Source organism: Centropristis striata, chromosome 3 (genome assembly GCF_030273125.1).
Source record: "Centropristis striata isolate RG_2023a ecotype Rhode Island chromosome 3, C.striata_1.0, whole genome shotgun sequence".
In the NCBI taxonomy this organism is placed as follows: Eukaryota; Metazoa; Chordata; class Actinopteri; order Perciformes; family Serranidae; genus Centropristis; species Centropristis striata.
The window spans coordinates 33,547,947-33,608,894 of record NC_081519.1 but is presented as its reverse complement, the minus strand read 5'-3'; the positions used below and the strand labels follow the sequence as shown (position 1 = coordinate 33,608,894).

The window sequence follows — 60,948 nt, the reverse complement described above, 5'->3', positions numbered from 1 at the left end:
CACAAAGTATTTAACAAAGAAAATTAAAGATTAATATGTTTGCTTTCCCATTTAGAAATCAAAGATAATATTACTATTTAATATTTATTTCAATTATTAAAGAAACAAATCCTCCCAGAGTCTATGAATATTTCTACATAATGGAAAATAACATAAATTAAACATCTTAGAATTGGACATGAAATGAAAAAAAAAATGGAATGATAAAAAAAAGCTTATTTTGCTTTAAAATTCTGATATTTGCACTTTGATGTGCACAATAGACAAACACATACTTTACAAATAATAATAAATATTATATATATTCATGTTCTCTTTAAACTCATGCAAGAAGCTTCTAAAGTTGGGTGGAGTTTTGGAGTATTTGCATTTGGGTATGTGAAATTTGCCAAACAAGATGAATAGGTTTGTAATAAAGATGTTGTAATTTTCTCTATGGACAAAATACATTATCACACTTCTACAGTCAATTAAGATGTTTATCCTGATTTTACACAGTATATTTTGTTCAAGTTGAGTCCAGAAATTGATAGATTGGGCACAGTGGTAGAATAAATGAGTTAAGGTTTCCAAATTGCAAAAAACTGCATTTGTTTTCAATATTTAAGAATTTAGGGAAATATAAATTGTTGGGTATATAGTGTGTAAAATTTTGATGTGAACCTCTTTTATTTTATTGGAAATACAATACTTATAAGGCAATGTCCAGGCCTTCGTTTGAGGACAACATGTTTGTCACCCGTTTTGTTTTTGTTTTTTTATTTATTTATATCAAACAGCAATACAATGCACAGTTACAAAGAAGAAGTAACGAGTTACAGAAAGATAAACAATGCAAAAAATAAAATAGAAGTAAATAATATTTAAAAAATAAAATAGAAGAATAATTAAATGGAAAGAATGAAACAAAAATAAATAAATAAATAATAAAATGAACAGACACAAGATTACATGTTAAAGACATTAAACGCAGTGCATATGTTGGCAGTCTTCACAGCTTTTTGTTTTGTAGACAGGAGAAAGTTGAGATATACTGCTCTAACTCTGACTTTAACAAAAATAAGTTTGTTTTTTTACTTGAAAACTTACATTTGTGTATGTGGTATTTGGCAAAAAGAAAAATTAAATTTATAAGAAAATATGCATCATCATTCTTCTTTTTGTGATCAAAACAGCCAAATATGACATCTTTATAATGCAAAGTAAAACCAGTGAAAATATTTATGTTAACAAACGAGGCAATGTCCTTCCAGAGTTTGTATGTGAATTCACAAGACCAAAATAACCACACATAACCACATTCCACCTCAATAGTGTCACCCGTTTGTTTTTATCTACGCGTGTGCGTCCTACGTCATCACGTTGACCCCGAAGCGGAAGTGAACACGTGTGGTCATACACGCATGTCTGGAGGCCACGAACAGCACTCAGGTAATGTTGCCTCCTATTCACTAAATATTAGGCTGGTTTAGAAACAAACAACGGCGTGTATCGAGTTGAAGGTGTCTGTTAATATACTGCGCGCTTCTCCGACTCGTGATTCAGCTCCGGCTGCTGAAAGATAAACTTCTGGAAGTTAACTAGCCGGTTAGCTCTGATTCTGCGGCTGAACTGTCACAGCAGCTCGCCTCGTACTAACTATTAACTAGCTATATGACGTAATTATCAGCAGCTTGTGGCTGTGAACGAGAAGCTGGGTGTGTGTTTTAAGCGTGTGCTGCTGTTTCAGAATCAGAAGTGAAGCCTCCTCTCCATCATGGCCGTCAGAGCATCATTTGAGAAAAACAACGAGATCGGCTGCTTTGCCAAACTGACCAACACGTACTGTCTGGTGGCTGTAGGCGGCTCGGAGAACTTCTACAGGTGAGCTGTTAATACACTACATACACACAAACACACACACGCTTGTGATTTATTACACTCAGTCTGTTTGTGTAGCATTGAGGCTAAGTTAGCCCCAGATCTGAAACTCTCTGGCTGATGACATCAAAGTGCAATTATTCACTTTATGTAACATGAGGAGCAGTGTCGCCAGACTGGTTTGATGTTTTCCAGCCCAGTAAGTGCTCAAAGTCCGCCCAAACTGATAAAATTACCCTGCACAAGGATAAGAAATAATGCAAATTAGTTCACAAACATTTTTGTGTCTCACCACAATAATAAAACGACAATTTTATGTGTTCACAAGAACCATGCGAAGCAATATCTCATCCTGTCGACTTATAGAGGTTTTTTTAAGGCCGATGCCGATACCGATTATTTTAACATCAGTCTTAACCCATCCCCGAAGCCAATATTAGCTTTTCTCCCTCCATTTACATGATAAAAATGACACAATGATAACAAATGTTACACAAGTTTCAATTTAAACAAAAAGGAAACATTTATTAACAAGACAAACAAAACATATTAACAGTTGGATAGCAAACAATGTCTATGTTGTTATAGGCCTCGAGGTGGTGGCGCCTCAGATGAGTCCACATTTTGATGTGTTTTAATCATAAAGGGACGGCTCAAATACCAAAAATAAGAGCTTTCATCTAGGGATGGTCGATATATCGATATAAAAGATGTATTGATATATTTTTTAATGTGATACGGAATTAGACCATATCGCATATATCGATATAGTTCAAATTTGCACTGTGCATCCTTGCTCCAGGCAAGCTGCGGCTTTATTTAAGATCTTTTTTTATTTAGATGTGCACTTTATGGAGAAAAAAAGGTACTCCTTTTGTTATACAGTATTTATGTTCACTTAAATAAATGGTTTCAATAAAATTACTTGAGACATGTTATATTTGGCTTTGACTTTGACTGAACATTTACTCTCACTTTGCGATAAAAATATCAGGATATATATCGTATATCAATATTCAGCCTAAATATATCGGGATATGACTTTTGGTCCATATCGCCCAGCCCTACTTTCACCTAATTATAACTGCAACACAAGCCTTGAAAGTTTGCTAAATGAGAGAGTACCAGACAGAAACATCCTGCATCGTGTTTCTTGAGCATTTAAACAGGTGTACCTAATAAAATGGTCGGTTAGTGTATGTTGGTCTGTAAGTGCAAAGAAATTTCCGTACAGAAATGTGAAACTCAAGCTTGTTTGCTGATGTCATGACTAAAAAACAAAACAAAAAAAAGACTAATGGGTGATGTATTGTTGTCAGCTTTGTTTTTATTTTTTATTTCACATATTTTTGAAAATAAAAAAGAAATCCAGAAGAGTTTAAGCTATGTAAAAGTAAGATTATTGTTGTCCTACGATGCTGAAAATGTATTTTAAGTGGATGCTTTTTAAACTGAATAAAAATGCTGATGTTTTTCATTATCAGTTAAGCAACGTACAAAGGTTTCACTTAGAGGAAAATATCTTTAATTTATCACTAAACTTCTGATTGGTCCTGTAACTATAAATCAGTGCGACTATAACGTCAGTAAGAATTATTGCTTTAGTGTCTCATACTCTGCTGCATGGAGGAACCGCCACACCAAACCTTATTAACAAATCTGCCGAATTAAAGTTTCCTGAAGAACGTCACTTGAGACATTATAAGAATCATGGAGATCCATTTAGAAATGTGTCATGTTAATGAGGCAGCATGCAGCCCTCTGTTTCAATATAAATTCAACAGTTTGAAAAGGCTCGACAGCGCTGTCGGCTCTGCAGTCTGGTTGGAACAAAAGTCCAGCAAACTGTAAAAAGACTTGTGTAAAGGACTCCTGTGTTTTGGGTGAGTGGTGTACTGACTGCTGGCTCTAGGAGGAACAGCTAACCGCTTCCTCTCTGCCTGGTTTCAATGCACAGCTGCAGTTAGTGACAGGCTGTTGTTTGTGTGGCTGCAGTGTGTTCGAGGGGGAATTGTCAGAAACCATCCCAGTGGTTCACGCTTCCATCGCAGGCTGTCGCATCATCGGGAGGATGTGTGTGGGTGAGTTATGATTAGCACACACACACACACACACACACACACTTCTCAGCCCGTCTGCTGGAAATCTTTTCTATCACATTGATCCTCTACAACACCTCTCCCTCCTTTCTTTCGTCCTGTGATTTTGATCTTTCTTTGTTTTAGCTCAGTTTTTCTCAACTCTCAAATTGTGTTCCCCACACTTTTCTTTTCTCATCTTCCCACCAACGCAACAGGTCCAAAACAAAAACAAAAGCTATTTATTCTCTTCAGATGTCTTTAACGCAGACGGGTGAGTGTTCCTGATGATGTTTCTGTCTGTCTGCGGTCAGGTAACCGTCACGGTCTCATGGTGCCCAACAACACGACAGACCAGGAGCTGCAGCACATCAGGAACTGCCTGCCAGACAGCGTGAGGATCCAGAGAGTGGAGGAGAGGCTGTCTGCCCTCGGCAACGTCATCGCCTGCAACGACTACGTAGCGCTGGTCCACCCCGACCTCGACAGGGTGAGACACACACACACTGACCTGCACCTGCAGAGAGGGTCGAAACATCTCAGCCTGTAAAAACTCCCTTGCGTACATTTAATGGTAAATGGTAAATGGGGTGCACTTATATATCCAAAGCGCTTTACACTACACACTACGCTCATTCACCCATTCATCCATTGGGAATTCTTTCACACACCGATGAACGCAGCATCGGGAGCAATTGGGGTTCAGTATCTTGCTCAAGGATACTTTGACATGCAGGCTGACATGGTCAGGGATCGAACCACCAACCTTTAAATCATTAGTCACTAGTTATAATGAGCAAGCAGAGAAATCCATGTGGACTCAAGAAACTTGCAGTTTCTTTCTTGAACTAAATGATCCGCAAGTATACATGTATGCAAGAAGTATACAGGTATGCAATGTTAAAGAAATTGATTGAAGTCTTTTTACACATACAAGTTTAAATTACAACATAAAGAAAATACTTTTCTTATGATAATAAGAAAAAATGCCAGAATTTGTGTTGTGATTGGTGGAAAGTCTTAAAACTGATATGGAAACACTAAATAAAACATTTAGTACAAGTCAAATTCAGGATTTTTGAATGAAAAGTCCCATATAAAATATTTTTCGCCTGCATTTATGTTCATATCTCTGTTAATAAATGTGTTATGAGTTCATAGATGCCAAATGCTTTATTGTGCTCTTTATAGTTTTAAAATGGAGCCATTTCCTTTTCATAATATGCTTATTCTTTGCCACATCTGTTGCAAAAACATCAGTCCCATGTGGTGAAATACTAGTATGATGAACTTTTCAGTATTTTGAAAGTTCCCATGGTGCTGAGGTCAGGCTGGAGAAAACTTCCACAGAGGAAATGAAATGTTTCAGCTGCAGTAACAAAGTGTTGACTCGTGCCATCTGTCCCTCTCGTTCAGGAGACGGAGGAGATCCTGGCAGACACGCTGAAGGTGGAGGTTTTCCGTCAGACGGTAGCGGAGCAGGTCCTGGTCGGCTCCTACTGCGCTTTCAGCAACCAGGGAGGCCTCGTCCACCCAAAGACGTCTATAGAGGACCAGGACGAGCTGTCGTCTCTGCTACAAGTCCCCCTCGTGGTGAGTGGCGCCCTGACACGGTTAACCGGGTCCAGTCTGATATCCCTACCTTTATCTTTAGAATCAAAGCTCTCGTGGTCTGTTTAGTCAATTGGCTGTAAATGCTGAACAGAAACATCATTATAAAATTCTCAATAATAATAGTGTGCATCACTTCCTGTGAGGCAGCAAATTATCCAAAGAAAGTGTTATTTCATATTTAATTCCATGAATCAACAGGAGAGAATTGAAACAAATAGACAGATTTTGTAGGTTTGGTCGGTTGATGAGCTCTCATCCAAACAAGTTCTGTTCTGTTGCGTTCACTACGCAGCTGGTTGTCTACATGAACATGTTAAAATACATAAATATATATTAAATATCTCCGACCTTAATTCATCCGACTGTAAAGTATTTTTTGCAGCTTAAAACACCAGGCACTCTTCTGAAATCACCCAGCTAGGAGTGCTAAAGCAATTTTGTAAAGTTTTTTTTTTTTTTTTCCTCGCCACCAGTGTTTGTATCCAGCAGTAATAATTCCTCCTCTGTTGTAGTCCAGAAATAAGCTGGCTGCAGGAAAAAAGACTTTGATGGACACACAATGCTACCTGACTGACTCTGTTGATCTAAAGATGACGTGCAGATTTTCATCTGTTGGTAGAATTTCAGTCAGCAAAGAATAATTAAAGCGAACTTCCTGTTCAGGCGGGCACGGTGAACAGAGGCAGTGAGGTCATCGCGGCAGGGATGGTGGTCAACGACTGGTGCGCGTTCTGCGGCCTGGACACCACCAGCACCGAGCTGTCCGTCATAGAGAGCGTCTTCAGACTCAGCGACTCAGCGCAGCCCTCCGCCATCGCCACCAGCATGAGGGACTCTCTGATCGACAGGTGACTCTCACACACACACACACACACACACTCACACACACACACACACACGCACACTCCTCTTTCTGCCTCTGCACAGCTGTAAACATTATCTCACATCTTCAACATGAAAAGGTAATTAAATGGACTCGGAGAATTAATTTGTAACGATTCGTTTGTGTTTTGACCCGAGTCTTTCTCTCTTCTCTCACACTGATGATCGTAACACTCGACCTTGCATCGCTTGTGGGACAGACTGACTCATTAACACACTGCTCCTCATGCACACACACACACACACACACACACACACACACACACACACACACACACACACTGTATAAAATTACCATGTGTGATGCTTTTCTTCTTTCTCGCAGCCTGAATAAGGTGTTTCTGCAGTAGTGTGATCGACACACACACACACACAATCAGGCTACCATCTGTTGATTTTATAACGGACTCTTTCAGTTTCACTTTAACTCTCATTCCTAATGTTGTGTCACACAGGCCTTCACCTGAGGGCCATGTTTGTTGTGTTCTGTGTTTCATTTACATCATCTTCATGTGATTTTTTTTTTTTTTTTTTTAGACTTTTTAAAGGAATTAAAGATACAGAAAGCAAGCAGTCACTCTGAAAACCACATCTAGACAATCAGTCTAACAAAATGTCTGCATAAACTAAAAACATTAGATTGAAGCAAAAAAAATACTGCAAAACTTTCAGATTTATCAATATTTTACTTACTTACAAGTTGCATACTGTCCAAATGCTTAAACTTAAAGATTCATCACAAAAAGAACTCACATGATCAACAGTAACAGCTTTGATGTTATGTCAAAGATTTCTACGGTGAGAACCCGGTGAAGTCTTCTACGTGCACAAATGAAACGTCCACACTTTCTACTATTCTACTATATTTCTACTATTACACAGGTATCTTTATTCACTCACACCCTGTCTTGTAACACCACTCGTACCTTGAGGGGTCAGTGAGTCACTGTAGAGTCCAGTCTGTCCTCAGAGACGACAGAGAAGTAGACACAGTCTCAGCTTTCCAGTCCTACCCAATTTTATGTTTATCAGACTGTTCAGAGACCCCAAAATGCACAAATATTCACATACAATCAGACAAAACACATTTTACTGCAGGTTTTTGCATCAAACTGCATCAGATTAGCAGTTAAATTTGGCATGTCTGTAAAGAGGAGATCCGTGGGTACACGTAGAACTCGAATTAATTCAGATATCCAGAGGTCAGGAGACCACTCTGAAGGTGTTTAGGTCAGTTCACCCTTTACTGAAATTGAGCCTTGAACTTCCGAGCGTGACTTCATCTGACGAGATATCGGACATGTTTGTACCAGAGGATTCTTTGGGTCAGTTTGATAAGATACAATATATGTTTTCTGTCCACTACAGCAGGTTTCAAACGCAAATTACCTGGGGGGCACTGGAGGCAGTATCAAAATGACCAAAAAAAGACACAAAATGACCAAAAAAGACAGAATTACCAAAAAAGACATTTTTTAAAAAAGACACAAAATAACCAAAAAAGACAGAATTACCAAAAAAGACAGAATTACCAAAAAAGACAGAATTATCAAAAAAGACAGAATTACCAAAAAAGACATTTTTTTAAAAAGACACAAAATGACAAAAAAAATACACAAAATTACTAAAAAAAGACACAATTATTATTTTTAAAGGACACAAAATGACCCAAAAAAGACAGGAAATTACTAAAAAAAGGTAATTAAAGGGACCTTCCACCCACAACACGATAAAGTGCCATTCATATAAAACTCGATTTAAACTTTCGTATCAAGGTGAGGGCCACAAAATATCGTCACGTGGATCTCAATTGGCCGCGAGTTTGAGACCCACACTCTACAGGCTCTGAAAGGAACAGAGTCATCAGAGCTATAACATTTAAAGAAGAATCAGTGATCCATTAACCCTCCTCTCTGCTCTGTTTCCCCTCAGCATGGCGTAAGCTGCCGCCACCGCCGCTGCAGCAGTTTCCTGCCAGTGAAGAGCTGCGGTTCACATGATCTCACACATGAAGCCAACAAGCTGCTGGACCTCATTTCTCAACTTAAAACACCTCCTTCCACACCGCTCGCTTCAGTTTCACAGCTCTCACCGTCTCATAGCCTTTAGCGTTTGATTTGATCTGAAACGTTTCCTCTGGATACCTCAGTCAGTTCAGATCCGTAAGGAAAGATCCGGTGGAGAGGAGAACACTCACCGCCTCCCCTCTGACGTCGACCTTTACAGACAGTGGAGAGACTCAAATATTAATATGCAGAAAGGAAAGAAAGCTGCCTGAGGGCACATCTACAAACAAGCTGAGTAATCAGATATTTCAGCCTTTGTGGCACTAATGAGAATATTTTCCAATCAAACTGGTAGAAATGATATTTTCTCCCAGTTTGATTGACAGACAGTGGCCAAGGCTCTGTTAAAAGGTGTTAAAAATCAAATTTGTTTCTGTGCCTGTATCATTTAAGTCACCATACGTTTAAAAAAACATGTCTAAACTCTTAGTAGGAGTCTGTGTTCTGTCTCATGGTGACAGAACTTCAGCTGTAGATCCAACTGACGCTTGAAGAACAAATATTCAACTTTAATTTCAAAATAACGGCTTGATTGAAGGATTAATGAACAAACCTTCTGAGGTGTAAAATCAATCGATTTGATGTCCGGTGAACTGATGGTTTATAACATGCTGTATGATGAACACACACAGGTAGAGTGCGTGTGTGTTTCTGTGGCCTGCTATGTATGTTTACACACAGATGGATGTTTTCTTGTGTGGATTGTATGAAATGAAACCGGTTCAGATGCAAACTGGACTCTATTTGGATCATTCTGTAACTAATCACGGCCTGCTGGTGACTTCTGAACACGGTCGATCTTTCTTAACGAACAGTTCGTCTCGTCTGTCCTGTAAAATAAAATAAATCGCCCTCTTTTTATCTGCTTGATGTGTTGTTTTGAGACTGAGTTGACAGTCGGATCCGAAGCATGAAAAGTCTAAAATGATATAAATGTTTGGGGACAGTGCTGGAAAGTAACTAAGTACGGTTAATCAGGTACTACGAGAGCAGTTTTGAAGGAAATTGTACTTAAAATAAGATTCACCTTTATTTATCCCAACAGGAACTTCAGTTGTTGCTGCAGCACAAAAACAGAAATGCATTCAAAAAAAGCATAGAAGGTAACATAAATCAATACTTTATAAATAACAGGTATATAAATACATATATTAAATAAAACTAGAAATTATACAAGACATCTGTAGACAAATAACATGAAGTGACGGGGGTTTGATTGAAAAATATGCTTGAATTTGAATAATACTCCTTTAAAAAGTGCCTGATTTTCATCGACAGTCACTCAGTGAAATAAAAATCAGAAATTTTAATGTTTGAAATGAAAAAATCCCATTGCTGTTATTTGTTTTCTCTCTGTGTCTTGAATCAGACGAGCTCAGTGGCTACTTGGAAACATACAAAGTTAACATATGTTACATTAATATAAACATCTGGTAACATACAGTGATGTAGGTGTAAATTAAAATTCTTTTATTAATCCCACAATGGGGAAATGTCCAGTGTTACAGCAGCAAAAAGTGTACAGTCAAAAACAAAGTAGCCTCAATAAACTAACGCAGAAGCCAGAATTGACAAGAAATCTAAATATATTAACACTTTAAACAATAAGAAAGTAAACTTTACACAATAACATTTATAGTAAGTTAGATGTGATGATTGAGGCATCCAGACGTCGGAAATGTTTGGCTTAGGAACCCTAAAAGTGCTTGAATTTTGCTGTCAGAATAAGCTGTATGAAGCCTGGACAAACCAAAAATAAAATGTCAAAGAAAAGTCTAAAACATGAAAACAGGTTTCTGAATCTGAACTTTTTTTGTTTTTATTTTATTTCTTTCCCTTCCATTAATCTTCTCATGACCCCTCCAGTGTTGGAATGTAACTAAGTACAATTTTTGTGTACTTTTACTTGAGTATTTGAATTTTATATAACTTTATACTTCTACTCCACTACATTACATACAAGGAAATATTGTACTTTTTACTCCCCTACATTTATCTGACAGCTTCAGTCACTTTTCAGGTTGAGATTTAACATAAAAAATATATGAAAAAGTTGAGGTTTATCGCTTTAAATTAATTTCATAACACTATATTAAGTAGTTATAGCTTGAGAACTAACTTGAGAATATTAAAACACTGCTTACAAAATGCATCAATAATGATCTAATAATATATTTAGAATATATAAAACAATCTGCGTGGGTCAATTCTGCATAATGAATACTTTTACTTTTGATACTTGAAGTACATTTTGATGCTGGTACTTTTGTACTTCAGTAAGTTTTGAATGCAGGACTTTTACTTGTAATGGAGTCACTTCACTTTTTACTTTTATTGCAGTAAAGGTTCTGAATACTTCTGAATACTGGATTTAACCTGTTAACTGTAAATGAACTGGTTAAAACAAGTTGTTTTAAAACTAATTACATTTTGCTGATAATACTTTTACTTGTATTTCTACCTTAATGTATTGCTCCTTCCCTTAAGGCTTAAAGTCCTTCTTGGTTCCTCCTGTACTAATGTCTGATGGTCTTTAGTGTCATCTGCTGGTGAATAGTAGTCATGATTCAACAAAGCAGGAAGTGAGCATAAACAAAGAAAAGCATTGTCAGGGAAAAAACAAAAACAAGACAAGAAAAACATTTTAAAGGCAACTTTTTTATTTATTGGCAAATGCTTTGAATAAGGTTGTAGCAATGCATCTATATACACCCCTCCGAATAGTGACAATGTCAGAAAGCCTAAAGAAAAACACGCTTTGTAATACAGTTTGATTATATGATCGTTTATACGCACACATTTTTTTGTTTGTTTCAAACATACACATACACTTATTTTCAGTTTTTGGTTTGGGAAACATCTAAAAAGGACTTGTTTTTTTCTCTAAATCAAACAATACAATTATATCTATTGCGTAAAATCAATATACATTTATAAAAAAAAAAGTCAAAACATGCAAGGTTTGTAGTGCAACACAACCTTTTTTGTCTATAAAGTTATTAAACGAAGGCAGACAGAGAGAGAGACAGAGAGAAGAGGAGCAGATACAAAAAAGAAGAGAATTGTTATATAGATACAGTAATTCCTAAAAAATTCTATGCCAACTCTTTTTTATATTTGTGTTAATTTATGTGCAAAAGAAGCTCATTCATTTCCAACATTAAATACATTTTATTAGTGTAATGCTCAAGTCTATGCTACCATGACACACGTGGCGTTCTTACAAGCGGTGTAACACGAGGCCAGGAGGGGGCGCCGCCTCACGGCCCACACTGGGCCTGAGTTCACCTCAGCTCAGCTGGAAAGTTTACTGGGGTTTGATTACATCCTGGCTTCTACTGCTGCCCGGCACTGGCTGCATCAGCTCTGTCATCATCTTTATTGGCATCTCACTGCGCTGCCCACGCCGGCCACACGGAAATAAAACTCGCACAGTGTGTCAAAACCAAAACATCCCATCCTGTAATCCGTTGTTTCCCCGTGTGGAGACGGTTTCCCCTCCTGGGCTGCAGATCCGAACCAACAGTTCAAGCTAGATGGCTGCTTGTCTCATAATAACTCTCATATATTTTTATTTTACTCGTAAATACAATGCCTCCAAAACAAGCAGTTATCTAACTTCAGCACTGTTGGAACATGTCTCGTGTTTACGGTCTAAAATCTACTGGGTAGGCCTTTAAATCTGCTTCACCTGATTGGTTGTTTATGTCATAAAATGTTTAGTTTGGATCTTTTTTGAAGTGCGGTTGTATGAGGAATTTATCCAGTCAGTGTGTTGTAGACAGTAGAGGGCGGTTCAAAGAAGCAAGCAGGAGGACTGACATAGAAACCAAACAGTACTGCTGGTAAATGTATTTTGTGTGTCCCTGTGTAATGAAAAATACATTTTCCCAGTTCTAATCCTGTGTTCATGTGTGAAATGTTCATTCATCTTATGATTTATGCCAAATATATACCAAAAAATTAGTTGTTGTTTTTTTTTTTTACATAAAAATCCCTAATTTCTCTTCCTGTAAAACCAAGAAAAACGGTTCCAAATGTTTGATGACTCATCCTGCGTTGACAGCAGACAAAGACTCGGTTGAAAGTTTCTCCTTCATCTCTCCCTCAACAACAGGCGAGGGACCTGTGTGCTTTTATCAAGCCACCAGACTCCTTTGAGAAAAACAGTAATTTTCCTTGCAGAACACGGGAGCTGCTGTTCTAAACGCGTGGACCAGCAATGTTTTTGTCAGATCGTAGATAAAATCTGCTTCAGTTCTCCATCAGAAAGGAGGCAAAATTATTCTAAATTTAGCATGCACCTAAAAGGATACTGACTTTTTTTTATTTCTAAAGTAAAGTTTAGCTGTACAGAACTTTGTTTTCTGTGTTGAAACTCCTGCAAACTACCATCTACTGCAGGTAACACTGTGGAGAAGCACCTCATACAACCAAAAAAATCCAAACTAAATGTGGGGGGGCTTTGTGCAGGAAGACAGGCGAGTCGTGGTCGTCCGGGTGTTTTGTGCTTAGGGGCTTTAAGACATTAGTTTCCGTCTGTTAACATGCTGTTGACCTGTCTGATGGGATGTAGCAGCGTGTGGTTAGTGATGCTAATGCTAACTTCCCTTCTGTGACTGAGCGGTTAGTTACATTACAGTAGCTTTACAGGGAGGGAGTGGAGTCGTGTTGTGTTGTGTTACCCGACAGTTAAAGTTTCTAAGTGTGAGGGAGGAAGGGGATAAATATTGCACATGTAAAATGACTCTGAATGCTGTTAAATATCCGAGTTTTACAGTCACGTTTAGCCTGATTGTCAGCTACTCGGTAGCCAGTGGCGAGTTGGCAAGTTGAGCTTCAGGCTGACGGTACATGTATGATTAAAACAAACTCCGAACTAGCTACATAACACAAACTACAGCTAATATCTCAAATAAAAGACAATAATTAAAAAACTAAAATGTGAGTTTACAAAAGTTAAAAAGGTAAAACAACAATTACTACCAATCTACCTTCTAGCTTGCACTACTGCTGTTGCAATGACGAGAATATAGACTGACACGGCAGATCACTGGGGAGTTCTGAACCTGGCTGAGCCCTGTTCTCACCTCCATCAGAGGCTTTAAACTGGGAGCGGTATCAGTGACTCCATCAGCCCAGCTTCAAATTACATCCTGACTGGCTCGCAGGCGACCGCCTGGTTTCAAGTTTAGCTCGTCTAACACACATTTATGTATAGTTTTTTAAGGATGAGAATTTTACTTGTTGATTCCAAACTCCAAAGTCATCGGTTGGTTTGTCCCACCTTTTCAAAATAAGAGAACTCAGTCTGTGTGGGACCAACAGAACAAGAGAGAAAATCAAACTAGAAACACTCGGAGCTATCACAGGTATGATTCTAACTCTGAGGGCAGGAAAGACACACAACGTGTCCTCTGGCTTTTGTAGCTAGTGTTGTACTGACCAATATGAAGAGGGTGCTCGACTACGACAGAGAGAGAGGGACAAGGGGTGTCTGTCACACGTACACTGACTGACGGGGTGCTGCTACGTGGGCCTGCAATGCAACAAAGTGGAGAGGATCATGGAGTTTGGTGGTTTCTGGTCGGTTATGACACCACGTGCCTCTCTTTTCCCCTCATGCGTCCCCTTCTACCCTCTCCCTGTCCTCCCAGCACCTGAAGATGTCCCGCTCTCCCTCCCCCTCCCCCTCCCTAGCAGCCGAAGGTCTCCTGCGAGGCGTAGACCATGTAGAGGAAGCCGTCCTCGTCTCTCTCCTGCTCGTAGATCTCAGAGATGGGTGTGGACACTGACACCATGCTGTGCTGGTTGACCAGCAGGAAGAAGGCCTGCGTGGGGTTCAGCTGCAGCCGACGCCTGGGGGGAGGGACAGAGGGAGGAAGAGAGGAAGGAAAAGGAGATGTTGAAGAGGATTTATTGGTTCTAGAATAATATCTAAATACATAAAACTCTTTGTAGATTCACGACTAAAACTGTGTGTAAGCACAGAGATAGATTTATAAAGCAGAACGTGACTTCTCCGTCATAAATCTCAATCATTGCTGAACTAAACATGCACGAGCCTCATTTCAACACTCACAGGCCGCCGTAAATACATGTTGAAATGCCGGTAAACATGGTTCGCATGTCAATAGCTGTGTCAGCTCCAGCACTCATTAAACCTGCATAGAAAGTCATTACACACAGCTGTGGATATTTGTCGCGTCTGGACCACTAATTCATCACTTTTCTGCAAACCATCATGGCAGCAAACTGTCAATCATAATAGAGAGCAAACAAAATGACATATTTTTGTAGGCCGACCCGGAAGTAACATCACCATAAGGTCTGTTGAGATTTTGCCTCTGGTAATTTTACATCATTACAGAAAAAAATCCCTGTGGCAAATAAACGTTTCTGACGCTGACGTGTTTTGTTCAGCAGGATAATCTTCACTCCAACTCCACTTGATGTTTGAAGCGTTAATGCAGCCGACAGAAGTGAAATTACTTGAACGTCACAGCTGCCACAGACGATATCAGACAAGCTAACTGTCAATCAACCGTTTTGACAAGCTAGTGAATCCGAACCCTTACAAATTGTTAATTGACCTTATCTACAATCTACAAGAGTTTGCAAGAGCTGAAAAACATGACTAGAAGCTGTGAGGTGGAGTACAGAGAGAGTTGATGACGTTTAATGTCCCCGACAACCACTGTAGTCTCATTTAGCCACTTAAGATTCAGGTGGGGTTTTTTGCGCACACACACACACACACACAAATAGTGAATATGACACACCATGCTATGAGCAGTGGGCAGCACATTTCTGAAACATTTCTCATTTCAGCTTTTAACCAAAAACACATTCAAAATCCTCTCTGGTTAGATCCCAGGGCGCTCGTTTCTCAACTTTAATCTCCTCCTAATCATCATCATCATACGTTTTTTATGTCATTCGTTAGTGCTTTGACTCCTATGATGCTCAAGTTTAAATGACACCCAGTTACCGTTATTCTTTCTTCCCTCACTTGTTCAGTGTTGAAAATACAGTTTCTTTGTGTTTTCTTTTTGGATTAAGCTCTGAAATGTGCTTCCCTGCTTCTCTTATATTTCTTCCACCATTTCACATGTTTTTTGAGGATGCAATCATAACTATGAACTTTATTCAGAGCTGCATGAGAAAACATGAACCAGGTTTAATTAGCCAAAAAGCAGTCCAGAAAAGATGTTTCCTGTCTCTTCCTTTGGTATGTTTTGGTGTGAAGCATCACAGACTGAGTGAAGTGGAAACTGCAGGCTGTATTTCCAATCTGCTAATTATGCTTCCTGCCTTCCTCGCTGCTCCAGCCTGCCACATGGAAATGGATGGACATCCATTGTTATCGAGTATGTTCCTGTCCCAGACGGCAAACCCCCTTTAAACGAATCTTTTTATTGATTGTAAGCTGATCTGATGGGACATGAAAGGAGCGGCTGGGCTGTTGTGCAGAGAGCTTTACTGTAATATTAATAAATGCATGATTTGTAATACTGTAGCTTAGACAACGGCAACACCAACTGTGTTTAAAATGTGTGTAAAATCTAAATCATATCCTTTAACTTATTTTCTTCTCTTTTCTGTTCCCTGTGCATCTTAAAGGAAAAATATTAAAGTCCACAGATATCATTATTAGCCTTATATAATCAACTTGAACCTGTAAGATGTCAGATTTACTCTACTTGTTGTCTTTAATAAACTAATTTGACGAATTGTTATTATTTAGAACATTAATATCTGTTTATATTGCTGCCTCATGTCTGTAGTAATAAACACTTTTATTTTCTCATATCTTTCACTCACATTCTGTGAACTCTTGACATTTTTTTTCTTGTTTATTATCACTTTTTTGATTTTAGGATCTAAGATATATAAGTTGAGTGTCAGGTGAGTGTATCATACTAACAATATTGACTTTGGGATTTCAGGGTTTCTGTGTACATACATTTTAAAAGCTTGACTGCAATAGTTGACTGAATTCAACTCTGAGGATGTCAGAATCAGTGCAGCCAGTCACACATTTTTGCCTCTTGTTTTTAGCTCACTTTTCTCCTGTTTCACCTCCCCTCAGTCTGCTCTTTCCACCCCAGCCTTCATTTTTGGGTCAGTGCTCTTCTGCCCAAACCTTTCTGAGCTCTAGAGAGAGATCCACAAAATGCTGCCCGTTTGTGCACCCACTGTGATCGGATGAATCTCTGTCAAATTGACTTCTTATGGCTGATGTACATCACCAAAATAACTGCCTTTATATTCTGCCTCATCAGCATTTAAGGCTGATAATGATCAACGATCCTGTCGGCCCCCACAGAATTACTGTGGTGTTTCTGCACTGTGGGACAGTAAAGCTTAATTTACTGTCCCATTATTTCATGGCTGAATGCAGAGTCATTTCCACCCCCTTTGGTTTGGAAGCAGAGTTGAAGATTGTAAACAAACTGCTTGTCTGCGGCCTCAGCAAGCTGCCAAACACACACACTCACTTCACTTTCCTCTGATGCTATGTAAAACACGACCAGCACACTTGCTTGCTGGGACACAGTTCCAAATATATACACACATACCAAACATGCACCTGAACCTGCTCTGGTATCCAATTCAGCAACCTATAATAACCTGCAGTGTGTGTGTGTGTGTGTGTTCATGCTGCTGCAGTGTCCTCATACAGTTGGTATGAGCTTTCAGGTGTGTGTATGTGTGTTTGTTTACCTGATGATCTTGACCAGCTCACTCATGTTGACGTGGTCCGGTACCAGGAACTTGGTCTTGTCCAAAACGGGGAGCTGCTTCTCTCCCTTATATCTCTCAATGATCACCTGCAGCCACCACAAAACACAACACATTGTAGGTCAGTGTGTGGAAGACACACCAGTTTGTTTTGGGGTTTTGCGGGTCCTCCCCCAATAAAAGTAAATGTTTTTTAATGAAAAATAATCAATTTCACATGATTATAGACCATTATTATTACCATATCTGTGTACAAAAAAAATTGGAAAAATTAGAGCAGGTAATGAATAAACAACATCCAAAAAGTAAAAAGACAAAACTTGCTAAAGAAGTGAGAAAACTAATTGTTTTGATGCTCTCGACACTGATTACATCCCTGTGGCTCAGGTGGTGCCCAAAACAGCTCAGGTGCTGCTTTTATTATGGTAAATAAAACTTGATATACTGTAATATTTGCTCGTAGTTTTGTAGAAAACTGCCAGCCAATCTGCAGAACTCCTCCAGCTGTATCTCTTGTCATTTTTATGCTGATGACACACAGCTTTACTTCTCAGCTAAACCTAATCACCTCAGTAACCTGACCACCCTTCATGGCTGCCTCGCTGCTGCTACAGGCTAGATGTGTCAACATTTCCTTCATCTCAATTCAGACAAAACTGAGGTCCTTGTGATCAGCTCCGATTATTTTACTCCGTTTTTTCTTTTCTTTAATTCTTTTTATTCAGCTTTTTACAGTACAGGTGCATCTCATTAAATTTGAATATCATAGAAAGGTTAATTTATGTCAGTAATTCAATTCAAAAAGTGGAAATAACACATTATATAGATACATTACACACAGATTGAAACGTTTCATGTCTTAATTTATTTAATTTCTTCTAATTATAATGATCATGGCTTACATTTAATGAAGACCTAAAATTCAGTGTCTCAAAAAAAAGTAATATTACAAAAGACCAATTTTAATGTGTAAATATGTAAATGTAAATGTTGGTCCATCTATATGACTCAATACTTGGTTGGGGCTATTTGACTTCAACTACTGTAAATAGACTTTTCCATCATATTCAAATTTATTGGGATGCACTTTTATTATTTGAACCAACATGGTTTTGTTTTTAAAGTGGGAAAATGACAAAATCAATAATAATGGACATATATTCAATCATACCCCTACAAGTAAACTACTAAACTTGCATATATATGAAAAAGTATTTAAATAAAATAAGCACAATCCATTTCTGCCATATTCACTCAAATGTATTTACTTGAAGCTTCAAGGAGAAAGTGATTACAAAAAATGTCATAAATGATATCGTACCATATACTATAAATGGAGTGTTCAACTTATGCCATTTCTTTGTAATGGCCTTCCTGGCAACAACACTGAGTATGCTGGATAGATATTCTGTTGTCTATTTATGGATGTTGAATGAAGAAGTCCTTGGTATCCTTTTTTAACCACCAACTTCTATTATTACTCAGTGTTTTTTGCAGCTAAGAAATATTGCAATAACAAAACCCTCACATCCATCGAAAATTCTAAAGTGTGACTTCTCATGCAAACATTAATCTTCTCTCACGTTAGACTACTGGAACTTCCTCTTTACTGGCATTACTCAGTCCTTTCTAGCTCGTTTTTAATTGGTGCAAAATGCAGATATTAGGCTGTGAACAAAAACTAGTCATTGGTCCCACATAACCACAATTCTTGCTTCTCTTCATTATCTTCCAGTAAAATACAGAACTGACTTCAATATTTTACTGATAACATAGAAAACTTTGCATGGCCTGGCCCCGGCATACACACAAGAGTTGCTGAGCCTCTTTTCTAGTCGTCGGCTACTCTGATCATCTCATCAGGGCCTTTCATCTGTTCCCCGTTCCTATTTTAAATCCAGAGGCGAGCATGCTTTTGCAGCTGTAGCTCCTAAACTTTGAAACAGCCTTCGTCATTCCATCAGATCTGCTGAGCTGTGGTTTGCTTTTAGCAGCTACTGACAATTCATTTCTATAGCCTTTTTACTAATTCTGTTTACCTTTAGTTTGGTTGAGTGTTTTAACTCCTGTCTATGAGTCAGGAGTCTGTCTCATTACAGAAAAAAATCCCTGTCTGTCTGAACTTCATGCTCTTGTCTCACAGTAACGCACTCTATCTTCTGCTTTCTGCACTTCAGTAACCTCAGGTACATCACATTGAAAAGGTTCGACAGGAGCAGGTGCACACAGAAGCATCCATATGGATCACTGGTCTGCACGGTGGTGTATTAAAGACCAATGAAGTGTAGTGTGTTGAAATCAGATTTGGACAGCAGCTTACTGGGATCTTGTTGGGGTGCTGATCACGGATCTGCTGGACCTCTTTGCATCGGTCAGCTGTGGGCAACAAAAGACACAAATCATTAACAACAGGCTGTACTTTAAATAGACCTTAAAATAATCTTTAACAAATACAAAGCAGGGATTCTCTTGGTAATACAAACAACCTGGTTTTGCCTATTTGAGTTAAAAATAGGGAATTCATATACTGGGTATTATACTAGGTAATAATATATTCATACCCAGAGAAAACACTCTATTAAAGTACACTGTATCTTTATTTTTGGACAGAGAACAAACAAGCTCAAATGCATAATTTAGAACCTCAGTTTAAGAGAATTTTGTCACTATTTGTAGTTTAATCAAATTTAAGCCAATTTATTCAACGCCCATTTAAACCAGTAAATGTAACAGATGTGTAGGGCAACAGTCTGAGTAGTCCATGACAGAAAGGAACATAAATAAATAAAAATAAATGTGTGAGCCATGTGTCTGTCCATGACTAAGCTGAGGATCTGTATTCAGTTTTTCCCTGGAAAAAAAGACTAACTATAAACAAAACAGAAAAGAAAATATGTAAACCGAAAAGTCCCACTCCTCCTGATGGACACTGTATGTTTACTCAAATTAAGTTCTGCCACTTGGTTTGTTTTATGTCAGGAAATCAACAGGAAGTGACCAATGTACATGTTAAGATGAAAATAAAATAAAAATGTCTCAAACAGCAGTAAGGCAGAACGGAGGCTGTTCACTGTTATCAGCGTCTCTGATCTGTGACGTTCATAGTGTTTCTCTGACCTGACTCCTCCTGTTTGTCTACATCTTAATATCTAATCTAATCTGATTTGTTGGGTTTATTCACTGGTAGATATAATACACAAAAATATTATGCATCACAATCGGGGTGCGTGACGGTATCGATTCAAATAAAAAAAATTGTGATTCTTATTGTCTTCTTGACACTTTAAATTGATTCGCAATAATAAAAATGTATGTGTATGTTAGATAACAACGTGACTGAACCATGAGACACTGATTCTTTTACTTGATTGGTGCAAACCTGTTATAAAGTTAGTCACAAATGAATCTGTTTTGATTTTGTGGGGACTTAATTCACATATATCACCACTTTGCATATCATTTGTGCATGATTATCATCTTTTATTCCTGCTGATTTGTTCTCTTCCGCTTTCTGATTAAATTACCACCTCACTAATTTCACACCACAAACTGCTCTCTCATGTTAAGAAACGCCCTGCTGCAGGAAAACATCAGAACAGTGGCAGGGTTGAAAGCTCGGATAGCATTGAGAAGCGACATTGAAGTGTGAATGGATCCTTTGTTTGAGGTCCTGGGATGTTTTTCTTCCCTCAGCTAAGAGAAGGGTCAGTGCTAATTGCTAGAATAAGTGTGTATTTTTTGGGGAGGTTTAAAATTAAAAGCTTTCACAAATTAGAAAATAGAATATTGCTGTCTCGTTTTGGATATTCTTCCTTTTCCATAAATTTCAGCACCTGCCTCATTAAAAACACTACTTTCAGGACTAGCTCTATTATTCCAGCTATCAAAAGAAGGGAATAAAGAACACAAGGGGTTTATGTTTCTCATCCTGAGTCTCAAGTTTGTAGCATAGAGTATAATAAGTTTTATTTGTGTTAAATCACTGTGAGCAGGCCTGCATCCCTTCATTTAGAAAATACTTTACCTAACTATTAATTAAACTAAATAACCCAACAAGTTAACTTGACATCTGTTCACTCTGGTCACAGCGTTTTATTGTTATATAATAGCACAGAGCCATGAGAGAACTACAGGACAAACACCAGTGAACCACATGATAAAACAGGTTAACGGTCCAGTTAAAGGTCCAGTACAAGACCAGCTGGTCACTGGGAAACATTACTTGATTGTTTTAAGTGTCTTGTAAGTGATTGAGTTTATAAGGAGGTTATAACCAAACACAACTGCACAGTAAAGTGTTTGTTTTCTGTCTCCACTGTGCCATATCGTCACACTGTAAAAATAATCGGCTATGTCATTTTTTTGTCAAAATTATTATTTTTTGCCTGAATCATCTCCTCATGACGCCGGCCACCTATGGTAAAATCGTCTACATCCTCAGTTGATCAGATCATGTGATTTACCCCTTTAAGATAATGGCCTATGTCAAGTGTGTGACTTAAGCGGATGTATTATGCCTAAATCAAAATAAAATGTGACTTAGGTAATTTTTTTGAACATGCCTTTGTGACTTGTCATGTCATGTTTCTGACAAGCTTGTGTGACTCTTCTGTAGACACCTTCAAAATAAAGTGTTACCATATCTTGCCCAAGTCACAAAGGCATGTTCAAAAGTCATTTATTTCTCTTAAGTTACATAATTTACACAGAGTGTAAGTAAGAGTGAAATTATCAATAAATGTCATATGTTACACATTTGGTGAAGTTTTTTTGTGTTTCCTGCAAAACTTGAAAAATGAGTTAGGCGATTATTTTAACAGTGTCGATATTCCTCTGTTTAACAGGATTATGCAATGGACGGAGTCTGGGCTCCTCCCTTCCCAGCATAGGGGCAGTCGTTTGGCATCAAATTACAACATAAATCACTGAACACGTGTACTGGGATTATGTGTCAGCACAAGTTGTTTTCCTTTGAGCAAACACTAAATGTTTACTGCTAGCATGGTGCAGTAGCTACCCAGTTGGGTAAAAGCTGGTGACGGAAGGCCTTAGTAGCTTCAAGGCTTGCCATGCTAATGTGACAGTGACCCAGTTGGCCTTTTCACATAAGCAGGCAAAGAGATCAGCTACAGGCCAAAACATACTGGCTCTACAGCGTCCCATACCATTTAGTTACATATGACAGGTTATTTTTTATATCTGAAAAGGTGTCAAAAATAAATATAACCTGAATTTGACACTGAGACAATCCAGTCCCGTGCTGTACCATCTGAACCATAAAACAGAGTTATAAACAGCCGTGGAACACGAATAACGGCTACAACAACAACACAACGTACAGAGTGAACACTGTAACACTAGCAGGCCGGCTAACCAACGAGCTGCCAGCTCCGCCTCGGTGCTTTCTTACCGAATGTCCTCCTTTGTTTGAAGGGTCTGTCGGACGGCATCTCTGTCACAGTTATTACACAGTTATGACCTAATGAATATGCCGTGCGGCTGCTTATAACGCGACTCGGGTACAGAGAGAAGCTGTCAGGATGTCGGTTGTGTCTTCAGTCGTCTCTCCGGTCTCTCAGTCTGAAGCCAAAACAGCTCGAGGACAAACAAAGCAAGTAAACCGAGGCGCTGACGTCATCCGCTGCGTTTAAAGGGGACGTTCGCCGATTTAATCCTGAGCTTCTCTGTTATTACAGTTTTATTAACACTTTAACTTGATTTAGGCACGTTTTACCATTGCAGCCAATTCCTCTCAGAGTATTGTTTCTACTATTTAATATCAACACACTGTGACTTGTGCTGACAGGACATGATGCAACACTTATGCTTGACTTGACATACTTAAACTGTGTTAAAAAGTCAGTAAAATATTTTCCCGATTAGCTGCAACTGAAGGACAAAATATGTATTTTTAAAAGCTTTTAATATGATCATGTTACGATCTAGGAGTTTTTGGTCTGGTACCCATGGTAAACATAAAGAAAACATCTGGGGTATTTTATTGTGGAAAACTAGCCTTGTCCAGCAGGAGTCGTAAACTTCTGTTACGAACTGGAGGCTTTTATTTTGAAAAGAGCCTCACTTGGTGCATTTGGTGCAATTCCTAAAGAAGCTAAGAGTTTATATATAGAGTTATATATATATAGTTATAGTTTTATTTATATATATATATATATATATATATAATCAAACTGTACTTGTTATTATATCAATCTAAAAGCTGGGCAGGGACATTTTAAAAGTCACTTAATAGGCAGTTAATAGCTCTGTCTTGTTTTTCTCTGAGACATGGCCTCTTATTGTTTGTGGAGGGATGATAGCATCCATCAATCGATTTTAAATCGGCAAAATTCAAACTATAAGTCAAATCCAACAGACATATCTTTATTTAACTGAAGAGTAACATTTTTGTTTACAAAAACACGTTATACATCTAATTGCACTTCTCTCTCCCTCTTCTTTCATGCTAGACCAGTTTAAATTGCCAGTTTATAGTCTGTTGATGAACCAGTAAGCCAACACCAGCAGTTTTACTGACCTCTTGTGGTTGACGCTCTCTGCTTGCTGCACTGATATACCGGTGCTATAGAGGTGTGCGTGTGTGCGCTCAGTACACAGAACACAGCAACAGACTGGAAACTCTCCATCCTTAATAGTTCTTAATTGTTCTCTAAGCATGGTGTAACACTTTAAAGTCTTAATAGGTGACATGGCACCATACCTCAGCACTTTACTAAACTGGTCACATAGTAATTATCCAACATGCTCCAGTGATTGCTTAATGCTCAATGTTCCTCGGACTAATACTGAATTTGAAAAACTGCTTTCAGTTTTTCTGCTGCATCTACCTGGAAACACCTTACAACATTCACTCAAACTCAACACAATTATAACTATGGGCCAGTTTAAAACTATGATAACCAATAACTCTGCCTTTCACTGCAACTGTTTTTAATGTTTTTGCATGTGTTTTGTCTGTGCCATTTTGTGTTTTCTCTGTACTCTCTACATCACTGTAAATGAGGGGTTGCCCTCAATGATTCCTTGAGAAATAAAGGATAAATGAAAATGAAAAAATGAAAGCTGCACTCATTTATATTTGTACATTAAAAACTAATGACTGATGTGAGAAGGGATTGAAGAGAATAATCACCTGACTCTGCAGGTCCCCTCAGTTGTTTGGTTAATTGTTTTGATTTTACAGCCTGTATAATGACAGTGAATACTGAGCTGACCTTTGTCAGGACCTCCAAATGCTAATGTTGCTCCCTGTGTGCTCAATGTGTAAAAAAGCAACTGTTTGCTAATACTGTCACTAAAAAACATGTTATAAGGTGATGTGTCAAGTTGTGTTTGCTAAAACAACCAATTATTGCTGCTTTAAGTCTCGTAGATCACAATTCCATGAAAATACATTTTAGTCTTGCCAATGGCTTGTTAAAATCTCTCTAAAATTGTAAAGACCAGCAAAATGTATACAAAGTACATGAGAAAACACACAACCATTTTTACTTTTTTATTTCTTAATCTTTTAAAAATCAGAAACTTGACACAGAAGAGCAGGGAGGGGTTTGTAGTGTAGCTCGCTGCTCACCAGTGAAATACTGTACTTCAACATCTTTTTGCCAACAAAAGAATAAATAACAATCCCAGGTTTTCCATAAAGGTACGACTGAGAAACATTCTCAAACTTAAAATGTGCTGTGGTCTTTCTCTCCTGTGCACTTTACAGACATGTACTGTATGCACTGGTCCAGTTTTAAGTTTCCTACTTCTGTCAGAGGTATTTTAGCAGGTTTGCACTTCTCACCAGGTGCTAAAATACCTCTGAAATAAACATAGTGACATAACATACAGTATGCAAAGAGAGGAGGCTGAACTGGAATGCTAAAACATGGAAAAATAAATTTTCCTGCAGACAGACTGTGTCTGTTTCACACATCTTGTCACTGAGCAGAGTGATTAAATTTCATCCACCTTCAAATCCTGTCTTTAATTCCTGGTACAGCAAGTGCATTAAAAGCTTCTGGTAAACAGATTCTTTTGATTTAGCGAAACAAAGAAAAATGTTCGGCTGTTTAAATATGAAAGACACAAAGAGAGAGTCGGGAGCTGCTCCGTCTTTTTCAGTCCGAGGGGTTCTGAATGACGATCAAGAAATAGTCCTTATCTGTGAAGAAAAAAAAGGCGAAATAGTTCAAATCTGTTAGTTTTATAGTCCAAAAACAACTTGAGCATGTTGCAGCACGATCTAAGAAACAGTTTAATATCTCAACTGCAATGAAATACCTGATTAAATTAAAATAGTAAATATCTTGTCAAAGAATGAGCAAACAAGAATATCAGTCAACACAAACTTTGAAACTCAAGTGTGACACCCAGTCCTACTTTCAAAGGAGAAAATAATGAGGTCAGATGAGTGAAGGTTTTAAAATGATCAACGATAAATCAAGAGTATCCTCACTTAATTATCAGATTAATAAACTATTTAACTACTAATAAACTACAAAGAAAAGCTTGAGCTGTCCCATAAAAAGCTGAATCTTTATCGTTTCTGGACTGGATGTGATGTTATTAAAGTGGGTGGGGAGAGCCTCTAATCAATGAGTTTGTCTGACTGCAATCAACTATAAAAGCTACAGTTGTGGAATAAGTCTACTGCCAACAGCTGACCACCAGAATAAAATATAAATAAAAAAAAATACTCCTGATAGCTTTTTGTCTTTTCACTGATTATTTATTATCATTTTATCTGAACTTGATTTGCCTTCTATGACAGTCTTTAAAAATCTTAAATTCCTCGTTGTTCAGAACCTCTGTAGCTTTAAGCTGACAGTCGACTTGTAACTTTATGCAAATAAATATGCAAACATATGCTGGATTCTTGCAAGACTTCTTTGTTGCTTTGAATATCTCCCAGCTTGTCTTAAAATATAGCAGGCAATCTGTTTTGAAAACTGTCTTACATATAGAAACCGATATTTTGTCTAATTTTTTTCAAGCCTGTTGCCTTTTAATGACTGACATGATACTGTGTACGTGGTTCCTGGTTGCTGTAGTTGTTCCTTAAGTCCATACTGGCTGAAAATAAAACCCTTCCTGAAGATTCTTAAAGTAAAAGATGTGAGACAAAATCTATTTTTTGTGCAAAAAATGCATTCTGACATTTAGCTGAAGGCGAGATGAGGATTCAGCAGTTTGAGTTAGACTATTCAAGGCAGTATCTGGGGGAAAAAATAGTCTTTGCAGTATGAATATGCCCCTTTGTGCTCCCACACACAGGGTTTCCTAGTTTTCCGAGCTGAAAATGACAGATACTCATGCAAAGCAGAAATTTGGTCCTCTGAAAAACAGTGACTTTGTGCATGCTGGGACATAACTTATTTGTTTATCCACACAGATTTCACAGATATTTGTGGCTTTCTGATTAATTTGGCCCTGTGCATGTTGCATGAACATTTTATTACTGATTGAAGGCCGGCTGTAGTTCAGATGCTAGAATGAGTCGTTCATTGATGGCAGGGTTGGTGTTTCAGCCCCCTGTCTGCATGTTACAGCGTTCCTGAACAAGTCACTGAAAAGTCTGCTTCCCCCTCTCACCTGGAGCGATCATGATTTCGTTCTTCTTGGAGCGGATACGGAGGAAGGTGAGGTCGTTCTGGGGGTCAATGTCTCGTACGGTGCTCCGGGCCTTCATCACCAACTGGTGGATCAGTCCTGCGTACTGCACCGTGCTGGCGTTGTCCAGAGTCGTCTTGACGGGGATTCCTGAGGGAAATTAAGTCGTTTACATGTATGCAAAGAATTTCCAGAAACTTCGGTAAAAGATCATTTAATCTGTGTCCTTGTGAGTTGAAGTTCATTCTGTATTTTCTGTCTCATCCACTGAATCCCAATTGCTGCAACTCCCAAATTAAAAAAATATATAAATTGTAATAAACAAAATTTTTTGAAGTAGTGCCACAACACTGCTGTCACTTTATTTATGCAATCTTCATACAAATTTCAGAATGACTAAAACCTTTGATTTACCCCCCTCCGGTAGGCTACACTAACTGAACAGGACTCAGAAGTAGTATCGTCCAATGTACTCTATGACCCTTTCCTTATAAATAACCATAGATACTTGGCCGATGAGGGTTCTCCTTGAGAGGAGAGGCTGTGCCAAGTGCCCATTCGCCGCCTTCTTGTGGCAACATTGACACTGTAAAACCTCTTTTTTTGGTCATGCCCCAGCGCTCTAAGTGTCTGGTTACCAGTATCACCATGGCTGCAAGCTTTGCTAAGAGTTCCTGTTGGCACTTATGGTTGTTTGCAAGTAAATCCATCAGCAAACATTAAAAAATGGTGGGTTTTCATCAGCTGTGTAAAAGGAAGACGAGTCAGCAGCATAAAAACACAACAAAGCGGTTATTGTGGAGAGTTCATAAGACTGTGTTGTTTCATATGATCTGACAAGTCATGGGGCCTTTTTGAACAACACTTGCTACAATAGCTAATGGAAAACTGAAAACTGTAGCCGTGTGAAGGTAATTGTATATTTGTGTTATTTTATAGGCTTCATGGGGGTCTCCGCACTGGGGTGTGTGTTCGGTCTGCCCGTGGGGATGTGGTCTTGGAGATTCCCTTGACCCGGGGGGTCTGGGGGGCTCTGCCACCTCTCGGTGTGGATGTTCCCAAAGGTTGCTTTTTCCTCATCTGGATCCTCGGTGCCTTGCCATGTCTCTACACTGTCAATCAATATGTGCTGTGTGTGAGACTGAGTGTGTGTGTGTGTGTGTGTGTGTGTGTGTGTGTTTGTGTGCGTGCATGTCTATGTGTGTGTGCATGTATGTATACATACAGATGCATATGTGGGGATGGGAGGGGTGGGTTTTGTCATTTTTATTGTCCGCTTTTATTCTTATTTTTTGTAAAGCACTTTGTATTGAATTTATATGTATGAAAAGCGCTATATAAATAAAATGTGATTTGTTATGTGTACGTATTTTGTATGTTTGTGATGTAGCCTCTGTATTGGACTCAATAAACGTCTATGACGGAATTGGTTGCTGTTGTGGCTGGTGATTAAACTAAGACAACAACGAATAACAAGGGAATAAATAGGTTATTAATTTCTTTATTATCTGACCTTCAGAGTTGACGATGATGATCCCCTGAACTCCTTTCTGGCTCTGAATTCTCTTCAGAGTTTCCTCCACTTCAGCCTGAGACACGAAACAGAAACATGATTTAGCATCATTTCATAACTGCTGAAGTGACTGGAAATCATTAGGCAGACCCAGATAGATACGAGAACAGTATTTCTTTTTACCAGAAAACATCAGCCTGGCAGCAGAAAACAAGCTGTTAACTATAATAGTGCTAAACTGACAACGCCCGACTAGCATAAACAAGCTAGCCGCGGTTAGCATTTTCTTAAAGTCCCTCTAATGCCATTATACATATGAACACAACAGTCACAGCGGAAATATGAGCATGTTTATAAAATATACACAAATGTAGTCATTACATCCTACCATTTTAAGTGTGTGAGCAGAAAACTGTGAGAGAAATTAGTCTCCGCGTTCAGCAGAACAACAGCTAACGGCTAACGGCTAACGGCTCAGTTTGTTGCTGGGAGAAACAAATGACGTAAACTTCCGGGTCAAGTGCCGCAATGCTGCGTTCATCTTCCAGCGTAAAAAGCTGGTAAAAAGCGACATTTTTCGTGACCGGTTTTTCGTTTTTGTTTTGTGTTAGTTTGTGTTTTTATGTGAAAAGTATGTTATTAGCAAATATCATGACTTTCACAATTTTATACCAAAGGGAACAGGTTCTTGCAAACATAAAAATAAAAAATAAAATGTGAATGTGTTTTCTGAGGTTTCTGGAAAGTTTTAACGGACTCGTGAGAATAGCTTATTAAACTTGTAGTAAAAATGAATGGAGTTCAGCTGTGTCCAGTCTCACTGTGGTCAAACTGGGAAACACCAGCAGGTCTGTAACTCTGATCCACAGTGGTGTCAAGTGTCATAAACATAATGCTTTCTGATCTTATGGGAGTTTTTTTTTTTTAACATGTTTTATGGTAAATAGAAGTTTGTGTTAGAGCCGTAACGATTATCAGGCCACATCGACTAATCGATTAGTTGATGGTAGTAAAATAATCACCACTTTTTAAAGTAATTTCAAGTAATTTATGATGTAAATAATAGCGGAAAAAATGCTGGTTTCATACTCTTGAATACAGAGATTTCCTGCTTTTGTGTGTGTTTAAATAATATTAAATTGAATAATAACTTTGGCTTGACAGAACAAGACATTTTTATTTATTTATAAATCTTTTACTATTTTCAGACATTTCTTAGACCAAAGGATTCATGGATGAATCTAGAAAATAATAGGCAGATTAATCCATAATAAAATAATCGTTCGTTATCATGTTAGCTTTTTATGTAATAAGTATGTTATTAGCAAATATCATGACTTTTACAACTTTGCATTATACCAAAGGGAACAGGTTCATACAAACATAGAATTAAAAAATAAAATACAATAAATGTAATTGAATAACATTAAATTAAGGAGTATCTTGGAAGCCTAAATATTCTTCTAATATCTTAAGAAATGTAATTGTATTTTTGTTGAATATTTTCTCACTGTTTTGGTGTGTGTTTGTTTTGTTTTTTGATTGAAAAGTTTTTAAGGTACATATATCATGGCTTTTACAACTTGGCATTAGACCTAAAGGAACTGGTGCATACAAAACAACAACAACAAATAAATAAAATAAAATTAAATTAAATTAAATTAAAAAAAAGGAAATTAGGAAATTTAATTGCATTTTTGTTGATAATATTCTAATTTTTCTACTTGAGATCTTATTTTGTTTTTTGACTGAAATGTTTTTAATGCGCAGATAACATGCCTAAACAGAATAGAATAAAGCTAATAATAATAATAATAATAATAATAATCATAATAATAATAATCATAATAATCACAATAATAATCATAATAATCATAATAAAGAGCTAAGGCTTTCTTTGTAGCATTTGAAAGTTTAAAAAGATTAAGATTATTAGTTGCCAGTATTTTTTTTTCTGTCATTTGACGAATGAATCAATTGCCTATTAATTAATAAAGGAACATATTTTTGAAGATGTGCATTTGTTTTGTGTGTGAAAATGTTAATTTGTAAAGTAACTAAAGCTGACAGATGGTTGCACTAGAGTGGAAGGAGAAAGTGGCACGAAAAAATACAAGTTCCTCAGATCTACAAGAGCCTCCTTGAGTTATTTTAATTGTGAACAACAAGGACACATAGATGAATAATGGATGTATACAATATTAATATTTTTCATTATACAATAAAGTTTTTCTACACAATTCCCAAATGTGTTTCACACCAAATGATAGATGAAAGAAATCAGATGTTTATTTTACTCAAGTTGAACATTGAAAGGTCATATGTGACAGCTGCATGTTCTAAATGCATTCGCGCGTTTTTTATTTTTTTATTTTGGGGTCTGAATGTAAACAGTGTGGGCGCGGCCAGCAGCTGCGTCAAGTCAGACGTAAACAGACAGGCCGGGACAGGAAGTAAAGAGTTGTTACCTTCAAAATAAAGTTGGAGGACATTTATTACTTGCACAAAACAAGGAGAAAACGGCGAGTGTTAATGGAACAGGTGGTCAAACCTGTTTAAAACACATCACAGTTATTTAATTAACTTAGTGCCATCATTGTCTTACTTTTTACTCAGAGAAACATTGCAACACTGACAGTTTCTGCCTTATTTATATTATATACTTGTGTGTATTATTGACATTTTATATCTAAATATTTTTGTCATATACTAATTTGCACCTTGTAGGTAAACTCCAGTGGTGGAATGTAGCTAAGTGCAATGTTGAGGTACTTATACTTTACTTGAGTATTTCAATTTTATGTAACTTGAAATTTCTACTCCACCACATTTTAGAGGCAAATATTGGAATTTTTTACTCCACTACATTTAGCTGACAGCTTTAGTTACTTTTCATGTCGACATTTAACATAAAAAACATGATAGATTTTAAGTGATCACACATTTATTCATATAGAGATAGATAGATAGATAGATAGATAGATAGATAGATAGATAGATAGATAGATAGATGGATAGATAGATAGATACCTTATACAATTGTATTAAGTGGTTAAAATGAGCTCTACCTTAAGACAATCAAATCACTGCTTACATAAATAATAATAATCCAATAATGTATTTGGAATATATAAAACAATCTGAGTGGGTCCATTCTGCATAATGATAAAACATTTTTCTTGATTCTAATACTTTTGTACTTTTATTTCAATTAAGTTTTAAATGTAGGACTTTTACTTGTAATTAAGTAATTTCACAGTATTTACTTAAGTAAGAGTTCTGAATACTTTTCCCATCACTGGTGAGCTCCTATGAGATTTTATTGTACATTGACAATAAAGATAGCTTATCTATCTTTCATGATTTTACTTTGATGCCTAACCAGAAGTCGTGCCTGGCCCTTGCTGATACACTACGGCTGCTTGACATATTTACGTTACGGAACTTCACTCAAACGTGTAAAAGCAGCGGAGCCATGAACGACCAAGACGAAGATCTCGGTGAGCAAAGAGCATGTTTTTTAAAAAAGAAGCACGGAGAAAAGAAGCTTTTAATGTAAAGCTGCAGTTGTTTTTCATCCCGGGAACAAGTTTGTAACAGTAGACCCCTGCTGCTGGTCTGGGGGTTTCAACAGGGGTTTAAGAAGGGAGGAGGCTGAAACCGGGTTTAAAAGCCACCTTGTTTTTAATGGTGTACGCCGATTTAACTGATATTCAGTTTACAACAGTGTGCATGTGTTTCCTGAAGTTTCTGGGAAGTTTTAACGGACTCACGTGAATAACTTACTAAACTTGTAGTAAAACTGAATGGAGTTCAGCTGTGTCCAGTCTCACTGTGATCAGATTGGGAAACACCAGTGAGTCTGTAACTCTGATCCACAGTGGTGTCAAGTGTCATAAACATAATGTTTTCTGATCTTATGGGAGTTTTTTTTAAACATGTTTTTGTGGTGAATTGAAGTTTGTGTTAGAGCTGTAACGATTATCAGGCCTCGTCGACTAATCGATTAGTTGATGGCTGTAAAACAATCACCAATTTTTATTATCAAGTAATTGTCAAAGTAATTTATGATGCAAATAATGGCGGAAAATGCTGGTTTCATACTCTTAAATACAGAGACATCCTGCTTTTGTGTGTGTTTAAATCCTATTAAATTGAATAATATCTTTGGCTTGACAGAGCAAGACATTTTATTAATTTATTTATTTACTTATTTGTTTATCTTTTTTACTATTATACTACTACTACAGCACCTTCTTCTCTATATGTCATGTTCATATATATTCAGGTTTGCAGTCAAGTAAGTGACTTAAATACAATTTTAAAAGTAGCTCTCAAATTAATGTTCCGTCCATCAAATGAACTGCATTAAAGAAGTGGACGTAGTCACGGAGGCATCACCTGTTGGTGTGTAGACTTTTTTTGTTTGTTTGAGTTTGACGTTTTGTCCGTGAGCATCTTGTTTTCTTATGACCATATTTGGACGAGAGGGTGGAGTTGTCAGTCGGCTTGGTTGGCAAGGTGCAAACACAAAAAACACAAACTCAGCAAGTTGGAGTTCAGGAGTTTGCATGTTCTCCCCGTGTCAGCGTGGGTTCTCACTGGGTACTCCGGCTTCCTCCCGCAGTCCAAAATAATGCGCTTAGGTTTAATTGGTGACTCTAAATTGCCTGTAGGTGTGAATGAGTGTGTGATTGTCTGTCTCTATGTGTCTGCCCTGTGGTAGTCTGAAGAAGAAGACTGGAAACTAACAGTTGAGACCATAAACTCATTATGAGAATGTTTACTGAGGTCACAAATCAAGCCAGAAGTCGGCTCGTTCTGCTAATTGACTTCTTCCTGCAGCCGGTGCAGTCGCCCCCTGCTGGCAGCTCTCCGTCACTTTTCCGACCTGGAGGTTGCCTCTTGGTTGATTGATTAACCAAGAGGCAATGTTGTTACCCTCTGATCTGGAAAAAGTCATTCATACTCTCATATTCTCCCGTTTAGATTACTGTAACTCCCTCCTCTCCTCTCCGGTATCTCCCAGAAATCTCTTTCTCTCCTCCAACTGGTTCAGAACGCAGCAGCTCGGCTTCTTACCGGTTTTAACTGACGACATCACATCACCACGATTTTAGCTTCCTTGCACTGGCTCCCTGTTCATTCTAGGATTGATTTTAAGATTTTTAAAATCATTTTTAAAGCTCTTTTAGGTCTGGCTCCCAGCTATTTAACAGAAATATTAACTCCATATGAGCCGACCCGCGTCCTCAGATCCTCGGGTCCTTCTGACCGTTCTAAAGTCTAAACTAAAAACCAAAGGTGAGCGGGCTTTCTCCACCAGAGCGCCCCGACTTTGGGACGAGCTGCCCGAGGAGATGAGGCGCTCAGAGTCACTAACTTCTTTTAAATCTCTTCTTAAAACCCACTTTTATAGACTTGCTTTTATGTAATGCTTTCTATCTCACCACTCATTTTTACATCTTAACTTTTTACTGTTTTACTCCTTTTACCTTTTATTTTCTGTGTATCTGAGAATGTCTTGTGATTGTTCCTGCTCTGTCTCTTACTGTTTTTCTTTTAATTTAAGAATTATTTTTAGCCTTATGGCATCATTCTCTGTGTAATTCACTGCTCTCTGTCCAAGCAGACTTTGTAAACTGCTGTTTTTGAAAGGTGCTATATGAATAAAGTTATTATTATTATTATTATCATAACCAATTCATTGATTGATAGTTGTAGATTAGTTCACTGTTGATGAAGTGTTTTGTCGTGCACGTGTCACGTTTAATGAGCTCATAAACAAGTTTAAGTTGTGTCTAAAAGGAGAAAAGGAGTTCTGCAGGAGTATTTTGGATGCATTGTCCAGTCAGAGCCTCAGTAATCAGGTCGGCTTTGTTCTCCCCCTTTTTTAAGCTCACATTCCATCTCCCCCTCCCCTCCCCTCCCCTCTCTCTCTCTCTCTCTCTCTCTTAATGAGTCTCTATCTCCCTCCCTCTTTCCTTCCCTCACGCTGTTCTCACACTCCGTCCATCTCAGCCCAGATCTTTTTGGGGGAAACACCTTCTCGCTGATATTTTTATCCCTGAGCCAGAGGTATTGTGTGCACACTGACTCTGTTGTACAGTATTTTTAGCCCACAGCAAATGAAAAACAGTCTAAAGGAGCAGACGTTGTGTGGCAACATCATGACGCACACACTAAATAACTGCGGTGCCTCGGAAGCTTCCAATCAGGCTGCTATTGTGTATGTTTATGTAATATTACATTGTTGTGTAAAAACATTATATTCTCTGGTATTTAGAAAGATTAATTTCACTTAGCTGTAGGTAGTGAAGTGATTAAACACAATAATGCACGCATTCATTAACAGGAGTCTGCAGGAGTCAGATTTCAACTTTATTAGAGACTTGTGACTTAAAAAGCTGTGACGTCAGCTCGAAATAAGAAGAGAGAAAGAGCCGGCAAATTAAGTTATTTAAAGAAAATAGCTCGAGACATATTAAGTTATTTTAGTGATTGTGGTATGTAACCTCCCAGTGTTGATCGGTGAGCTTCAGAGATGGCTGCCAGTCGCTTCATACTTCTCCTCGAACTCTGCAAGAAAGTGCAGAACACTTCTCAAAATGTGGAACTTTATTATGAACTCTATTATTAACTTTAAGGACTAACATCAAAGGGATAATAATACAGGGGAATATGATTGAGTGCTTGGAGTTTTGGGCTGTTTTTTTTTCCATTTTTTTTACTCATTTTCTTCATGCCTGTATATAAACTTAATATGTGACTTACTGGATCAATAATTTGAGCCCAGAAAACATTAAATTGGATTTTGAAAATGATAGGTTTTTTTTTTTTAACTTTAGAAACACAATCATGTTCAATACATGGTGTTACAAATAAAAAAATCTATATTTTATACTAAATATATTTGACCTTATCTCCGGTTTTACTTGTTCATCATCATCAAACACAAACTGGCCTCATGGAGTTTGAAGGCAGAACTTTAGAAAGAAGCTGATGACAGAAAACACGCGGACCAAACAAAAAAACAGGTTAAATTAAAACTTAAATTTAATGTTTTTATTATCAGTGGACGGTTACACATTAACACTGGTGGCTGTTTGCACAACAACTGCATTAAAAGTTTCAGTGCAGGAGTGGTCTGACCTTCAGACAGATTTTCTGAATAGACTCACTTTACCTTTTACCTCAGCAACCTCAACTCTAGCTGCAACACAAACATGTTGGAAAAACCAGTCAGTTCACTTCACACTTGCAAATGACGTGCAATAATGTCAAAATCCAGTTTTGCAACAAAATCTAGTTCTGTTGCATATGATACACAGGAGCGCCCCTACCGGTTGCAGGACATCGTAAGGTTCACTATCAAGAAAAATTTTGGTTGAATTTGTGCTCCGTCAGCACTTCTTCACGTCAGGTTAGGGCCGAACTGTTCCTGTTTAGGCTCTAAAAAGCAGTGTTTCCACTAGGTGGTAAAGTGGCCACTGGGAAAGTCTCAGGCCACGCCCTCTCAAAAGTCTGCTCACTCTGCGTGTCTCCATTACAAATTAGCGGCCAGAGGGATTTACGAGACTCCGGAGGTGACGTATGGTTTTCGACCATTGCGCAATCGTTTAGCGACAGTTTTGACTGTGACGTCACATACGCGACGGATTAAACACGGGAGACTCAACTGTGGCCGCTGTCGCTAACTGTGCACAACGTCATCAGCTGATCATAAAGAAAGCAGCATGGCTAATTATGCACAGCGTCTCCGCTGATCATAAACATTGTTATGTGTCCGAGTGTCCGGTACTTGTTGTAAACAAACAGAGATCGCTAAGTGAACTCCTCCTGCAGCAGCAGCACATACACACTGAACTGCTACAGAGTTAACTGTTAGCCTATTAGCAATTTGCAGACTGGACGCTTAGGGGTTAACATCCCCTCCGGCTCTGCAGCTTGGAGAGACTGCTGCAGGAGGACTGTGCCGCTTCGACTCATTCTTACTCTTCTTAACGAGCTGCCGGCCCCCGCAGCTCGTTAAGAGCAACAAAGTCGCTAAGTTGGCAACACTGCTTAGCAGGCTTTACAAATGGCTGGTGTTGTTGTGGCGTAGAGTACTATGTCACATCCTGCTTAGCGTTCTATCCAATCAGTAACCAGGCTTTTTTCAGTGGAGAAAAAAGGCCCTGCTCTTCTACAGGGCCGAAAATAGTCCCAACAAAAGTCTGCTCCGAGGGCTCATATTCAAATTAGGGGCGTTTTGGCGAGTGAGACCCGCCTCATTCCGGATCTTGGGGCGGTAGTGGAAACAGCCCTCATGACAGTTTAAACAGGAAATAAATTATAAATGTAGAAAGTGCTGCAACTTTTGTGCTTTATACTCTATACACCTAATCTGAAGGTGTAAAGTTGTGTTATTTGTCTGCAGATTGAAGAGAATGTGCTGCTGTCATTCAGGGTGTTTGTGCGTAGCTGTTTGTGGCAGATTTTATGCAAACATTTAACCATAAAAATTAAATGCTTGAGATTTCAGGCAACTAAATGTTGATAAATCATCAGCCCAATTTGATCTGACACAAGCTGAAATTTAATGTGTGCACAGGTTGACGAATAATCCCTCAATCATCTCGTCTGTTAGCCTTTAGAAGCTTTCTGTGTTTACAGTATTTGAGGGAAAGTCGTTAGAAAAACAAAGGTGAGCACACAGCGCAGGGCGTGGGACTGTGTTTGCATCATAGTTTCTGCAGTTTGTCTTGGGCTGCTTGGACAGTGGGAGGTGTGGCTGAGGCTGAGGCCCTTTCACATGTGTGGAAATGATCCACCGTACAAACTCCATCCAGGGCAGAGATATGGAGGGGAGGGGAGGGGAGAGGGCGTGCCAGTGTCAGTCCAGTCGACTTTGCTGCCAAGAACGAGCGTGGTCCGTCTCCCGCCTGCTCAGAACATGTGTGTTACATCATTATGATCTCTACATTTGGTGAAAGCTCATTTTCAAATCGATAAGACAAATAGTACTTTGTAATGTGACTCTTCCAGCTCTAATTCAGCCCTCTGAAGCTCTTTCCTTTACTCTGTTTTGATACATTTTATATCATTTCGTGTGCAGCTTATCCTAGCGTTTTCTATGCATTTTTTAAAAGCCTACAGCTTCATGTTACTGCAGGGCGCCTCCTCATAGTGGCCCCCGAGTATAAATAAAGCTGAATTTAATTAAGCAGTGTGCTGTGTACTGTGTGCATGTGATTGAGAAATTCAAGTGTACTTACATGAATCATTTCCCATGGAGATTTTCCAACTTTTGCAATTATGTAACCCTACCGTTTACTGTACTTTATGTGTTTGTCCATCCACTAAATCCAGCTTTAATCCGGTGCACCAACAGGTTCTTATGTGTATTTAACAGTGGAGGAGTAAGTTAGAGTGGCTCATGATGTGTAAAGAACTCTACTGATACCGGTTAATGTCAGAAACCTTCAGTACTGTAGTGTGGCACGTTGAGTCCGGAGCATCTCGTTCGCCCCTGCACTGCAAAAAAGGTGTGTCTAAAAACAAGATAAAAACACTAAATCTGAGGGAAATTATCTTATCTCGGATCATTTTACTTGACAAGATTTCTTAAATTATGATTGTTAAATCTAGAAATAAGCATGTTGAACCCTTAAAATAAGAAATTAACTCTTAAAACAAGATAAATTAAACCTGTAGGCAGCGATGAACTGGCCCGAGCAGAGTGCACTGCAAATTATTTGTTTCTTAGCAAGATAAAAAAAACTTTAGATTGAACAATCTTAATTTAAGAAATCTTGTCATGTGAAATTATCTGTCCATGCAGCAAGATCATTTCCCTCAGAATTAGTGTTTTTATCTTGTTTTTAGACACCTTTTTGCAGTGTGACAGCCTCTGTAAAGAATGCATCCTCCCTTCCTGCTGTCCTTCCTCTCAGGAACACTGTCCACTCCTCCTCTGCACGCTACACATGTAGCGTGTACATGTGTGACAAGTTTCAAGAAATAATGAAAAACAAAACTCTGTTTGTGCTGAACATTAAAGAGACAGAACAGATCTTACAGGATGAAGAGCAGGAGAGAGACTGGAAGTTTCATGTAGATCTTCACATTTAGGTTTCCCACCTAAAACATTTCTGGAACATTTTACTCTGCAGAATGTGGAAGGGAGAACAGAAATCTCTTTCATCCTGAGGTGTGTTTGATTTCTTCTTCACCTCGTCTCCTCAGGTGCGTTTGATCCGAACATCCCGGAGGAGGGGCCCACAGCGCCCCCCCCTGGCTGGCTGGATGATGTACATGGATACCAGGGCCACAAAGGAGGAGGTGAGACTTCTATCATCTTCTCGTCGTGTGTTATTTTCTTTAACCCTTAATAGGGCACTCAGTGAAATACTTGCAAATTCCAAATTTCAACCCGAGAGAATATTGGAGGATATTACATTCAGCCAGAATGTGGACTGTGTAAAAAAACATACGGACCCAGGGGACGGGGATAATATTCGGAGAAATAAATTTACAAGAAAAAAATGCGCAGATTTATGAGATTTAAAGTGGTGAATCTGCGAGAAAAAAGTTGCTTTTTTCACTTTTTTCTCTTAAATCTGTGACTTTTTTCGCGCAGATTTGCCACCTTAAATCTCTTAAATCTGCAACTTTTTTCTTGTAGATTTGCCACATTAATCCAGTAAATTTGCAACTTTTTTCTCGAAATATTACCCCCCCCCCCAGGTATGTATTTTTATTTTTATTCATACTTGGCCCTAAAATGCCGTCACAGTCAAGTTCTCCTCGTACAAGTCATTGAAGAATAACATGACTGTCTTGCAGATTTTTTTTCTAAATTTTTCAGTTTTACGTTGGAGGTCAAGGTCGATAAAGTTAATATTATTATATTATTATCATACTGATTGGTCAAATGTCATGGTGTCACTGTCTGTGACGTAGCCTGATCTTTGCCGATTATCTGAGAGAAAAATCCATGTGGTTCTACGACCAAACAGAGAGAGACATGGGGACCCCATTTGCATATCCACTGAAGTTACCAAATGCGGTTCTTCGCCTGATAAAGGGTTAAACCAGCCTTTATCTGATGTGTTTGTGTTGCTGTGTGTCCAGAGGGAGACAACCCGCTGTACCCGCCCCCCCCGGCCTACAACCCACAGCCAGAACTCAACAGGAACACTGTAGTGCCCGACGTCCGGTGAATGAGACACTTTACTGATGATTCTCGGCAGAAATATTACAGGCATAATGGGATTAAAGGTGTACACACATGTTTATGTGTGTGTGTTTGCTCCTTCAGCGTCCCCACAGTGTCGGAGGACGTGGCCAGAGAAGCTCTGCTGAAGTTTGTAGAATCCAAATGGAGATACAGCTCCAAACCTGCCAGGAACCTCACCTTCAAAGAGCTCCGACCCGTCACTGTGTACAGGGTGAGAGTCTGATATCTAACATGCACCAACATGACGTGTGTAGGCGGGGAATTAAAAAAAAAAAAAAAACAGATTTTGGGGATTCTTTGTTTGAAGAGGACTTTAAAAGCTTAGTTTTACTTAAAGTTTCTGCCTGTGTTTCCTGCAGCTTAGCAGACTTTGAGTCATCATGCTGAACTCATGAATTTAAATCAGAATCTGTTGGGAAATATGTTGAGTTGTCAGTGTAACTTCCCTTTATTACAATACGTCAAGAAATGTGCAGTTACAGAGTCTCTGGGTTTAATCTACATTTCCCTGACAACACATAGGCTGGTCAGTTCGTGAAGACTGTACCCAGTCTATTTTCCCTGAACCCATTTTATCACCTAACACAAGTTCTCTAAGAATGTACAGGGTTCGTACGGGTGCTTGAAATCCATGAAAATGCTTGGATTTTAATGTTGAATTTCAAGGTTTGAAAAGTGCTTGGATTTTGGATGAAGTGCTTGTAAATGCTTGAAATTCTTACTGTATTTCTCTTGCAATCTGACTACAGATAACAGCATTTTCAGTGGAAAAATATATAAAGTGAATAGCCTATAGCCTATCTGAAATGAAGACCGCTCCGCCTGCGTCTTCTTGTTTCTGAGATGTTTCTTGTTGCTCTACCCTGTATCTTCTTACTGAAGGGAGTTTTTCTAATTCCTAATGGATGTGAGGGATCCTGACGTAGCCTATTTGTGGCGCTTTCCTCCTAGTTTGGGTCGTGTTTAGTTCCACCAGCTGCCGGTTGATGATTTTTGTGAGCTTACTTTTGCTCCTAGCCCCTAGTTTCCCATACCAGTATGTTTTATGAGATTATCAAACTACTTTTAGTTATTAAAAGTGTAATACCATTGCTGGTGGTATGGTTAAGTGAAATTACTCCTTTTAATATCGAAGTACTCATCTAAAACATGCCATTTACAACCATTGAAAGGTACTGGAAAAGCTTGAAAATGGACCTTGAAAGTCCTTGAAAAGTGCTTGAATTTGACCACTGAAAAAGTGTATGAACCCTAAATGTAGGTTGATCTTATGCAGACTTGCCTCCTTCCGATCTGCTGATTTGTCAGTTTATTCAATATGTGGACACGGTCATGTCACCAAGCAGAGATGTCATGTATCTCACTGCTTTGCACATCATGTCAGTGACCTGACCTGCAACAAACTTTTAAATTACCAATTCCTTGATATAAACAACCTGTAGAGATAATACTGGAGACACAGATTTTGCAATATCCATATAAAATATATGTTTTTGTGGTCATAGAATCTTACTCTAAGTAGGGCAGCGGAAGTCTAAGCAGATGGAGTAAATGTATTTAGTTTTAACAACAATATTAGCACATGAGCATTGTAGCAAAGCAGCTTGCATGATTAATCTATCAATGCACAGAGAGGGTACATACAGATAGTGACTTAAGCACAAAAACATAGGCGTGACGTCCACAGAGACAGACACACAGATTATTCTAACAAATCAGAATAAATATTACTCCAGGAGGTTTTCACATACAAGGAATATGCAAATTTAATTGATTTAAAAATATAAATAGAGGTGAGGGCAAGGACTGTGAGTCAAAAACAGCAGTATAAACAGAAAATAGCAATAGGGAAAGACAGCATAAAAATAAAAAATTTTATATGTAAACAGTAGGAACAATATGTGATGTTATTTAAATGAGGGAAGGTTGTTTAGGTGCCGTTCAAATTCTGCAGTTTTTAGTACCACATGTCTGCAGAATCCACAGCGGCTTTTCGAGATGTCAGAGTAAAATAGGTTTTCAAGGAGTTTAAGGTTCCTCATTGTATTTAATTTCCTGTGAGTCTTTCAGAGTGTGACAGTGTTTTTCTGATTCAGTACCGACTGGAGACCTACACCGAGACCAGAACCAGCGCCTGGCAGTTTGAGTCCTACAATGGTAAAACTTTAATCTCAGCAAATAAACTACTGAGTAAAGTTTCTCTTAAAACTCTTGTTCATTCACTGCACCTAGATTCTGAGAAGTGAAAGAGGAAACGTTACAGACATTCTTGGCCCAAATCCACAGATGAGCTGATTGTTTTCCTCAAATAATATGTGACTTGGAGAAACAATGTGAGCAGCTCAAATCACATGTAATCTGATTTTTTTTTTTTTTTTTTTCGAATCCAGCCTGGGCCTCTTTCATATGTGGTCCTGAATCAGATCCAGCTCTGATGTTTTCAGTCTGAACAGCCTCCTGTCTGCAGCTCCCTGTGACTGAGACCAAAACATTTCTTTTCATTTTAATTTAAATGTATCTCTGGTGTCGGCCCAAACCAATTTGTGTTCTTCAATTATAAAAATGTGCAGCTTATAAACAGCATTAAGAAAAACATTTTAACATTTTAGTCCTTAACTAAAATGTGCATCGTAGCCTCTTAACCTCTAAACCTCTAAACCTCTTAACCAGGGGTTGGAAACCTTCATGGGCAAAAGAGCCACTATTGGCCGAAAAAAGGAAAAAAAATGTCGTTTGTCGTCATTTGTAGTAATACTATTATTAATAATTATAATAATAATAATAATAATAATAATAATAATAATAATAGTAATGTTTGGCTAATTTAGACTGTTTAATCTTCATTGTAAGGCTCAGAATAATGGCAATAACGGAGCTTTTCCACTGCTGAACTCCCTCCATACACACATCCACAGTTCAGACTCACTCCGTTCCTTCAGAAATCAACTCAATCAACAAACTTTTCAAGACCTGACTCCCACCGCCAAACCTCAAATCATGAACTCTCATTTCTGTTTTTGTATCTATTTGTTTTAATGTATTGTGTAAAGCGACTGAGTACCTTTTTAAAAGTGCTATATCAATCTAAATTATTATTATTGCTATTATTAGTAAGAGATGTGGCTCCATTCCGACATTTTTCTCTTTTTTTGTCCAACAATGGCTCTTTTGTTAGTAAAGGTTGCTGACCCCTGCTTGAGAGCGACAGTCATCACAATTCTGTTGGTGGGTTGATGGTGATTATTGCACTCTGACCGCTCCTTGCTCCTCCTCCTCCTCCTCCTCCGCCTCCTCCTCTTGGCTCCGCCTCCTCCGTACAGACGGTGGATGCTGCACAGAAAGCCTCTTTCTCCTCGTCATTCTTCTTGTCGTCTGCTCAGAGCGCCATGTTCCTTCTGTACAGAGTCTCTGTTATTGTTCCTCTGCAGGTCATGAGGTCAGCTCACACTGCAGTCGGATAAAGGCCACATATAAAAATAATTCCAACAGGCAAACAAGAACATTAAACCTGAGCAAAAAATCTGAATTGAGCATTAAAACCTGCAGTGTGAACATCAGTTATGTTGTCCTGTTTGTCCTCCATCAGGACAGCCGGTGGATGGTCCTCAGTTCGGGATGAGTCCTCCGCCGTGGGACATCCCCATGTCTCTGCCTCAGAGATACACGGACAGTGTGCAGAAGGTCCGCGTGCCACACTCGTCCTTCGTGAAGGTACAGAGCGTCTCGCTTTCTCTGTTTTCCTATATTTTTGGTAATTTTTTTTGTACCAAAGTAATGTGTTTTATGTGTTTTTTAATGTGTTTTATGTGTTTTAGCCATGTCACAAATGCAACGGCTGTGGAAGAACTCGCTGTACTCACTGCTTTGGAAGAGGCCAGGTGAGAAGTCTTCTCCTAACGTTGTTTTTAAGGATTAAATTACTAGTTGGAAGCAAGAAAAATGCAAGTGCACCACAAGTTTCCTCAGATTTCTATGTGTAAAACTTCTCACAGGAGCAGATTTAACTTTTTGTGTGTTTTCTCTTTCTCTGTACAGAATTAAGATTAGAAAAACCTGCAAAGTGCATCTATGTTTAGTACTCCATCTTTACTGTCAAGAACTAACAGTGCTAGAACCCAAAATATCTTCATCATAGTGGTAATTGGCTTCATTATAGCTTTTTACAACATAACAGTTGAATCAAACAATTAATGGATTAATGTTAGTTAATATGATATTTAGTTTAGTTTCACATGAGACAAACAAGAGCAACATATCCTGGGAATTAACAAGCTAGAAATGGTTAAAGTCTGCATTTTTTATTTAAAAAAACAACAAAAAAGTAACTTTTTTTGCCATTCATATTTCTGTTAATCAACTAATTGATTATTGGACTAATTGTTTCAGCTTTAACCTGTGTTTTTCCAGTGAAACATTTGTTCCGGTTTTATATGATATTTTGCACCCGATTTGAGTTGTTTGTCTTGCAGGAAACGAGCAGTGTGACTCTCCTCACATCTCACAGTGACTTAAGGCAACAATAACAGGCTCTGCTTACAGATAAAATGTTGCATCGTCTCTTAACAATGTGGAGCTGATGTTCGGTCACATTTCCTGGTGGACACACAACTGTATCTGGTCTGATTTTGCAGAAGCGCTGCACGCGATGCTATCGCGGCCGTCACAACAACAAACGCTGCGTCACGTGTCACGGCCGAGGTCGCAGGAGGTGGGAGTCCAGTCTGCTTTGCTTCCACTCTCTCTCTCTCTGTCTCAATGTGTTTCTCCGTGTTGCAGAAGCGTTGTTTTAGCTGCCACGGCTCAGGGTACAAAAGGCGGCCCGGCAATCACAATCGCTCCTCCGGGAGGACACGTTGTACTTCTTGTAGCGGGAGAGGCTGTAAGAGGTGAGAGAGGAGTGACGAGGCGTTCACTGACACTCCGTTTTATAAACACAGCTCCTCTGTCCTCACGTCTCTTCCTCTCTGACATGCGATGGAGAGATGTGAGTGAAGGAGCCACGTTGTGAAAGCGTTCAGGGAGCTGCTGCACTGCATGGAAACATCTCTATTTGTGACACTTCTGCACTTCTGTCTGACTGCAGCTGCCTCATCAGCGTCACCCTAAAGCAGTAGTTCTCAACCTTTTTGAGTCGCGACCCCCAATTTAACATCCATGTTGTCCGCGACCCCCACTCACTGAACAGAATCTCACACAGTTCAGATCACCCAAAAAAGAAACAAAATGACCAAAAAAAAGACACAAAATGACCAAAAAAAGACAAATTGACCATAAAAGACACAAAATGACCCCAAAAAGAAACAAAATTACCAAAAAAGACACAAATTGACCACAAAGTGATCAAAAAAAAGACACAAAGTGATCAAAAAAAGACACAAAATTACAAAAAAAGACACAAAATGACTAAAAAACAAACACAAAATGACCAAAAAAAGACATTAAGTGACCAAAAAGACAAAAACACATGAACACTTTAACACAGTGGAGACAGAGCTGACTTCCAAAATGATTTGGTGACCCCCAGTAATCATCTCGCGACCCCATTTGGGGTCCCGACCCCAAGGTTGAGAACAGCTGCCCTAAAGGTCCAGAAATATTAGTAAATATGAACAGCTCTCTCACAAATCCAGAAACTAGAGCACGAAAAGTATTAAGTCTGGAACTGCGAGACTGGTTTCAATCGTATTGTATCGCAAGTTTTTATTAAAATCGGCACAAGAACATGTAAATAAACAAACTGTGGGAGTTTTAAAAGGATCATGCTGAAAACCTTAAGCTGCCTTTAGCAACTCCAACAAGATATTCAAAGACTTTTTTTTAAATCACAGTGTTTCCTCTTCCACACTTTTTTTAATGCACAAATGGAAAATGTGCATAAAAACGGGTGATCAATCCTCTGTTGATCCTGAACTTTTAAATAACCAAACTCTCAATTTCAAATGAAAATTAATCTGAAAATCAAATAAGTTTTAGTTCAGTTTTAGATGTGATCATAAAGGCTCTGAGAGTTTGCATTTGTTTTATTAAGTACCTTCAAAGTGCTTGAGAAGTGCCTGAATTGTACTTTTAAACAACTGCACGAACCCTTGATGTAAAAAGATGACAAAGGGACACAAAACAAACACACAAAAATACTGCAGAGAAGGAAAACCATTAAAAAGAGATGCCTAAAGACTTCAGGGTGACACAAAATGAATATGGATGCAAAAAGCTTCAATTTGACAAAAATGACCATAAAAGAATTTGAAGAACACTACTTAGTGACAATAAACAACAATAAAGAGATGCAAAAAGACTTTACAGTGACACAAATAGATGCATAATGACCTACTGACATAATCGATTAAAAAAAGATTATAAAGTGACATATAACAACCACACCTCGCTGCAAGAAGGCTGCAGGTCACAAAACAAAACACAAAAAAAGAAAATGCTTTTTTTTTTTAAATCACGGCATTTCCATCCGTTTTTTTAATGCACAAAGTGAAAATGTGCATAAAAACAGGTGGATGAAATGCACAGAATGAATTGAGGAATATGTTTTAGATGAACCTGAGAGCAGCCAGGTTTCCTGTTTCATAACTCAAAACACTACAGTAGAATAAAGGTAATTTGGGGATAAAACAGAAAATCAGCTTGTGTTGTCTGTAGAGCAGCTCCAGACTGCTCTGGTGCCTGGCTTAGAGAGAGAGAAGCTCATCTTCACAAATATTAAAAAAAAAAAAAACATCTTGCAGTTCTTATTTGAGGTGGTGTTCCACTTAAAGGCTCCAGGATCTCTGCTTCACCATTATTATTATGGTTATAAGCAGTTTTTGGATCTAATATTCACTTTCTTTTGTTTATGAACTCTGTGTGTAGTCTTCACTCTGTTCTGTATTTGTGCAGCCATAGTTTAGTGTTTTCTCACCATGTTAACAGAGACGGCTGCTTCACATACAGCTGAGTGGCAGAGTGGGTCTGTTGCGTTAGCCCCGCCTCCCCTCTCTGACGGACCAATCAGTGCAGAGTCACAGAAAACGCTCACTACCTGTGTGCTGCTTGTGGTTTCTCCCGGGTTGTCGCTAAACAAAACCCCGTTTATAATACTGTTAAATAAATGGGAGAGGGTCAGTCAGCAGCGACTCAACAGACACGACCGCTCTGCTTCTTCCTCTGCTTCTTCCTCTGCTTCTTCCTCTGCTTCTTCCTCTGCTTCTTCCTCTGCTTTTTTTGCACAAATTATTTCACTTTTTTCAGTGCAAGGTTTCAGTGCGAGTGGCTGGCTGACCTCTGTCTCTCCGCAGGTGCATCAGCTGTCACGGTCAGGGCTACAAAACCTGCACCGTCTGCCACGGCAGCCAGAGCCTGCTGCACTTCATCCAGCTCACCGTCACATGGTACACACACACACACACACACACACACACACAGGCACACACAGGCACATACACACATAGTTTTTGCTTGAGTGTGAAAAGAGTAATGTGTGTGTGTGTGTGTGTGTGTGTGTGTGTGTAGGAAGAACGATATCTCTGACTTCATTCCTGACCGTCAGCCAGATTTCCCTGACAAGAAGTTTGAGAAGGTGACCGGAGATCCTTTCTTCGTCGATGAGAGCATTCTGGTAAAACAAACTCTTTTTCTTTAACCCGATAATCCCAGTTATTAGATAGAGTGCCACATTGCAGCCTCTCAGAGCTCTGAGTCATGTTTTGTCCCTGCAGGTGTACCCGATCCAGGGTTTCCCCGACCAGGAGATCTGTGACGTTTCCACCAAACTGATCAACGAACACCTCAATCGCTTCAGTACCACCAGCCGCATCCTGCAGCAGGTACAGAGACACGGACAGGCATGGGCACTTGTTCATTCAGAAGACAGAGAAGTTGTCTAAATATATTTTTTTTAATACATTTTTTATTGGTTTGGTCCATTTAGTTTAAAACAAACAAACAAGCAGGTGTGGCAAGCATCAACGGGGCAATAATAGCAACAGCAACAAAGAAGATGAAATGGTAGTGTAGCATAACAAACAAAAAATAAATAAATAAATAAATAACAATGGCAATACTACCAACCAAACCTATCAACAATATTGAGTGTTGAAAAATAAGAAAAAGGAAAAAAAAGAAAAAAGAAATTTAAAAAGTAATTATAATAATTAAAAAAAGATAGACAACCCCCCTCCTGCCCCCCAAATTTCAAGAGGTCCACAGGCTTTGTCTCCATGAAATACACCATGGGTCTCAAACTTGCGGCCCATGGGCCAATTGTGGCCCTCGTGACGATATTTTGTGGCCCCCACTTTGATATGAAAGTTTAGTGTGAGTTTTATATGAATCTGCCACTTTACCGTGTTGTGTGTGGAAGGTCCCTTTAATTACTTTTTTTGGTAATTTTGTGTCTTTTTTTAGTAAATGTGTGTCTTTTTTAATAATTGTGTGTCTTTTTTGGTAATTCTGTGTCTTTTTCGATAATTTTGTGTCTTTTTTAAATAATTTTGTGTCTTTTTTAGAAATGTGTCTTTTTTGGTAATTTTGTGTATTTTTAAGTAATTTCGTGTTTTTTCAGTAATTTAGTGTATTTTTTAGTAATTTTGTGCATTTTTTTGGTCATTTTGTCTTTATTTGGTCATTTTGATACTGCCTCCAGCGGCCCCCAGGTAATTTGAGTTTGAGACCCCTGAAGTACACTGATGATACACTGATAAATATGATAAATATTTTTGATACATAAGAAAAATTGCTTGATTTTCAACATAATGTGGTGACAAAGTGATGTTCAAGAAGAACATAAATGAGAGGAACTAAGTGTGTGTGTGTGTGTGTGTGTGTGTGTGTGTGTGTGTGTGTGTGTGTGTGTGCAGCGTCAGACCATCGAGCTGGTGCCGCTCACTCACGCTTACTACACCTACAGCGGGAAAGACTACAGCTTCTTCGTGTACGGAGTGGAGAACAAAGTCTTCGCCGCAAAATATCCCACCGCCTGTTCCATCTTATAGGAACCATGAAGATGTATTGTGAACATGTTAACTCCTGATGTTACGTCCATATTGGTAGGCAGCAGGAGGAGCTGCTGAATGTACCAAAAATCTGTTGACATGATTTAAAGCGAGTTTAAGATCTCCTGTTGGTGTTTCTACGTTAATCGCCTGTTCGTCCCGTTCTCTTTGTATGATGTCGTGCTTCAGTGTTGATACTTTAAACGACCAACCGAAGCTGAAACACACAAGATGCTTTACGTGGCGTTCAGGACAGGAAGCTCTTAAAGCAACAGACGCACCAGTGACACGTTTACTGCCAGTATCTTTCCTCAGATAAGACAAAAACCAGTTCAGGAGCATTTTATACTCTCTCCTGCTTATAATACATTACTAGATCATGAATATTTCTTTGTATGTTTGAGCTTCAGCTCACGTTTCTGCACACTAAACTCCATCCAGCTGCTGGTTTCCCAGCAGTTATTCATTCATCTTTTATAAAGGACAGTTTTTATAAGTCTGACAATGTTTCAGAGATTTTACCGTTTTCATTTTTTGTATGTAGAAGAAAAAAAACAACATGTGAAAGGCAGGAATGTGTTTTATTTCTAGCCTGTCGACCAAAACTTCTTCATGCTTTCTGTGTTTATTCTCCACTGTTAGTCTGTTTTTTATTTTATATACAACATAAAGAAACCTGTCGAATATATTCAGTAAGCAAATAAAGGTTAACATGTTATCACCTGCAGAGTCTCTGTGCTGAGTTAATTCAGAAACTTTATTTCTCTGGAAACAAAAACCTGTTTTAGTGAATTATTTTACAAGCATTTTAATATAACCGATGGTATATGAGTACTGGACAGAAGCTCTTCTTCAGGATTGTATTTTAACTTGTTTGACCACAGGACATGTCTCCAAAAATTAAGGTCTTTGTCCCTCTGTGCATTTGCAAACTGTAATCTGTCTTTTTTATGTTTCTTTTGGAGTAATGGCTTCTTCCTGGCAGAGTGGCCTTTCAGTCCATGTCTCAGGACTCGTTTCACTGTGGATAGTGACACACTCTTACCAGCTTCAGACAGCATCTTAACAAGGTCTTTTGCTTTTGTTCTTGGGTTGATATGCACATTTTGGACCAAAGCACGTTCATCTCTGGGACACAGAGCCCGTCTCCTTCCTGAGCGGTATGATGGCTGGACATTCCCATGGTGTTTATACTTGGCTATAATTATTTGAACAGATGAATGTGGCACCTTCAGGCATCTGGAAATTGCACCCAAGGATGAACCAGACTTCTGCAAGTCCACAATTCTCTTCCTGATATCTTGGTTGATTTCTTTTGTCTTTCCCATGATGTTACACAAAGAAGCAGTGTGTTTCAGGTGTGCCTTAAAATACATCCACAGGCGTGTCTCATATTAATTCAAATGTTGTCAATAAACCTATCGGAAGCTTCCAAAGACATGACAGCATCATCTGGGCTTTCCCAACTTGTTTCAAGGCATAATGTTAGTGTATGTAAACTTCTGACTTTGAAGAAAGTAATAAAAAATTGTCTTAAAAAATCCTTCTCTCATTATTCTGGCATTTAGCAAATAATAATAATTTTGGTAATCCTAACGGACCTAAAACAGGAAAAGTGATTGTCTGATTTCATGTCAGACAGTGAGAAAAAAAAGCATATGTGTCTTTTTATATAGTGTATGTAAACTTCTGGTTTCAACTGTATGTATGTATGTAATGTATTTTTTTTATTATAGGCTGAGTCTGGGACTTGAATATGATACGCTTAAAAATAGTTTGTGGGAAAGAAATACTTTGTGTAAAAAAAGTAATTATTGATCAAATTCTGATCGTAAATTAAATGCATACTTTACTTACATGCATAATTATTTAGACACCTCATCTAAAAAACTTTGGTAAATTATTTGAAGTAATTAAAACTGAATAAAGTGTGTGTGCAGCATCACAGTCCCACAGCTAGAGGAGGAGAGCTGCCTGAGCTCTGTGTTAGCTCTCTCTGGCCAACAGGGGGCGCTCAAGTCACGGCTCGAATGATGTCTGGAGTTGTGTTTGCTGCCTTCATGTGCTGTGGGAAATAAAACAACTCAAACTCCAGAGCCAAAGATTCAGTTCAAGGAAAAACAAATCCCCCTTAAACAGTATATTTCCGGATTTATATATTATTACACCCCAGGTTCCATCTATACAACCACTCAGGTTAACCAAAATGTATCATATTGGAAATGAAATATTTCCGTTTTCACAGTGTGTCAACTAAAGCCTACCAGAGCTCACTTATTTGTGATTAGAAAGGCTCAGAGAATCTGGATTTTTTTTCTTCTATTAAATACCTTGAAAGTGCTTGAATTTTACTCTTAAATAGTTGTACGAACCATGACAAAAAACACATTTACGGATGTTTTTAATATAAAATAATAATCATAAAATAATATAATACTGAAACTGAATTTATTTGATATAACGAAGTGTTTTTTTCATTATTTTTTTGTTGCTTGTCTAAATATTTGGGATACATAACATTGAATTGGAATTTACTCTTTAAAAAATTGCTTGTTTTTCGATATAATTTGGTACCTCATGTTCAGAGAGATACTCTGTTGATCCTGAACTCTTAAATAATTAAACTCTATCTGTTTGTGTCAGCCCAAATCAAATTTTAAATTAAATCTAATGTGAAAATCTGAGGGGGTTTAGCTACCTTGAAAGTGCTTGAATTTGACTCTTTGACTCTTCTAACAGACGTAGAACCCTGACAAAAAAATCCCACATATAGCCTACAGATTTTTAAAATACAGGTCTTTGGGTTTTTATTGCTTAGACTTTGTGTATCCTTCTTTCCTTAATGTATAAATCTGTACTCTTGTTTCTTTACTCAGCTGCTTCAATTTTAGCCATTTCTGTGGTAGTTTGTCAGAGATATGAACACAGTTGAGATTTTTGTATCCAAACTCTCAAAAGCCAAAGAGCTAAAGTGAATAATGCAAACTGTGATTTGTTTTTTACTTTTGCACTGCATGTGTGACTCTTCCAAATCTTCTCAACCCTAAAACTAAACCCTTCTTTTCTTTTGTTAACATTTCTTAAGCAATGGTCTGGTTCAGCAATGGTTCAATTCAATAAAGGTTAAGTCTGATCATGCAGTAAACACATCCAAAAATCCAAATAATCCATACTGGTTTTTAAGAAAGCCATTGCGAACAGAAAATGTAAGTTGCTTCCAAACTTTTGGCCTGTAGTGTACATATTCCTGCTTTTTAACCCACAGTTTGCTGACATGAAACCCTCCTACAGCCATTTAGAAATTAGAAGTTCCGAGCGGTCAGTGAAGGCAGCACGGCTGTAGCGGCCGGTGCTGCAGCTGAAGGAGCGGCTCAACCCACATGGGTCCAGTTTGTTTATAACGCGTGGACGCTGCAGGTGAGCCGTCTGACTGTCCTCCTGTCTGTCTGTCTGTCTGACTGTCTGCTGCAGCATCACTCCAGGAGCCGTCCTGCTGCTGCTGCTCTCAGCTGAAGTGGAATAACAGAGAAATCCAGAAAATAAACTTCTGCTCGGTGAGTTTATAAAGTTTTACTGTGAAATGTTTGTGTGGATGCTCCGCCGCTCAGCAGGAAACAACCAGCGACTGGACGAGAGTCCTGGTGGAGAGGGAAGGGAGTTTTTATTTTATTTTAATTTTGTTCATTAAAGAGTTGATATTAGATCAGAACCTGAAGTTGAATGTGTTAAAGAGTGTTTTACTCTCAATTTTTTGCATAAAGCAGCTGAGCCTGCTGAGCCTGGAGTTCAGAAAGGAGGGAAACGCTCTGAAATAAATCTTTATTTCACTTATATTTCCTTTACCTTGTGATCTTTCTTCATATTTCTTCCTTTATGTATCTTCCTTCGTGATGAGCATCATTATTTTTCATTTCTCAACATTTTCATCAGTTTAAAAATTTGATTGATTCATGTTTATTTTCACAAGTTTAAAGAAAGCTCTTACTTGTGTGTGTTCCTGGTGGTTATTGAGAAGTTTCTCAATGGGTCCTTGAAGGATTTTAGGACTATTACTGGGCTTCCAGGAGTTATTCTTTGCATTTTGGTGATCATTGAGAAGTTTTCCAGGGTTGTTGGAGAATTTAATAGGTTATTAATTGGCTCCCAGGAGTTATTTTAAGTGTTTTGGTGGTCACTGTGAGGACTCCAAGGTCCTTGAAAGATTTTACAGGTTATTAATGAGCTCCCAGGAGTTACTGCAGGAGTTTTGGTGGTTATTGAATTGCTTCAAGGACTCCTTGGTACAGTATTTTTTGAGATTTTTCAGTTCCAGTCATTCTTGAGGGAGGTTCTCGTTGTCATTTACAAGGTTTCAATGGTTTTGGAGGTCAATGGAAGTTATTGCAAGAGTTTAGTTGGTCATGGAAAACATTCCAGGCATCCTTGTAGAGGTTTTAGTGGCTCCAGGAGTTTTCTGTTGCCAGTGAAATGTTTCCAGGGAAGTTTGGGGTGATTCAGCGTGATAAGGAAAACTTTCTACTGAGTGTGAGATATTTTATCAGAAAGCATCTGTTGCTTCTTTTGTTTCTGTGTTTGTGCCTCAGGTGAGTGGAGGAAGGCTGACGGTCCCTCACATCCACATATGTTTCATATATATAATAATCCTTCAGCTGAGTTTATTAAAGACAGTGTCTCTGTCTCTGTCTCTGTCTGTCTCTGCTGTGAGTAAACCTCCCCCAATTGTCCCGGCCTTTCCTGTTATGGAGTTCAACCCCCCCTCTGCTGTACAATCTGTGAGTGGGACTGCTGTTTCCTGTGTGTTGTGTGTGTGTGTGTGTGTGTGTGTGTGTGTGTGTGTGTGTGTGTGTGTGTGTGTGTGTGTGTGTGTGTGTGTGTGTACATGTGCATGTGTGTGTAGACTGTTGTTTTCCTGGCTGCATTGTGTCATTGTGTCTCCTGTCAGATGCTGCTGCTGTGCTGATGATAATGTGACGCTGATATACAGCCACCTGTGTGTGTGTGTGTGTGTGTGTGTGTGTGTGTGTGTGTGTGTGTGTACTTTTACTCTAGTACTGTACTTAAGAAAAGTTTTGAGGTACTTTTCTATTTCAATATCACACTGCTTTATACTTCAGAGGCAAAATGAGTGGGCTACTTTGTACGAAATTAACTTTTATTTTGTTATAACAAGTGAAAAAAAACATCTTCTATAAAAACCTTTTTTAGTCTAAATCTAGCTGCTTCAACACATTTTGAACATTTAGGTGTTCACCTGCTTTATTGTTTTGACTGTAAAATGTCACAAAATAGTGAAAGATTTCTTGTTTTGTGTGTCAGTCCAAAACAAACAAAAAATCAGTTTACTATCATGTAAGATAAAAAAAAAAGGGAGCAACCCTCCAAAAGATCATTGTTTCTGGTTGAAGAAAGACTGAAAATGTAAATCGATTCTCAAAAAACGATTGAAATCAACGTTATCATCCCTCTAGTGCAGCAGTCCATCTTTTTCCTTCTTGATACAAAAGCTAAATTATTTATTCTTGCGCTCCACTCAACTTTTTATATACGCAAACATCTCCGCAACTTATTGAGTGGTTTAATAATCGCACGACACAACGAATCGATAATAAAATTTGTTGCCAACACTTTTAATTATCAAATTTTATCAATTTTATCGATTTGTTGTTGTAACTCGTATCAAACATGTATGGACAACAACAACTGCAGCATTTTCTCAAACTTTCAAAAGCTTCAAGCTTCACTTCTCTCAATGGTTTTGAATGAAACCTAAAGAAAAGCCAAACTTTGCAGCGTTATTTCGACAACTTCCCGACACGATCTATACGCACATGGTGCCTATAGATTCCTTAGATCTTGTAGTTTCATATGGTACCAGTATCTCCAGTACAGGGATGGGCAACTTAAATGCTGGAGGGGCCACAATTTTTCATGGACACTACCACAGGGCCACATATGGGACCGTGCACTTAACCAGATATGATGAAACTGCAATTTTAAATATGTTTACAGTGCAGAAACTTAACATATTTCATGCTCAAATGCATGTATAACAGTATAAATAGGAATACAAAAGGTTTGAAGCAAATAAAAAATAACCACTTAATGTGATTTTTTTTCAGTGCAAGAACAGCAGACCAACATTAATTCCAAGAAGTAATTTTGTGCATTTTTTACACTGCACTTTTAAGATTTCATGCTCAAATGCATGTAGTTGTATTGAGGGCCACCTCAAGTGAGGGTGCGGGCCGTATGCGGCCCCCGGGCCTCCAGTTGCCCCTCCCTGCTCCAGTATATTCATAAATATCGATACTTGGCGGCCATAAATCAATAGAATATTGCCACGCAAAATTTTGCGATACTATGCTGTATCAATTATTTCCCCCATCTCTACTTGACTGTCAGTGGATCCTCCAGAGAAGACGAGTGGAGAAGAGTGTGGCTTTATCTGACTGAAGAGAGTAGAAACTAAACCTGAGCACTCTGTGGGGCAGTCACAGTCTGAGGGAGAGCTTGGACCATCCTCAGTCGCTCCGTCACCAGAGTCAACAAAGACTCCAGATAACGAGTCTTATCTGATGGCCGCCGGCCAAAGAGAAGTGAAGTTCAAAGCCGCCACTTAAGACCTGCATCACTTTCTCCTCTGATCAGGTTTTTGTTTCAACGACTTGTCAGCCTCAAGTTTTACAGCCTGTTGGTTTTGATTTGGAGACGAATGTTGAGGCTCTGGCTGCAGCGTGGATGGAAATGAGACACAGATTAGATCTCATCTAACAGTTTTATACTTTGTTTTTATTTTCTTTGCACCATTTTTTCAACTTGGACATAGAAAGTCTTTAGGTTTTGACTTTTATCTTCCAAACTGCTCAGCTGCTGCATCAAAAAAATCTGAAATTATGGAGCTTTATGTATTCAGTTACAACTCTTTATTTGATACAGTTGAGTAAAAAGATGCCAAAAGACTCAGAGATTGTTTGATGCTTTGATGGAATCAAAAGAACAAAACAAGAATTATGCGTGTTTTCTTTCTGCTCTTGTAGAAATTAGATCTAATAGCTCTATCACACACACACACACACACACAGCTGTCTGATCTTTATCAGTACACTTCTTATCTGGGAAGTCCCACATTTTCCTTGTCTAAAGTTTGTGTTCTACATTTCCAACTTGACAAGTTCAACAGATAAAAACTGATAGAATCTTCAATAATAATAAAACTACATTGTGACTAATCACAATCAAATTTATTGGCCAAGTCTGTCCACACAAACACACACACACGGAATTTCATCTCTTTTTTGTTTTCATGCTTGAACCTGAATCAAAAATCCAGAGGCCCTTTCAGGACAGACCTCTCCCCTCAGCACCGTGTCAGTACTGATGTGTCAGACTCTGAGGCTCAGCTGCTGTTAATGTCTCAGGGTGCATTCACACTAAACAATAATTCCTGAGTTACCTGAGTATGATGACTTAAACTGTTAATTTCCTCCAAAACTTTTCTAATCTGTCTGTAAAATTCTGAATTGATTATATGTGTTCTCTGCCCAGAACATGTTCTGTATCTGCTTCTGTCTGTATGCACTTTATTGTTTCTTCTTCAGTTTGGAGCTGAAACTCAGGAGTGTTTACATTGCTATAATTTGTTGATTATTTTCTGCAACTGATTAATTAGTTATATGGTCTATAAAATGCCAGAAAATGGGGATGAAACTCAAAGATTTTCAGTTTACTGTCACAGAGGAGCAATGAAACCAAAAAATATTCACTTTTAACAAGCTGTAATCTGAGAATTTAAGCTTTTTTCTCTTGTAAAATGACTCCCTCGCGTAAACAAAATAGTTGGCAGTTAATTGGTTGAAAAGGAATCTTTGCAGATCTAACCTGTGAGCTGTCAGTCACATGAAGCTTCCTCTGAGCTCTCCTGTTCTGTAATAACTCCCTGGAGTTGGATTAGAAGCTCTTTCTCTCTGAAACGTGCTCCTTGGATGGAAGTTTCTCTCTCCGTCACTTCTTGGTCTGTTTTCCGTTCGTTCCTCATCTCTCCTCCTGACCTCTGTGTGTTTCTGCCCCGAGACAGAACGTGATCGGATCAACATTTGCTTTCTGATGAACTGTAAATCAGTTTCTGCCCGTCAGGCTCTTGTCTCTGCATTATGAGAACATTTTCTCCGTTCATGAAACAAGTAAAGGCTCATATACTCTCTCTTATTCACACACAGACACAGTGAGGAGCACAGTAATTTCCAACCAACATTCAAAATATTCAACGTGGAATATATACACAGACATCTGCACATGTGACAGGTTTTCTACAAAAAAATATATTTTTTTAGGTTTTTTAAAAGTGAGGAATATGCTTGATTTGGACACTAGTGCAGTGCCCGTAGGAAGTATGCAACTCCATAAAACACTTACTTTTCATAAGGCACGCACACCATCCAGCACATACACATTTAACATTGATATTTGCTGGAAACTATTTGAATATTATTGGAAAATCGAACCTTGTAGCACACTTTAAAACTCCTAAAGATAGGTAGGCTAAATAGACTTACAGATGAGATGAGTCAGGGTGTAAATCCAGAGTGAATTGTGTTACTGACCAGGTGTAGGCCTATCACACAATGGGGCGGAGCTCCCCTAAAAGGCGTCCGATCAGAAACGGTGCGATGCCGCAACACGTCCTACGTAAGTAATGATATTTTGAAAAATGAATTCAAAAATCTTCAAAATCGAGGATGCACACCTTCGTGCCATGTGCAAGCCACATACGAAATCTGAGGTCAGTCTGACTAACGGTCAGAGAGATATGCCCTTGACACACACACACACACACACACACACAAAGATGCTTCTTGCTTTTATAGATAAATAATCTGGTGTTTCATCTCTACAGTGAGTCAGGAGGCATCAAATATTAAAAATCTTCTGAAGTGAAAAACATATTTGTCTGTTGTCTCCTCACACCGGACCACGGGTCTGACTTATATGCATTAAATTTACTATAATTTCTCTCAATTTTTCAAAGGGTTAACTGCCTCAGGTTCCCACCAGATGATTATATTTTTATTTTTTTTGAGCAGTTTGTTTGCTGCATAACAAGCAGCAATAAAATGTATCACAGCTAAGTGATGTTAATGTTCATATCAATACCGGTTATTTTATGAAATTAACAGTTTAAATTAGTAATTGTACTGTATTTACTGGTAACTTAAAGAAAGTACTCTACAGTCATAACATATTGTGTAAGATTGCGGGAGATGCAGTGAAAAATATTTCCTAATATTTCTCGGGGAGGACCTCGGACTGCTGGCCAACTTTATGTCCGCACCACTTTTCATATGAAACCAACACCCAGCAGCAGAGCAGCAGAGCCTGACCCTCATGAATGAGCACTGAACCTTTTATAATGAGAATATTTAGATGTCATGATGACAAACGCTTAAAGAGGGTGGAAAATGTTGGTTTAGATACCTTGAAAGTGCTTTAAAAGTGCTTAAATTGTACTCTTAAAAAGCTGCATGAACCCTGATTTGAGAAGCTTTTTCACATGTCTCCTTAAACTTCCTCTACATTGAATTAATTATTATTTATTTATATATGTTGAGGGATCATTTTTGGTTTGTCTGTCTGATACAGGGCTTCAACTTAAATGTTTTCCACTATACTGATTATTTGTCTATGAAATGTCAGAAAATAGAAAAAAAACATGTTTCAAATTTCCCAAGATTACATTTTTTTTTACAGTCAGCAGTCTAAAACTAAAAATATATTGAGGTAATAGTTACACATGACGAACAACAGCAGCAGATCATCACATTTTAGCAGCTGAAACTCGCAAATTTTGGGGGATTTCATCCTGAAAAATTATCAAGCCAAGTAATCAATTATTAAAATTCTTTCTTATTATTGACTGTCGATCAGCCAATCAATTTATCAACTCACTGTGTGCGTGTGTGTGTGTGTGTGTGTGTGTGTTGGGGCAGGTTTGCTGATTTGTAGCCTCAGTTGTGCGATAACAAAATACAAATCTCTGTGAAGCTTTTATTCGACCTTTGACCCTCTCTGCTCATAAACATGTCGTCAGGTCTGCGTGTCCCCGCTGCAGGATAAAGACGACCGCTGGCTGTTAGAGAGACTTAGGACTTGTGGGCTGTGAGGCTGACAGCGTGCACCGAGGCCCGTCTAACAGTCACCTGCAGAATGTTTCTGTCCTCAGTGGGCTCGTTTACATAAGGAGGAGAAACAACACACCATGTTGATTAATGTTGATAGTTATTCCCTCACAGATTCTCTGAATAACTTAAAGATGCAATAAATTCAGTTTTTATCACCCTTTCATCAGATTATTATTGTTCCTAATAAGTGACATAATAATTCACTATTTGTCCTGATGACATTGATGATCTGGAAATGAACATAAAACCTATATATCCTTTATTTAGATTTAGTATTAACCTCATCAGTGAAATCTATCTATAAAAGCAAGAAGAGTGTGTGTGTGTGTGTGTGTGTGTGTGTGTGTGTGTGTGTGTGTGTGTGTGTGTGTGTGTGTGTGTGTTTTTGTGTGTGTCTAGGGCATATCTCTCTGACCGTTAGTCAGACTGACCTCAGATTTCGTATGTGGCTTGTACATGGCCAAAGGTGTGCATCCTCGATTTTGAAGATTTTTGAATTATTTTTCAAAATATCATTATTTACGTAGGACGTGTTGCAGCATTGCACTGTTTCCAATCGGACGCCTTTTAGGGGAGCTCCGCCCCATTGTGTGTTAGGCCTACACCTGGTCAGTAACACAATTCACTCTGGATTTCCACGCCTGACTCATCTCATCTGTAAGTCTATTTAGCCTACCTATCTTTCAGAGTTTTAAAGTGCGCTACAAGGTTCGATTTTCCAATAATATTCAAATAGTTTCCAGCAAATATAAATGTTCAATGTGTATGTGCTGGATGGTGTGCGTGCCTTATGAAAAGTACCGTAAGTGTTTTATGGAGTTGCAGACGTTGTAGTGGTCTGCATGTAATGTGCAAATTCTGTTATTAGCGATTAGCATGCTAAGCGGAGATTTAGCTTTATTCACTTCTTATGTTGCATTACTATGTAATTCAGGGATGACATTCATGTTGCTTAGCGTAATGCCCATAATCATTTGATATGAGATGCTTACATGCAATATAGTATATCAGCTAATTGGGTAATGTGCTATCTCACGATTAGCATGCTAACAAATACATACGTCCTACGGGCACTGCACTAGTACATTTAAACCCTGATGCTGCTCGACTTCATCAGATTTTGGGTCCTGAACTGAAAACATGAGCTAGTTTACACTAACCCGACTTCTTTGTTGATATTATTAACAGAGTAATTAATCACCTGAGCTCAAAACATCAGCATATACAGTGAATCTGTTATAGTGTGACTCCCATATGCATACATATAACTGGCTGTTATATGTATATAATGTATATCTGTCATTTGGGAACAAGATTGATGATAAAATAATATGTTACACCCCGATCCTGCTGCACATACACACACACACACACACACACACACACACACACACACACCTCATGTCACAGCTAATGAATGAAATCAGGCGTTCTCTTTTATTATATAGAAACCTAAACTTCCCACCACGTTTATTAAAACGGCCCCACGGCCATGAAATCACGTCTCACTCTGCCCGAACACTTATAGTTTGAGGAACTCCAACTCGCAATTCTGATTATTCCCAAAGCAGGAAATAGAATTATTCCTTGATTGTGTGATAATTGTGAGTCACTGCTGTTAGAGGTCTTCGGTCACTCCCTTTTTATGTCATAGATATTTAACAGTCTGTGTGTCATGTGTTGGCTCGGATCACAGTGACTCCGTGTCTGTGTGACTGTCCTGTGGTAGGATTCTGATTTTTTTCTAGATTTAATCAAGCAGAACATGTTTAATTCACATGATCTCATCTACGTCCTGTGGCTTGTAGTGAGGTTCTGGTGGTAATGGTGACAGTCTAAGCAGGAAGGAGGTTATCTGCATTATAATAATTAATCTGTGCAGCTTGTTATGGCTCCTGTATGACCAGAACAAAAAGTAAGTGCTGCAAAAGCAAGAAAACATATACACTCCCTTGTCAAGTTATTAGCAAGGTGTACCTAATACTTTGGCAGTTTGACGTGTTGTGTGTTCAGAGACGGTCTCCTGCAGACTTTAGGTTGTAACAGTGGTTATCTGAGTTCCTGTTGAACAAGTCTCCATTCCTCTCTGACTTCTGGCATCAACGAGCATCAAAACTCTCTGGATATTTTCTCTGTAACCCCAAGAGATGTATGTTAGATCAGACCAACAACCACGCCACGTTCATCGTCACTTA

The 60,948-nt window shown here is 38.5% G+C and overlaps 5 protein-coding genes across 7 annotated transcripts in view; 3 read left to right on the top strand and 2 right to left on the bottom strand.

Moving 5' to 3' along the window:
- The first annotated feature begins 1,294 nt into the window (after positions 1 to 1,294).
- eif6 (eukaryotic translation initiation factor 6) lies at positions 1,295 to 9,361 on the top strand. 2 transcript variants are annotated; one of them, XM_059328897.1, is made up of 7 exons: positions 1,295 to 1,431; positions 1,730 to 1,863; positions 3,856 to 3,941; positions 4,253 to 4,428; positions 5,355 to 5,531; positions 6,216 to 6,400; positions 8,367 to 9,361. In XM_059328897.1, the coding sequence occupies exons 2-7, from the start codon at positions 1,757 to 1,759 to the stop codon at positions 8,374 to 8,376; spliced, it is 741 nt and encodes a 246-aa protein (XP_059184880.1). In that variant the 5' UTR covers positions 1,295 to 1,431; positions 1,730 to 1,756; the 3' UTR covers positions 8,377 to 9,361. The 2 variants fall into 2 exon arrangements, with proteins under 2 accessions (XP_059184880.1, XP_059184879.1); XM_059328896.1 differs by lacking the exon at positions 1,295 to 1,431 and adding an exon at positions 1,448 to 1,587.
- A 1,777-nt stretch (positions 9,362 to 11,138) lies between these two features.
- On the bottom strand, positions 11,139 to 22,874 carry map1lc3a (microtubule-associated protein 1 light chain 3 alpha). The gene is made up of 4 exons (XM_059328898.1): positions 22,656 to 22,874; positions 19,566 to 19,621; positions 17,228 to 17,334; positions 11,139 to 14,359 (listed from the first exon to the last, which is right to left on the bottom strand). The coding sequence occupies exons 1-4, from the start codon at positions 22,693 to 22,695 to the stop codon at positions 14,197 to 14,199; spliced, it is 366 nt and encodes a 121-aa protein (XP_059184881.1). The 5' UTR covers positions 22,696 to 22,874; the 3' UTR covers positions 11,139 to 14,196.
- Positions 22,875 to 24,747: 1,873 nt separating this feature from the next.
- Positions 24,748 to 28,899, bottom strand: dynlrb1 (dynein, light chain, roadblock-type 1). The gene is made up of 4 exons (XM_059329363.1): positions 28,765 to 28,899; positions 28,377 to 28,452; positions 26,846 to 27,013; positions 24,748 to 25,415 (listed from the first exon to the last, which is right to left on the bottom strand). The coding sequence occupies exons 1-4, from the start codon at positions 28,765 to 28,767 to the stop codon at positions 25,372 to 25,374; spliced, it is 291 nt and encodes a 96-aa protein (XP_059185346.1). The 5' UTR covers positions 28,768 to 28,899; the 3' UTR covers positions 24,748 to 25,371.
- Positions 28,900 to 31,803: 2,904 nt separating this feature from the next.
- ssuh2.1 (ssu-2 homolog, tandem duplicate 1) lies at positions 31,804 to 49,193 on the top strand. 2 transcript variants are annotated; one of them, XM_059330113.1, is made up of 12 exons: positions 31,804 to 31,876; positions 38,604 to 38,699; positions 39,492 to 39,576; positions 39,679 to 39,808; positions 41,694 to 41,754; positions 43,184 to 43,308; positions 43,413 to 43,475; positions 44,374 to 44,483; positions 46,884 to 46,976; positions 47,098 to 47,203; positions 47,304 to 47,411; positions 48,444 to 49,193. In XM_059330113.1, the coding sequence occupies exons 1-12, from the start codon at positions 31,852 to 31,854 to the stop codon at positions 48,576 to 48,578; spliced, it is 1,137 nt and encodes a 378-aa protein (XP_059186096.1). In that variant the 5' UTR covers positions 31,804 to 31,851; the 3' UTR covers positions 48,579 to 49,193. The 2 variants fall into 2 exon arrangements, with proteins under 2 accessions (XP_059186096.1, XP_059186097.1); XM_059330114.1 differs by lacking the exon at positions 44,374 to 44,483 and adding an exon at positions 44,229 to 44,305.
- Positions 49,194 to 51,985: 2,792 nt separating this feature from the next.
- Positions 51,986 to 60,948, top strand: part of si:dkey-49n23.1 (semaphorin-3D) — a 108,274-nt gene continuing 99,311 nt past the window's right edge. The window contains exon 1 of the mRNA XM_059329207.1: positions 51,986 to 52,132. The gene's annotated coding sequence lies outside the window, so the exon portion shown is untranslated. The remainder of the gene's footprint in view (positions 52,133 to 60,948) is intronic.

Coding starts and splice junctions, on each gene's coding strand:
- eif6 (XM_059328897.1), top strand. CDS start 1,757: ATGGCCGTCAGAGCATCATTTGAGAAAAACAACGAGATCGGCTGCTTT. Junction 1,864..3,855: donor GGCTCGGAGAACTTCTACAG/GTGAGCTGTTAA, acceptor GTGTGGCTGCAG/TGTGTTCGAGGGGGAATTGT. Junction 3,942..4,252: donor CATCGGGAGGATGTGTGTGG/GTGAGTTATGAT, acceptor GTCTGCGGTCAG/GTAACCGTCACGGTCTCATG.
- map1lc3a (XM_059328898.1), bottom strand. CDS start 22,695: ATGCCGTCCGACAGACCCTTCAAACAAAGGAGGACATTCG. Junction 17,335..19,565: donor AGCACCCCAACAAGATCCCA/GTAAGCTGCTGT, acceptor TGGTGGCTGCAG/GTGATCATTGAGAGATATAA. Junction 14,360..17,227: donor GAGCTGGTCAAGATCATCAG/GTAAACAAACAC, acceptor CCCTCCCCCCAG/GCGTCGGCTGCAGCTGAACC.
- dynlrb1 (XM_059329363.1), bottom strand. Junction 27,014..28,376: donor CATCATCGTCAACTCTGAAG/GTCAGATAATAA, acceptor AATTTCCCTCAG/GAATCCCCGTCAAGACGACT. Junction 25,416..26,845: donor CGAAATCATGATCGCTCCAG/GTGAGAGGGGGA, acceptor TTTTCTTCACAG/ATAAGGACTATTTCTTGATC.
- ssuh2.1 (XM_059330113.1), top strand. CDS start 31,852: ATGAACGACCAAGACGAAGATCTCG. Junction 31,877..38,603: donor CGACCAAGACGAAGATCTCG/GTGAGCAAAGAG, acceptor TCGTCTCCTCAG/GTGCGTTTGATCCGAACATC. Junction 43,309..43,412: donor CACACTCGTCCTTCGTGAAG/GTACAGAGCGTC, acceptor TATGTGTTTTAG/CCATGTCACAAATGCAACGG.